General features: G+C 36.8%; 1 protein-coding gene across 1 annotated transcript; it reads right to left on the reverse strand.

The window, feature by feature from the left end:
- Positions 1-34,456: 34,456 nt before the first annotated feature.
- On the reverse strand, positions 34,457-39,086 carry LOC137409991 (uncharacterized). Its single transcript, XM_068095619.1, has 6 exons — positions 38,993-39,086; positions 37,804-37,950; positions 36,934-37,098; positions 36,034-36,093; positions 35,589-35,752; positions 34,457-34,774 (listed from the first exon to the last, which is right to left on the reverse strand). Exons 2-5 carry the CDS (start codon positions 37,879-37,881, stop codon positions 35,687-35,689), a joined length of 369 nt encoding a protein of 122 aa, XP_067951720.1. The 5' UTR covers positions 37,882-37,950; positions 38,993-39,086; the 3' UTR covers positions 34,457-34,774; positions 35,589-35,686.
- Positions 39,087-72,089: the final 33,003 nt, after the last annotated feature.

The raw sequence follows: 72,089 nt of genomic DNA on the forward strand, positions 1-72,089 counted from the left end.
TTGGAAATTTACATTTTTCACTTTTGTCAGACAATTGCAATATTCTCACAATAAGCTAATTAGCTCAATTGGAGCATTTCTAGCATGTTTGGTTGAAATTGGAAATTTACATTTTTCAGCTTTGTCAGACGTTTGTAATATTCTCACAATAAGCTAATTAGCTCAATTGGAGCATTTCTAGCATGTTTGGTTGAAATTGGAAATTTACATTTTTCACTTTTGTCAGACAATTGCAATATTCTCACAATAAGCTAATTAGCTCAATTGGAGCATTTCTAGCATGTTTGGTTGAAATTGGAAATTTACATTTTTCACTTTTGTCAGACAATTGCAATATTCTCACAATAAGCTAATTAGCTCAATTGGAGCATTTCTAGCATGTTTAGTTGAAATTGGAAATTTACATTTTTCAGTTTTGTCATACGTTTGTAATATTCTCACAATAAGCTAATTAGCTCATCTGGAGCATTTCTAGCATGTTTGGTTGAAATTGGAAATTTACATTTTTCAGTTTTGTCATACGTTTGTAATATTCTCACAATAAGCTAATTAGCACAATTGGAGCATTTCTAGCATGTTTGGTTGAAATTGGAAATTTACATTTTTCAGTTTTGTCAGACGTTTGTAATATTCTCACAATAAGCTAATTAGCTCAATTGGAGCATTTCTAGCATGTTTGATTGAATTTGGAATTATAAATTTTTCACTTTTGTCAGACGTTTGTAATATTCTCACAATAAGCTAATTAGCTCAATTGGAGCATTTCTAGCATGTTTGATTGAAATTGGAATTATAAATTTTTCACTTTTGTCAGACGTTTGTAATATTCTCACAATAAGCTAATTAGCTCAATTTGAGCATTTCTAGCATGTTTGGTTGAAATTGGAAATTTACATTTTTCAGTTTTGTCAGACGTTTGTAATATTCTCACAATAAGCTAATTAGCTCAATTGGAGCATTTCTAGCATGTTTGGTTGAAATTGGAAATTTACATTTTTCACTTTTGTCAGACAATTGCAATATTCTCACAATAAGCTAATTAGCTCAATTGGAACATTTCTAGCATGTTTGGTTGAAATTGGAGATTTACATTTTTCACTTTTGTCAGACGTTTGTAATATTCTCACAATAAGCTAATTAGCTCAATTGGAGCATTTCTAGCATGTTTGGTTGAAATTGGAAATTTACATTTTTCACTTTTGTCAGACAATTGCAATATTCTCACAATAAGCTAATTAGCTCAATTGGAGCATTTCTAGCATGTTTGGTTGAAATTGGAAATTTACATTTTTCAGCTTTGTCAGACGTTTGTAATATTCTCACAATAAGCTAATTAGCTCAATTGGAGCATTTCTAGCATGTTTGGTTGAAATTGGAAATTTACATTTTTCACTTTTGTCAGACAATTGCAATATTCTCACAATAAGCTAATTAGCTCAATTGGAGCATTTCTAGCATGTTTGGTTGAAATTGGAAATTTACATTTTTCACTTTTGTCAGACAATTGCAATATTCTCACAATAAGCTAATTAGCTCAATTGGAGCATTTCTAGCATGTTTAGTTGAAATTGGAAATTTACATTTTTCAGTTTTGTCATATGTTTGTAATATTCTCACAATAAGCTAATTAGCTCAATTGGAGCATTTCTAGCATGTTTGGTTGAAATTGGAAATTTACATTTTTCAGTTTTGTCAGACGTTTGTAATATTCTCACAATAAGCTAATTAGCTCAATTGGAGCATTTCTAGCATGTTTGATTGAAATTGGAATTATAAATTTTTCCCTTTTGTCAGACGTTTGTAATATTCTCACAATAAGCTAATTAGCTCAATTGGAGCATTTCTAGCATGTTTGGTTGAAATTGGAAATTTACATTTTTCAGTTTTGTCAGACGTTTGTAATATTCTCACAATAAGCTAATTAGCTCAATTGGAGCATTTCTAGCATGTTTGGTTGAAATTGGAAATTTACATTTTTCACTTTTGTCAGACAATTGCAATATTCTCACAATAAGCTAATTAGCTCAATTGGAACATTTCTAGCATGTTTGGTTGAAATTGGAAATTTACATTTTTCACTTTTGTCAGACGTTTGTAATATTCTCACAATAAGCTAATTAGCTCAATTGGAGCATTTCTAGCATGTTTGGTTGAAATTGGAAATTTACATTTTTTACTTTTGTCAGACGTTTGTAATATTCTCACAATAAGCTAATTAGCTCAATTGGAGCATTTCTAGCATGTTTGGTTGAAATTGGAAATTTACATTTTTCAGTTTTGTCAGACGTTTGTAATATTCTCACAATAAGCTAATTAGCTCAATTGGAGCATTTCTAGCATGTTTGGTTGAAATTGGAAATTTACATTTTTCACTTTTGTCAGACGTTTGTAATATTCTAACAATAAGCTAATTAGCTCAATTGGAGCATTTCTAGCATGTTTGGTTGAAATTGGAAATTTACATTTTTCACTTCAGTCAGACAATTGCAATATTCTATCAATAAGCTAATTAGCTCAATTGGAGCATTTCTAGCATGTTTGGTTGAAATTGGAAATTTCTATTTTTCAGTTTTGTCAGACGTTTGTAATATTCTCCCAATAAGCTAATTAGCTCAATTGGAGCATTTCTAGCTTGTTTGGTTGAAATTGGAAATTTACATTTTTCAGTTTGGTCAGACGTTTGTAATATTCTCACAATAAGCTAATTAGCTCAATTGGAGCATTTCTAGCATGTTTGGTTGAAATTGGAAATTTACATTTTTCAGTTTTGTCATACGTTTGTAATATTCTCACAATAAGCTAATTAGCTCAATTGGAGCATTTCTAGCATGTTTGGTTGAAATTGGAAATTTACATTTTTCAGTTTTGTCATACGTTTGTAATATTCTCACAATAAGCTAATTAGCTCAATTGGAGCATTTCTAGCATGTTTGGTTGAAATTGGAAATTTACATTTTTCAGTTTTGTCGGACGTTTGTAATATTCTCACAATAAGCTAATTAGCTCAATTGGAGCATTTCTAGCATGTTTGGTTGAAGTTGAAAATTTACATTTTTCAGTTTTGTCAGAGGTTTGTAATATTCTCACAATAAGCTAACTAGCTCAATTGGAGCATTTCTAGCATGTTTGGTTGAAATTGAAAATTTACATTTTTCAGTTTTGTCAGACGTTTGTAATATTCTCACAATAAGCTAATTAGCTCAATTGGAGCATTTCTAGCATGTTTAGTTGAAATTGGAAATTTGCATTTTTCAGTTTTGTCGGACGTTTGTAATATTCTAACAATAAGCTAATTAGCTCAATTGGAGCATTTCTAGCATGTTTGGTTGAAATTGGAAATTTACATTTTTCAGTTTTTTCAGACAATTGCAATATTTTATCAATAAGCTAATTAGCTCAATTGGAGCTTTTCTAGCATGTTTGGTTGAAATTGGAAATTTACATTTTTCAGTTTTGTCAGACGTTTGTAATATTCTCACAATAAGCTAATTAGCTCAATTGGAGCATTTCTAGCATGTTTAGTTGAAATTGGAAATTTACATTTTTCAGTTTTGTCAGAGGTTTGTAATATTCTCACAATAAGCTAATTAGCTCAATTGGAGCATTTCTAGCATGTTTGGTTGAAATTGGAAATTTGCATTTTTCACTTTTGTCAGACAATTGCAATATTCTCTCAATAAGCTAATTAGCTCAATTGGAGCATTTCTAGCATGTTTGGTTGAAATTGGAAATTTACAATTTTCAGTTTTGTCAGACGTTTGTACACTTCTTACAGTAAGCTTATTTCCGCATTTGGAGCATTTCTAGCATGTTTGGTTGAAATTGGAAATTTACATTTTTCAGTTTTGTCAGACGTTGGTAATATTCTCAAAATAAGCTAATTAGCTCAATTTGAGCATTTCTAGCATGTTTAGTTGAAATTGGAATATTGCATTTTTCACTTTTGTCAGACAATTGCAATATTCTTTCAATAAGCTAATTAGCTCAATTGGAGCATTTCTAGCATGTTTGGTTGAAATTGGAAATTTACATTTTTCAGCTTTGTCAGACGTTTGTAAAATTCTTACAGTAGGCTTATTTGCGCAATTTGAGCATTTCTAGCATGTTTGGTTGAAATTGGAAATTTACATTTTTCAGTTTTGTCAGACATTTGTAATATTCTCACAATAAGCTAATTAGCTCAATGGGAGCATTTCTAGCATGTTTGGTTGAAATTGGAAATTTGCATTTTTCACTTTTGTCAGACAATTGCAATATTCTCTCAATAAGCTAATTAGCTCAATTGGAGCATTTCTAGCATGTTTGGTTGAAATTGGAAATTTACAATTTTCAGTTTTGTCAGACGTTTGTACACTTCTTACAGTAAGCTTATTTCCGCATTTGGAGCATTTCTAGCATGTTTGGTTGAAATTGGAAATTTACATTTTTCAGTTTTGTCAGACGTTGGTAATATTCTCAAAATAAGCTAATTAGCTCAATTTGAGCATTTCTAGCATGTTTAGTTGAAATTGGAATATTGCATTTTTCACTTTTGTCAGACAATTGCAATATTCTTTCAATAAGCTAATTAGCTCAATTGGAGCATTTCTAGCATGTTTGGTTGAAATTGGAAATTTACATTTTTCAGCTTTGTCAGACGTTTGTAAAATTCTTACAGTAGGCTTATTTGCGCAATTTGAGCATTTCTAGCATGTTTGGTTGAAATTGGAAATTTACATTTTTCAGTTTTGTCAGACGTTTGTAATATTCTCACAATAAGCTAATTAGCTCAATTGGAGCATTTCTAGCATGTTTGGTTGAAATTGGAAATTTACATTTTTCACTTTTGTCAGACAATTGCAATATTCTCACAATAAGCTAATTAGCTCAATTGGAGCATTTCTAGCATGTTTGGTTGAAATTGGAAATTTACATTTTTCAGCTTTGTCAGACGTTTGTAATATTCTCACAATAAGCTAATTAGCTCAATTGGAGCATTTCTAGCATGTTTGGTTGAAATTGGAAATTTACATTTTTCAGTTTTGTCAGACGTTTGTAATATTCTCACAATAAGCTAATTAGCTCAATTGGAGCATTTCTAGCATGTTTGGTTGAAATTGAAACTTTACATTTTTCACTTTTGTCAGACAATTGCAATATTCTCACAATAAGCTAATTAGCTCAATTGGAGCATTTCTAGCATGTTTAATTAAAATTGGAAATTTACATTTTTCAGTTTTGTCATACGTTTGTAATATTCTCACAATAAGCTAATTAGCTCAATTGGAGCATTTCTAGCATGTTTGGTTGAAATTGGAAATTTACATTTTTCAGTTTTGTCAGACGTTTGTAATATTCTCACAATAAGCTAATTAGCTCAATTGGAGCATTTCTAGCATGTTTGGTTAAAATTAGAAACTTACCTTTTTCAGTTTTGTCAGACGTTTGTAATATTCTCACAATAAGCTAATTAGCTCAATTGGAGCATTTCTAGCATGTTTGGTTGAAATTGGAAATTTACATTTATCAGTTTTGTCAGACGTTTGTAATATTTTCACAAAAAGCTAATTAGCTCAAATGGAGCATTTCTAGCATGTTTGGTTGAATTTGGAAATTTACATTTTTCAGTTTTGTCAGACGTTTGTAATATTCTCACAATAAGCTAATTAGCTCAATTGGAGCATTTCTAGCATGTTTGGTTGAAATTGGAAATTTACATTTTTCACTTTTGTCAGACAATTGCAATATTCTCACAATAAGCTAATTAGCTCAATTGGAGCATTTCTAGCATGTTTGGTTGAAATTGGAAATTTACATTTTTCAGTTTTGTTAGACGTTTGTAATATTCTCACAATAAGCTAATTAGCTCAATTGGAGCATTTCTAGCATGTTTGGTTGAAGTTGAAAATTTACATTTTTCAGTTTTGTCAGAGGTTTGTAATATTCTCACAATAAGCTAACTAGCTCAATTGGAGCATTTCTAGCATGTTTGGTTGAAATTGAAAATTTACATTTTTCAGTTTTGTCAGACGTTTGTAATATTCTCACAATAAGCTAATTAGCTCAATTGGACCATTTCTAGCATGTTTAGTTGAAATTGGAAATTTGCATTTTTCACTTTTGTCAGACAATTGCAATATTCTCTCAATAAGCTAATTAGCTCAATTGGAGCATTTCTACCATGTTTGGTTGAAATTGGAAATTTACATTTTTCAGTTTTGTCAGACGTTTGTACACTTCTTACAGTAAGCTTATTTCCGCATTTGGAGCATTTCTAGCATGTTTGGTTGAAATTGGAAATTTACATTTTTCAGTTTTGTCAGACGTTTGTAATATTCTCAAAATAAGCTAATTAGCTCAATTGGAGCATTTCTATCATGTTTAGTTGAAATTGGAAATTTACATTTTTCACTTCTGTCAGACAATTGCAATATTCTCTCAATAAGCTAATTAGCTCAATTGGAGCATTTCTAGCATGTTTGGTTGAAATTGGAAATTTACATTTTTCAGCTTTGTCAGACGTTTGTAAAATTCTTACAGTAGGCTTATTTGCGCAATTTGAGCATTTCTAGCATGTTTGGTTGAAATTGGAAATTTACATTTTTCAGTTTTGTCAGACGTTTGTAATATTCTCACAATAAGCTAATTAGCTCAATTGGAGCATTTCTAGCATGTTTGGTTGAAATTGGAAATTTACATTTTTCACTTTTGTCAGACAATTGCAATATTCTCACAATAAGCTAATTAGCTCAATTGGAGCATTTCTAGCATGTTTGGTTGAAATTGGAAATTTACATTTTTCAGCTTTGTCAGACGTTTGTAATATTCTCACAATAAGCTAATTAGCTCAATTGGAGCATTTCTAGCATGTTTGGTTGAAATTGGAAATTTACATTTTTCACTTTTGTCAGACAATTGCAATATTCTCACAATAAGCTAATTAGCTCAATTGGAGCATTTCTAGCATGTTTGGTTGAAATTGGAAATTTACATTTTTCACTTTTGTCAGACAATTGCAATATTCTCACAATAAGCTAATTAGCTCAATTGGAGCATTTCTAGCATGTTTAGTTGAAATTGGAAATTTACATTTTTCAGTTTTGTCATACGTTTGTAATATTCTCACAATAAGCTAATTAGCTCATCTGGAGCATTTCTAGCATGTTTGGTTGAAATTGGAAATTTACATTTTTCAGTTTTGTCATACGTTTGTAATATTCTCACAATAAGCTAATTAGCTCAATTGGAGCATTTCTAGCATGTTTGGTTGAAATTGGAAATTTACATTTTTCAGTTTTGTCAGACGTTTGTAATATTCTCACAATAAGCTAATTAGCTCAATTGGAGCATTTCTAGCATGTTTGATTGAAATTGGAATTATAAATTTTTCACTTTTGTCAGACGTTTGTAATATTCTCACAATAAGCTAATTAGCTCAATTGGAGCATTTCTAGCATGTTTGATTGAAATTGGAATTATAAATTTTTCACTTTTGTCAGACGTTTGTAATATTCTCACAATAAGCTAATTAGCTCAATTTGAGCATTTCTAGCATGTTTGGTTGAAATTGGAAATTTACATTTTTCAGTTTTGTCAGACGTTTGTAATATTCTCACAATAAGCTAATTAGCTCAATTGGAGCATTTCTAGCATGTTTGGTTGAAATTGGAAATTTACATTTTTCACTTTTGTCAGACAATTGCAATATTCTCACAATAAGCTAATTAGCTCAATTGGAACATTTCTAGCATGTTTGGTTGAAATTGGAGATTTACATTTTTCACTTTTGTCAGACGTTTGTAATATTCTCACAATAAGCTAATTAGCTCAATTGGAGCATTTCTAGCATGTTTGGTTGAAATTGGAAATTTACATTTTTCACTTTTGTCAGACAATTGCAATATTCTCACAATAAGCTAATTAGCTCAATTGGAGCATTTCTAGCATGTTTGGTTGAAATTGGAAATTTACATTTTTCAGCTTTGTCAGACGTTTGTAATATTCTCACAATAAGCTAATTAGCTCAATTGGAGCATTTCTAGCATGTTTGGTTGAAATTGGAAATTTACATTTTTCACTTTTGTCAGACAATTGCAATATTCTCACAATAAGCTAATTAGCTCAATTGGAGCATTTCTAGCATGTTTGGTTGAAATTGGAAATTTACATTTTTCACTTTTGTCAGACAATTGCAATATTCTCACAATAAGCTAATTAGCTCAATTGGAGCATTTCTAGCATGTTTAGTTGAAATTGGAAATTTACATTTTTCAGTTTTGTCATACGTTTGTAATATTCTCACAATAAGCTAATTAGCTCAATTGGAGCATTTCTAGCATGTTTGGTTGAAATTGGAAATTTACATTTTTCAGTTTTGTCAGACGTTTGTAATATTCTCACAATAAGCTAATTAGCTCAATTGGAGCATTTCTAGCATGTTTGATTGAAATTGGAATTATAAATTTTTCCCTTTTGTCAGACGTTTGTAATATTCTCACAATAAGCTAATTAGCTCAATTGGAGCATTTCTAGCATGTTTGGTTGAAATTGGAAATTTACATTTTTCAGTTTTGTCAGACGTTTGTAATATTCTCACAATAAGCTAATTAGCTCAATTGGAGCATTTCTAGCATGTTTGGTTGAAATTGGAAATTTACATTTTTCACTTTTGTCAGACAATTGCAATATTCTCACAATAAGCTAATTAGCTCAATTGGAACATTTCTAGCATGTTTGGTTGAAATTGGAAATTTACATTTTTCACTTTTGTCAGACGTTTGTAATATTCTCACAATAAGCTAATTAGCTCAATTGGAGCATTTCTAGCATGTTTGGTTGAAATTGGAAATTTACATTTTTTACTTTTGTCAGACGTTTGTAATATTCTCACAATAAGCTAATTAGCTCAATTGGAGCATTTCTAGCATGTTTGGTTGAAATTGGAAATTTACATTTTTCAGTTTTGTCAGACGTTTGTAATATTCTCACAATAAGCTAATTAGCTCAATTGGAGCATTTCTAGCATGTTTGGTTGAAATTGGAAATTTACATTTTTCACTTTTGTCAGACGTTTGTAATATTCTAACAATAAGCTAATTAGCTCAATTGGAGCATTTCTAGCATGTTTGGTTGAAATTGGAAATTTACATTTTTCACTTCTGTCAGACAATTGCAATATTCTATCAATAAGCTAATTAGCTCAATTGGAGCATTTCTAGCATGTTTGGTTGAAATTGGAAATTTCTATTTTTCAGTTTTGTCAGACGTTTGTAATATTCTCCCAATAAGCTAATTAGCTCAATTGGAGCATTTCTAGCTTGTTTGGTTGAAATTGGAAATTTACATTTTTCAGTTTGGTCAGACGTTTGTAATATTCTCACAATAAGCTAATTAGCTCAATTGGAGCATTTCTAGCATGTTTGGTTGAAATTGGAAATTTACATTTTTCAGTTTTGTCATACGTTTGTAATATTCTCACAATAAGCTAATTAGCTCAATTGGAGCATTTCTAGCATGTTTGGTTGAAATTGGAAATTTACATTTTTCAGTTTTGTCGGACGTTTGTAATATTCTCACAATAAGCTAATTAGCTCAATTGGAGCATTTCTAGCATGTTTGGTTGAAGTTGAAAATTTACATTTTTCAGTTTTGTCAGAGGTTTGTAATATTCTCACAATAAGCTAACTAGCTCAATTGGAGCATTTCTAGCATGTTTGGTTGAAATTGAAAATTTACATTTTTCAGTTTTGTCAGACGTTTGTAATATTCTCACAATAAGCTAATTAGCTCAATTGGAGCATTTCTAGCATGTTTAGTTGAAATTGGAAATTTGCATTTTTCAGTTTTGTCAGACGTTTGTAATATTCTAACAATAAGCTAATTAGCTCAATTGGAGCATTTCTAGCATGTTTGGTTGAAATTGGAAATTTACATTTTTCAGTTTTTTCAGACAATTGCAATATTTTATCAATAAGCTAATTAGCTCAATTGGAGCTTTTCTAGCATGTTTGGTTGAAATTGAAATTTTACATTTTTCAGTTTTGTCAGACGTTTGTAATATTCTCACAATAAGCTAATTAGCTCAATTGGAGCATTTCTAGCATGTTTAGTTGAAATTGGAAATTTACATTTTTCAGTTTTGTCAGAGGTTTGTAATATTCTCACAATAAGCTAATTAGCTCAATTGGAGCATTTCTAGCATGTTTGGTTGAAATTGGAAATTTGCATTTTTCACTTTTGTCAGACAATTGCAATATTCTCTCAATAAGCTAATTAGCTCAATTGGAGCATTTCTAGCATGTTTGGTTGAAATTGGAAATTTACAATTTTCAGTTTTGTCAGACGTTTGTACACTTCTTACAGTAAGCTTATTTCCGCATTTGGAGCATTTCTAGCATGTTTGGTTGAAATTGGAAATTTACATTTTTCAGTTTTGTCAGACGTTGGTAATATTCTCAAAATAAGCTAATTAGCTCAATTTGAGCATTTCTAGCATGTTTAGTTGAAATTGGAATATTGCATTTTTCACTTTTGTCAGACAATTGCAATATTCTTTCAATAAGCTAATTAGCTCAATTGGAGCATTTCTAGCATGTTTGGTTGAAATTGGAAATTTACATTTTTCAGCTTTGTCAGACGTTTGTAAAATTCTTACAGTAGGCTTATTTGCGCAATTTGAGCATTTCTAGCATGTTTGGTTGAAATTGGAAATTTACTTTTTTCAGTTTTGTCAGACATTTGTAATATTCTCACAATAAGCTAATTAGCTCAATGGGAGCATTTCTAGCATGTTTGGTTGAAATTGGAAATTTGCATTTTTCACTTTTGTCAGACAATTGCAATATTCTCTCAATAAGCTAATTAGCTCAATTGGAGCATTTCTAGCATGTTTGGTTGAAATTGGAAATTTACAATTTTCAGTTTTGTCAGACGTTTGTACACTTCTTACAGTAAGCTTATTTCCGCATTTGGAGCATTTCTAGCATGTTTGGTTGAAATTGGAAATTTACATTTTTCAGTTTTGTCAGACGTTGGTAATATTCTCAAAATAAGCTAATTAGCTCAATTTGAGCATTTCTAGCATGTTTAGTTGAAATTGGAATATTGCATTTTTCACTTTTGTCAGACAATTGCAATATTCTTTCAATAAGCTAATTAGCTCAATTGGAGCATTTCTAGCATGTTTGGTTGAAATTGGAAATTTACATTTTTCAGCTTTGTCAGACGTTTGTAAAATTCTTACAGTAGGCTTATTTGCGCAATTTGAGCATTTCTAGCATGTTTGGTTGAAATTGGAAATTTACATTTTTCAGTTTTGTCAGACGTTTGTAATATTCTCACAATAAGCTAATTAGCTCAATTGGAGCATTTCTAGCATGTTTGGTTGAAATTGGAAATTTACATTTTTCACTTTTGTCAGACAATTGCAATATTCTCACAATAAGCTAATTAGCTCAATTGGAGCATTTCTAGCATGTTTGGTTGAAATTGGAAATTTACATTTTTCAGCTTTGTCAGACGTTTGTAATATTCTCACAATAAGCTAATTAGCTCAATTGGAGCATTTCTAGCATGTTTGGTTGAAATTGGAAATTTACATTTTTCAGTTTTGTCAGACGTTTGTAATATTCTCACAATAAGCTAATTAGCTCAATTGGAGCATTTCTAGCATGTTTGGTTGAAATTGAAACTTTACATTTTTCACTTTTGTCAGACAATTGCAATATTCTCACAATAAGCTAATTAGCTCAATTGGAGCATTTCTAGCATGTTTAATTAAAATTGGAAATTTACATTTTTCAGTTTTGTCATACGTTTGTAATATTCTCACAATAAGCTAATTAGCTCAATTGGAGCATTTCTAGCATGTTTGGTTGAAATTGGAAATTTACATTTTTCAGTTTTGTCAGACGTTTGTAATATTCTCACAATAAGCTAATTAGCTCAATTGGAGCATTTCTAGCATGTTTGGTTAAAATTAGAAACTTACCTTTTTCAGTTTTGTCAGACGTTTGTAATATTCTCACAATAAGCTAATTAGCTCAATTGGAGCATTTCTAGCATGTTTGGTTGAAATTGGAAATTTACATTTATCAGTTTTGTCAGACGTTTGTAATATTTTCACAAAAAGCTAATTAGCTCAAATGGAGCATTTCTAGCATGTTTGGTTGAATTTGGAAATTTACATTTTTCAGTTTTGTCAGACGTTTGTAATATTCTCACAATAAGCTAATTAGCTCAATTGGAGCATTTCTAGCATGTTTGGTTGAAATTGGAAATTTACATTTTTCACTTTTGTCAGACAATTGCAATATTCTCACAATAAGCTAATTAGCTCAATTGGAGCATTTCTAGCATGTTTGGTTGAAATTGGAAATTTACATTTTTCAGTTTTGTTAGACGTTTGTAATATTCTCACAATAAGCTAATTAGCTCAATTGGAGCATTTCTAGCATGTTTGGTTGAAATTGGAAATTTACATTTTTCACTTTTGTCAGACAATTGCAATATTCTCACAATAAGCTAATTAGCTCAATTGGAGCATTTCTAGCATGTTTGGTTGAAATTGGAATATTACATTTTTCACTTTTGTCAGACGTTTGTAATATTCTCACAATAAGCTAATTAGCTCAATTGGAACATTTCTAGCATGTTTGGTTGAAATATTACAAACGTCTGACAAAAGTGAAAAATGTCAATTTCCAATTTCAACCAAACATGCTAAAAATGCTCCAATTGAGCTAATTAGCTTATTGTGAGAATATTACAAACGTCTGACAAAAGTGAAAAATGTAAATTTCCAATTTCAACCAAACATGCTAGAAATGCTCCAATTGAGCTAATTAGCTTATTGTGAGAATATTGCAAATGTCTGACAAAAGTGAAAAATGTAAATTTCCAATTTCAACCAAACATGCTAGAAATGCTCCAATTGAGCTAATTAGCTTATTGTGAGAATATTACAAACGTCTGACAAAACTAAAAAATGTAAATTTCCAATTTCAACCAAACATGCTAGAAATGCCCAATTTGCGCAAATAAGCCTATTGTAAGAATTTTACAAACGTCTGACAAAACTGAAAAATGTAAATTTCCAATTTCAACCAAACATGCTAGAAATGCTCCAATTGAGCTAATTAGCTTATTGAGAGAATATTGCAATTGTCTGACAAAAGTGAAAAATGTAATTTTCCAATTTCAACCAAACACGCTAGAAATGCTCCAATTGAGCTAATTAGCTTATTGTGAGAATATTACAAACGTCTGACAAAAGTGAAAAATGTAAATTTCCAATTTCAACCAAACATGCTAGAAATGCTCAAATTGCGCAAATAAGCCTATTTTAAGAATTTTACAAACGTCTGACAAAACTGAAAAATGTAAATTTCCAATTTCAACCAAACATGCTAGAAATGCTCCAATTGCGGAAATAAGCTTACTGTAAGAATTTTACAAACGTCTGACAAAAGTGAAAAATGTAAATTTCCATTTTCAACCAAACATGCTAGAAATGCTCCAATTGAGCTAATTAGCTTATTGAGAGAATATTGCAATTGTCTGACAAAAGTGAAAAATGTAAATTTCCAATTTCAACTAAACATGCTAGAAATGCTCCAACTGAGCTAATTAGTTTATTGTGAGAATATTACAAACGTCTGACAAAACTGAAAAATGTAAATTTCCAATTTCAACCAAACATGCTAGAAATGCTCAAATTGCGCAAATAAGCATATTGTAAGAATTTTACAAACGTCTGACAAAACTGAAAAATGTAAATTTCCAATTTCAACCAAACATGCTAGAAATGCTCCAATTGAGCTAATTAGCTTATTGAGAGAATATTGCAATTGTCTGACAAAAGTGAAAAATGTAAATTTCCAATTTCAATCAAACATGCTAGAAATGCTCCAATTGAGCTAATTAGCTAATTGTGAGAATATTGCAATTGTCTGACAAAAGTGAAAAATGTAAATTTCCAATTTCAACCAAACATGCTAGAAATGCTCCAATTGAGCTAATTAGCTTATTGTGAGAATATTACAAACGTCTGACAAAACTGAAAAATGTAAATTTCTGATTTCAACCAAACATGCTAGAAATGCTCCAATTGAGCTAATTAGCTTATTGTGAGAATATTGCAATTGTCTGACAAAAGTGAAAAATGTAAATTTCCAATTTCAACCAAACATGCTAGAAATGCTCAAATTCGCAAATAAGCCTACTGTAAGAATTTTACAAACGTCTGACAAAACTGAGAAATGTAAATTTCCAATTTCAACCAAATATGCTAGAAATGCTCCAATTGAGCTAATTAGCTTATTGTGATAATATTGCAATTGTCTGACAAAAGTGAAAAATGTAAATTTCCAATTTCAACCAAACATGCTAGAAATGCTCAAATTCGCAAATAAGCCTACTGTAAGAATTTTACAAACGTCTGACAAAACTGAAAAATGTAAATTTCCAATTTCAACCAAACATGCTAGAAATGCTCCAATTGAGCTAATTAGCTTATTGAGAGAATATTGCAAGTTTCTGACAAAAGTGAAAAATTTAAATTTCCAATTTCAACCAAACATGCTAGAAATGCTCCAATTGAGCTAATTAGCTTATTGTGAGAATATTACAAACGTCTGCCAAAAGTGAAAAATGTAAATTTCCAATTTCAACCAAACATGCTAGAAATGCTCAAATTCGCAAATAAGCCTACTGTAAGAATTTTACAAACGTCTGACAAAACTGAAAAATGTAAATTTCCAATTTCAACCAAACATGCTAGAAATGCTCCAATTGCGAAAATAAGCTTACTGTAAGAATTTTACAAACGTCTGACAAAACTGAAAAATGTAAATTTCCAATTTCAACCAAACATGCTAGAAATGTTCCAATTGAGCTAATTAGCTTATTGAGAGAATATTGCAATTGTCTGACAAAAGTGAAAAATGTAAATTTCCAATTTCAACTAAACATGCTAGAAATGCTCCAATTGAGCTAATTAGTTTATTGTGAGAATATTACAAACGTCTGACAAAACTGAAAAATGTAAATTTTCAATTTCAACCAAACATGCTAGAAATGCTCCAATTGAGCTAGTTCGCTTATTGTGAGAATATTACAAACGTCTGACAACACTGAAAAATGTAAATTTTCAATTTCAACCAAACATGCTAGAAATGCTCCAATTGAGCTAATTAGCTCATTGCTAGAATATTACAAACGTCTGACAACACTGAAAAATGTAAATTTCCAATTTCAACCAAACATGCTAGAAATGCTCCAATTGAGCTAATTAGCTTATTGTGAGAATATTACAAACGTCTGACAAAACTGAAAAATGTAAATTTCCAATTTCAACCAAACATGCTAGAAATGCTCCAATTGAGCTAATTAGCTTATTGTGAGAATATTACAAACGTCTGACAAAACTGAAAAATGTAAGTTTCCAATTTCAACCAAACATGCTAGAAATGCTCCAATTGAGCTAATTAGCTTATTGTGAGAATATTGCAATTGTCTGACAAAAGTAAAAAATGTAAATTTCCAATTTCAACCAAACATGCTAGAAATGCTCCAATTGAGCTAATTAGCTTATTGTGAGAATATTACAAACGTCTTACAAAACTGAAAAATGTAATTTTCCAATTTCAACCAAACATGCTAGAAATGCTCCAATTGAGCTAATTAGCTTATTGTGGTGCATGTTGCTGGTTGGAAAGAGGTTACAGAAGCTTGAGCTTTTGCTATTATGTTTCCTGAATGCTTATCTGTAGGTCATAGTCATGTTTTCTGTAACAGGGTGTTTTAAAATGGTCTTTGTCGAGTACCTAGCAATGTATCTAAATTTAAAGGACCAAGCTATGAAGGTTATTGCAGCCTGAGTATTTAGGAATTGATGTCAGATACCTTCCACTCATGATAAAATGCATCTAACATTTATCCACAGTTAAACTGGCATATCCTCTGTTATATTTAGATCAAGCTAATCCTGGAAAATGACTTGACTACAAGAATCGTGGCGTGAGTGGCAGCAAAAAAGGAGATCTTGTCTGGCCTTTTAATAGAATAGCCTCCGTATTCACAGAACGTATGTTCATATTCAGTCCGCTTCCTACTCCTATGCTTTCTTCAAACTTTTGCACAATCTGACACAATTGTTTTAAAAATACAGATAGATCTTTAGCATAACATGAATAAAATATTTATCTTTATGTACACAAATTAATTTTTTAATATTACGTAGATTTCTTTTACATTATACCACTAGATTACATAGATACTAAGTGTTTTACTCCGTTCGTGTTATATCTTTTAGCTGAAACAAGAATATGTTTTCGGTATTACCATGGTAACACTGGAAATCTGAGAGCTGTTACAGAGCCAATTCTAGTCAGGAATTCTTTGGCCTCTTCTTCTGGTGTAAGAGATAAGTTTTCTATTTACATTAACCTATTGTTGAGATCTCACTATAGCGATAAGAGGATGTACCCAGCACCTTCAAGGTTGCTACATACAATTTTGTTGTAGAGTGGTCTATGGGGTCAGACATCCATGGACAGTGAGGCAGAAATAGTGCATCTAGCAATCGAAGGTAGGCTAACTGTTGCTAGGCTGTCTGCTTGCTTACATGTAGTGTCATAATGTTACTCACGTGTCAAGTCGTTGTGGTCACTTTCTGACTGCTGTCATTGGACTGTTTGTTTATCAGGTGTTGTTCTTCAGCATTTAAAATGTTTTCACTAACGTAGTGATAACATGTTTGAAGGCATAAAATACACCTTGTCAAGATCATGCATAATCTCTAAGATCCATTGTATGCAGACATTGAGGCTACTCATGTGAGAAAGGGCATGTTCTTCAATCCTGACCCTTATGTAAAAATACGAGTAGAGCTAGGACAGGATAGGTGTCAACCTGCTCTCTCTTACCACTACAAGGATTTTAGGACATCTGTTTGCGACAATACAACTGAGCCAAGGTGGCACAATGAGGTACATTCTTGTAGTACATGTATTTGAAATAGACTATTACTGTTAGAAATATAAATTTCTCTTCAAATTGGATTACAGTCAAATAGCATTTGAATACTGTCCAACTCCGTAGAGCATTTAAAAAAAATGATGATATTCAAATGAATATACCGTAATACCTTTATTTGAATGCTATGTCGCTCTATTTTTCAACAATTCCACTACAGTTGCATTTTATTAGAAGTGATGTTCAAATAGACGGTTACGTTGTATTTTTCAACCCTTTTATATTGGCTTCTATTAGAGGTGGCGTTTAAATCAATGTGGTGTTATAATATAGGTTTTACCATAGTTTCCTAAATGACAACTCCATCTAGCTCAATAGAGCATTTAGAAACATTAATTAACTTAAATGTAGCTTTACAGTTGACAGTCCCATGCAACATAGTAGAGGATTTCAAAACATCTCTCTAACCTGCTTCTAAAGTTGCAGTGATTTTCCGATAACTGATTCGATGATGGAGCAGGTGGGCTATCCAATGTTGGTTCAGCAAGAAATTCAAGATAATGAGTATATGCTGACTGCAGTGTCAGTTAGCATTAAGTTACTAGTTACTACTGCTAACACTTTACTTGTCTTTTTGATATTCCACTTTACTGCGCTGCCATCAGACACTCTTTTTATGAAAGTAAAGGATCGATTCACCACTGCTCTCCCCACTCTTCTCCGGTTCTTAGGTCAACTATCTCTTCCTATGAAGCAAGTTATAGAGAAGGCTAAACTCGGGTAAGATTTTTAGTCCCGTTTGTCACACTGCCCTTTGCTGTTGGTAACCTTAATAGGCACTTTGAAAGTTATTGTGGGTTGTTTCCGCTGAATATATTTTGAAATTGAGCATATATTAAATATAATGAATTCTCGTGACAGCATTTTATTATGCAAATAATTCAGTCTAAACATGTTTATACATTTTAGTTTATGGCAGTAGTAGGTTCACTAAAAATGCTTGCCAAATTGAATACAACTAGTATGTAACATGGCTGGAGTACACAATGTTTTACCAAATTATTATATTAAAACAATGCTTCTGTGAACTTGTTAAACAATTTACTGCAATTGTCCTGAGAAATCTATCGGCATCATCCATCAGTTTTGGTCAGAGAGTGTCTTGTATAATTTTTTTATAGCGTAAGGATTTAATTTTTGAAACAGAATATGCATAAAGGCTGAATATGCGTTTCTTTTCAATGTCTGTTATGCTCATCATAAAAGAGAGAACCGGAATTTTTCATTCAATATTCTTGTGTTTTCTTTTTTGCCTCCAGACTTGCAAGCCATCTGCTTTCCTAAAATGACTATCCACTAGTTTTTACTAAACTGAAAAACTCTGGTTTACACTGGTTATAATATAATGCATAGCATTATATACATGATATAGCATTATGTACATGATATAGCACGAAAGCGCACATGGTATAAATTGTCAAATGGTACAAATTCGGCTATTAATTGGAACACATGAATAGTATCTTGCTAATCTACATAAAATGTTAGTCACTATTCAAAATTACTGCCTCAAGGATCTTATCCTGATGTGTAGACCAGAGCAAGCCAGTCATCTGTATGGCTGATTTTTTTACTTACAAGAGACTTCCAGGAGATCTTTACTGATCATTGATGCAAGCATAACTAGTTTCTAGCATCGTGTGGGGTTATTACACGTTGACTTTCAAGTCTTCTCAGTCATGAAAAGAAGGAGCAACATCCAAATATGCTAGTTGTAGCGTAAAGCTAGTACAGTTCATCTCATGTCATGTTGGCGGTACAGTTGATGAGCAGTCGGACTTATAGTTTGTCCGTTCAGATAACCACAATTGTAGTAAATATTTGAATTGCATTCAGTGTATGAATTCCATTCACCAGGCAACTAGAGAATCCCTTTTGATTCCTTAGCAAACAGACAAAGGTTAGTAAAGGTTTACGAGAGCAACCTTTCCTAGGCCATCTTTTTACCATCTGTAGTACATTGAGTCTTCAGGTGATATCGTGGTAAGTCATTTGATGAACTGCTTTCCTGTTTGTTCCAGGCTGACTGTTAGCTGTCAATTAATTGGTCGAACGCCACATGACCACATCTGTGGTACATTGATGTTTAAACCGACAATCATTCCTTATGATGGTAAGCAACGTAATCTGGCAGGTTTTTGTCTACTTGAAAGGTGTGTTAATTATTATCTGGTAGAGTTTGGTGTTTACTTGAATGTTATGTTAATTGTTATCTGGTAGTGTGGTGTTTACTTGAATGTTATGTTAATGATTATCTGGTAGATTTTGGTGTTTACTTGAGTGTTATGTTAATTATTATGTGGTAGTTTGGTGCTTACTTGAGTTTTAAGTTACTTATTATCGGGTAAAGTTAGGTGTTTATTTGAATTCTGTGTTAATAATAAATTATAATGAAATAAGAAGTGGAAGCTAATAAGTTACTTCATTTTGTCCGTAGATATTACAGCACAGAATACATATTCATTTATTGTCAATGTAATAACAGCATGGAGAGGAAACATCATATTGGGGCAGTAGAATATTTTAAAGTAGAGTTTCTTTTGCGTTCTTTCTGGGTTTCAATGCCTTGGAAACTTCAATAATATACTCTACAGTATAATTGGACTTTAAAGTTTATAGAACGGCTTAATTCTGCAGATACTGATAACTATTTATATGCACTGTAGCGAGCAGGCATTCAATGGATAGGAACCATCTTGGAGAAACACGCGTAGGCTGCTGCGCCATCACAGACAGTGCAGTAGAGAACGCTGTAGATAGATCTTCTGCCGATATTCTCTCCGATTCCTCTGGGAACAGTGATGTTGAACTTACTGACACGGCTGAAACTCCAGCAATGCGGTGAGCATGAGCAACTTTGTCAGCCTGACCTCCTTATCTACTTGGAATGTTTAAGATCATCGTAATTCAGCAAAAAGAATGAAGTAGCTTGGCGATGTAATTACAGTTGCAAATAGTTAATGTGATTGTTTCTATTTGCATCAGTTTACTGGACATTTAATCTTTTTCGAAATTTTTTTAAAGCACTAGTGCAAGAAAATGACTATTAAAATACATGACTACGGACATTGCATTAAATCATGTTTGTGAATGCAAGTAAAATTTTATAGGGTGAGCTCCAGCAAATCTATCTATGACAGCTACAAGTTCACACACACAGTAAATAGTATTTATAGTAAATAGCTACTATCAGTTTTAGTAGCTTTTAGCTCTCTGTATGACAGGCCTTAACTTACTCTGTATGACAGGCTTTAACTTACTCTGTATGACAGGCTTTAACTCACTTTGTATGACCGGCCTTAACTTACTCTGTATGACAGGCTTTAACTTACTCTGTATGACAGGCTTTAACTTACTCTGTATGACAGCCCTTAACTTGCTCCGTATGACAGGCCTTAACTTACTCCGTATGACAGGCTTTAACTTACTCTGTATGACAGGCCTTAACTTACTCTGTATGACAGGCCTTAACTTACTCTGTACGACAGCCCTTAACTTGCTCCGTATGACAGGCCTTAACTTACTCCGTATGACAGGCTTTAACTTACTCTGTATGACAGGCTTTAACTTACTCTGTATGACAGGCTTTAACTTACTCTGTATGACAGGCTTTAACTTACTCTGTATGACAGGCTTTAACTCACTCTGTATGACCGGCCTTAACTTACTCTGTATGACAGGCTTTAACTTACTCTGTATGACAGGCTTTAACTTACTCTGTATGACAGGCTTTACCTCACTCTGTATGACCGGCCTTAACTTACTCTGTATGACAGGCTTTAACTTACTTTGTATGACAGGCTTTAACTTACTCTGTATGACAGCCCTTAACTTGCTCCGTATGACAGGCCTTAACTTACACCGTATGACAGGCTTTAACTCACTCTGTATGACCGGCCTTAACTTACTCTCTATGACAGGCTTTAACTTACTCTGTATGACAGGCTTTAACTTACTCTGTATGACAGCCCTTAACTTGCTCCGTATGACAGGCCTTAACTTACTCCGTATGACAGGCTTTATCTTACTCTGTATGACAGGCCTTAACTTGCTCCGTATGACCGGCCTTAATCTACTTTTTCTGCCTGCGGAGATCTAGAACGGTATAGCAGTGGCACTAGTGGTGATAGTTCTGTGCAAACACTTCCTACTGAAATGGATAACAATTCCGTTTCTTCAATACCTCAGGTAATACTGACCTTTATTGATTTATTGAACAGGCATTTATTATTAATTTCAATAACTCTGCACGCATTGTTCAGTCATTGTTAAGTGTCAGTAAGATGCGAATGGATATTTGAATAAATTACAAAGACAATTTGAATCAATGTCGTTGTTTATTTGGCAAAACACAGTTTTGTTAACCTAATAATTATATTACATGTTTAATATAGTATGCTTTTAAGTTGTTGTTGTTAAGGCAGAAAAAAACTAGCTGGATTCTGTAAAGTCTGACCTTTTTTAACCAATCAATTTATTCTCTTTCCAAACCAACAGTAAATCTTACACAACAAAATTTCCTTAAAAACGCTAATAATAACAACTAATGATAATAAAAAATCTAACAAGAATGTCATGGCCTTCGCCTGGTAAAGGCTAATTCGCACTCGTCCATTTATTTGTCAATGTGACGCGTTATTTCGTGTGTCTAGCCACAACAGCCTCAACTCTTACACATTTTGACACATTTTTTAAATGTAAGTCAGTGGCTGTCATTTGTTGCTTTTCTTCTTAACGCCACAAAAAACGTAGCGTTCATGTATCTTTTGTAATTAACTTGAAACTTTCAGAGCTACAAACTATTTGATACATTTTACATGATTAACTTATGTTTTAGCTCTGTCACAACTGCTAGTTACATTTTTCTTAGTCAAATAGTATTTGAACATTGTGCTTTACCAACTTATGTAAACTTTGTTGAACGCAAATAATATTGAAAGTTAGCCTATCTATAAATTATTTATCTGTAATTTTTAAAAAAGAATTGAATTCTATGTTAGAGTATTAAATGAGGTGTCTCTAGACTATTGTTCACTTGGGGGCAAAATTTGAGTTTTTCAGAAGTATTAAAGACCACCAACTAAGGTGAAATCTACAGTTTGTTAACAGTAATGGTTTACAACTTGTTAAGTAAGTTATTGCCATAATAAGTCTATGCCATAATAAGCTAAGGCGGGTAAGGTATATCATGTAACAATTAATTCGATAATGTTTTGCTAGACTAACACAAGGAAGAGCAGCTCGCTAGAAGCAGTAAGCGTAGTGTGCAAGTCTAGATTACTTTCATTGATTGCTTACTAGCATCATATTTCAAAATATTTTATTAGAAAGTCTAGATATCTTTTATCATTTGAGATTCTCTGTACCGTTTTAGGTGATCTGACTGCCAGGATGTTTCAAGATTAAAATTAACATAACTTGATAAATTTGATCGCATTTAAAATGCTCAGAAGAAAATCACTTTTTCAAAAATGACGTCAATAGTCGCACTTCATGTTTGTCCCTCTCGTTGTGACATTGGCTGTTCATTCAATCTGCAGTGTTACACATCTCTATATATAGTGACATATGTTTTATTTTGTATTTGCTCAGGATTGTTTAAATAAAACTTCAAGTATAGTCCCAGATACGTACACTGCTATAGATATTTCAAATGATTTAAAGATATTTTGGTTAGAATTTGTCCCATTGTTTTCCTCTAAATGCTGTGTAAACATATGAGTACCCAATGCTGGTGTGAACGTATGATTACCCAATGCTGGTGTGAACGTATACATATCACATATAAAAAATATGCACGACTATTAATGCCATTTTGAGGAAATCTGGGTGCGTTTTTTCTTTCTGAGCATTTGAACTGCGATCAAGTTTTTTCGCCTTTAAATATCTTTAAACATCCTGAAAGTCAGATCACTTGAGACAGTAAATGAAATCTCAAGATAGAACAGTATCCTCACATTGTAATAAAATCTTTAAAAACTTGACATGAACCTTTAATGTGAAGCCTCCATTGAGTCTAACAAATGCTACATATCATAGTTGTGAGAGCTTTTTGTTTCACAGCTAACAAAAATTCATCTAAATCGAACTAAATGCAGCACAAAATAGAATGTTCAAACTACTGAAATTTACCTATTAAGATGCTTGATGTGGAGGCTTTGTTTGAAAAGAAAGTCCTGGCTTGCCCTGATGTTACACCAGAGCAGTTAGCATAGCCTATAAACATTAAACTATTGATGAATATCTTGAGCTATATTTTTCAATAATTGGCCGTAGAGATAAATGCATTCCACATGCTGATGAGGCTACGCAACTTGGTTGTAACGTAACATTTTGTACCTTAATCAAGTGAAAAAACTACCATATTTTTTCTGCAGTCGTAAGGAGTATTCAATTGGAATAAAATGCCACCCATGTGCCATATACATGTACACATACCCACAACGTGTAGGGAATCTGAAAGCGCCCTAGAAGTGATAGCAGTTTGTTTTTTTTCCTAAAAAGTCGGAAGTTATGAACCTGACACTCATTGACCAGTACTCTCTTCAGTGCTCACTGTGTGTAGTCATAGCAAGAGGAATAAGATCGCCAAGAAATATCTCAAACATGAAATTTGACTGTTGCTGACAGTGTGTATTGCCAATTCGTTTCAGGTGGCGGTTAATCTCAGTGAATCACCTCCTCACACTGTTGAAAATCGAGGAAAAATACAGATTGAAGCAGTCGAGTCTACACCACATGCGCTGTCATCTGTTGATTCTGATGAGTTAGACATTACTCGGTCTTTCTCAGATCCGTTTGCTATTTACCAGTTAGAGGAGGGGGATGTTGACATCCAAACAGCCAGGAGTGTCCAAGGATGTCATGATCAGGATGATATAAATGGAGGGGTTACTCTAGACAATTCTGATACTATAGCCTCTGAAGATTTTTCTAGCCTAGCTAGGGATGTAGCTATTCCTCAGTTAACCTCATCAAATTATGCAGAGGGGAGCTCACCATCAAACGTTCTCACTTCTAGGGATAATACTGACTCTGTTGTGAAAGCTAGCGACACTAATCAGGCAGAGTCTAACAGCTCATGCACAGCAAGTGCCGATGCTTATGCAATGAGGGACAAAGCACGTAATACCCAGAAAGTTTCTGAATCTGAAACCACGCAGGCTCAAGTAAAAAGCTGTGATGACCTTGCAATAGATATGCAATATGCTGAGAATACACATGGTAGTGAGGAGATGAAAGGCCGAGGTGTGTATGGAAAAGATGGAAATGATGTAACCATCAGCAAAAAAAATAATCTGAAGTTTTGCATGTTTATTAGTTTTTACTTTTATGAACACTTTCATTATTTACCTCCAGACTTTCCTCTGCTTTCACTTTCACCAGAAAACATAAGTAATGTAGCTTGAAAGCACAAATAAATCCAATCATTTTTTTTAGAAAAAGTGAAAGATGAATCATTGGTGTCATCAAACAGCACTGATGGCACTCTCATTACTAGTTCATTGGAGAATCCTCCCGTTCCAAGGCACTCCATACTGAGAGCGTGTGGTGATATTAAAAATGGTAAATAGTAAATATGGAAATATTCTTTGTGAAATATTCAATGTTAACGACTCCAACATCCAAAATATATTATAAAAATACATTTATACCCATGATACACACATCTTTAACGATCATATATCATTGTACATGATCTGCACATCTGCAACAATTATGTAATAACATATTATTGCCAATACCGGAAACTGTCTTAAAACAATATATTGTTTTTGTATTATACACATAAACAAGTAGTATTAATTTTAGTGTTTCTATAGATTATCTTGGTATGTATCTTGGTATGTAAATATAGGATTTAAACGCACTGTAAATATTCATGGCGTGGTTTCACAATTCAACTGTAGTATAAAAGAGCCAACAGAGTTATATAATGATAATATTTATTGATCACATGACTTTCCTTCTGGAATGTTCCTTATTTAACAGAACTACTGTATATAAAGGATTGTAGAACATAATAAAAGTGAACTCTATGCATGTAAGAAAAGTGACTAATATTATTACTAGCTCAGTTTTTTTCATATATTCCTATGAATAAAGAGTAAGTAATATATTATTTACCTCAACTATAAGTCTACCATTAAACTGTGTTGTTGAAGTTCTTACTACATCTCTCACTCTCTTGTCTATATGTTGCAGTATAACTTTGACATGGTACTTGCTTGTTCAAATGTTAGCCAAGATTTGCTCTATACATCATCAGCACCTGACTACTAGATATTTAGACCCTCAATAGCTCGGGTAAAGAAAACAGGCTATCAATAGCTGAACAGGCTGAACAATTTTGCTATTCAAACATACGAATGGGTTGCTAATCAACTAAAAAAGAGTCACTGGGTCAGCATAAGTTATTAACAATGACTCAGGTTAGAGCTGAACTGCTGCCGACATCACACAGCTGACCAGGATCTTTGCATGCTGACTGCTGTAAAGAATTTTGAATTACATAAAAAAATATTATGTTTAATCTTTGACCTTGACATCAGACTAGGTGTAGCAGCTGATAGGGTAACTGTCAGCGGCTTTATAAAGGAAGGCAAGTATTTAAACCTGTGAGCAGCTTGCATGGCCCTACACTTAGACTGAGTTTTTCCATACCATGTGAGAGTAATGCATGAGGAGTATTCCCACTGCCCCTCTTTGCTCTGGCGTCAGAAATTCAGCATATTTATAGATTACCATGTAACTACAATTTATCAGGATTTAACTATTCAACATACTCTGAGCTGAGACTTTAATATAAATAAAATGAATGAAATAAATAAGTAAAATGACTTACATTAATATTCAAGAATATGGTGAAAACTTTATACATAATTTATCTGATAAAACAATAATACAGCATGCACAAGAAATATAACAAAATAAAATATACCATAAGACGGTATAGTATTTAGCTATTAGCTAAAACCTCTGGCTCCAGAGAGTACCAGAATTAGTGAATGGACACAAACGGTAACAGTTACTGGAGATGATATAAATATTATAACTAAAAATAAAATGGTAACTAGGTGCACTTTATGATTTCATACACTCACCTTGAAATTTCTTTATAAAAGGAGTAGATGACTCCATCAGGATGCTGTATCGTTATAAAAACAAAAACGTTACTTATTTAGTTATTAATGTTTTGCTAGCCTCAAAAAGGGCACGGCTAGAGCCTGTTGCAATGAGTCAGTGCTTGAATACTATTAATTGATAGGAAAACCCAAAGTGACATAAAATTATTTCTACTGTTTTAGTTACTAACAGCTGGTTTTCATTCACTGCTACAAGAAAAATGTGGTGACCCAACTATTCTCCTACTGTGTCTGGCATGTGTTCATACAGTCGACCTTGTCATGTTCAGCTGCGGTTCACATGCAGAAATTCATAAACTGCCATATGTTCCTTTAAATATTAGATGTTTACCAAAATGATTGAATTTCAATATCAATTTGAATAGCTACCAATTTCAATGTATTGAATAATTCTGGAAACCTAGTCAACAGATCTTACCAATGAGCTCCAGAGTTAGTCACTTGGATTCAGGAGGAGATCACACCGACTAACTTGTTACCTTATTAATAACTAGGGCTCTGGCAGTCTAGTAAGCTATGAGAGATCATCATGTGTGCCAATAAAATACAAACAATTACTCTACCATCTATACTCAATAATTCTAAACTACTGGAAGGTGAACAAGAAGCACACATGGTATTGATGCAGAACGCTGCGAGTTCATATCCTGCGTGATATAATCTTTTTTCAAATGTAACCCTGCGCTTTTATACAGACAGACATGGTTCTTATTATAGTAAATATTACAAGTAATACCCATCAGTCACATTGTTGTTGATAAATTTGATGATGCTTCATGTATATAGAAACCCTTGTTGAGTAGCAAGAACAGCCCGTATTGTAAGCACTCACCTCTATTATATGCTCTGGTTAATAAGTATTTGCTTTGCTATTGTTACCTGCTTATCTTTGCCAAAACTTAGAAAATCAACTAGCTTTAAAATAATGTTTACATTACGAGCCTGCAAAAAGCATGTGCTCCTAAAGCCTGCTTCCCATATCGGCTGCGAGACTCCGGCGGTAATAATGTGCAGCAAATCCTTTGCGACGCTAGGCTCCGGTGGCTTCTGTTCACATAAAGCTGCATCGCTAATAACCGAATAAAGAATGTTCGCTCGCTATGCTGTTTCGATAATGCTGACCTTTACCTGTACAGTGCACTTTGAGAAGGTTTTGCCTGCGGCTCTCGCAAAATTTGAATAGCTCTAAACTCTTGCGTTGACTGCCGGCAACTACCGGCGGTACCCGGCGTGTAGGTTCACAATTCATCTCTGATAGCCTGCAGTGCTGTTGCCGGTGCTGTTGCCGGTGCTTTGCGGCATATATTGGAACCGGGCTTAATAGATATTGATATCCCACCAAATGTTGGGGTCAACATATTTATATTGGTTATAAGACCTATAAAAAATAATGCAGCATAAATGATTTGAACTCGTGATTGTCAGCCCGCAAGACCAACCCACCAATTACTGCGTAACCCAATTGCCTTCCATGTGTTAGAACTATTGTGCATGTGCTTATTATCTGCCCTTTTATTTGACACTCCTGTCATGCTCTCAAACCAAACTAGACTGCCGAGGTACCACTAGCTTTTGTTATAATGAAAGTGTGTATGTCCATCTATCTGAAGTCACAGTTAGAAGTTGGGATAAAATATTGCTTCATACTGGATTCACACTTGTGACACTCAGTTTAGTAGTCAAACACTCTAACACCTGCACTAATCAAACAACCTGAGTACCTCATCACTCATCATCAACATCATCGCACACTCCAATGGAGACATCTACAAGATCAACAGGTCCACCGACTCTTTATTTTGACAGTCAAGGCTCCTAGCTGTATGAAGTGCAGGCCACAGGGCTGAGAAAAACATAAACTGAACATAATTGAAGCTAAAATAAACTGGCAGATTCAACAGTGATGTATGATTGGGTGCAAAATAATTTTGCATCACGTTGTTCTTCTAAAAGCACACGTAAAAGTATAGAGGCAATTTTATGGCAGGTCTAAACCTCATGGGCTTACATAGAGCAAAACCATTCATCCTGTCTACTGGTGTCAATACTGTTGTAAACGTAAAAATAAAGCGAGATATTCTAAAGAACAAACTCTATGAAAGGAGTGGTGGCCATGAAAAAGACCGTGGAGGAATAACTCCGAAGAGTTGTCTTATTTGGATGCTATCGGTCCCATGGACGTCAGGCTCATCAAGGCGCCCTGGACACCCGGCGCAGAAAAACATGGTGAACTGATCAAAGGGAAAAGGTGACGTAGCCAATATATATATATATAGAGAAGAGACTTCTGGGATAGTGGTTGACCTAGAAAAGATAACAGACGCCATTTATTAAGGCTTTTACGCAGTGAACAATCTTCTATAATTTATTTCTTACCGTTCACTCATTGGAAGACATTTTTTATGTTCATGGTTACATGTCAAAATATTCTAAGTTTCTGTTATAATTAATTGTTAGTGGTTTAAGATTACTTAAACAATATTGTTTCCGTTTTTGTTCTACGTTTTCTCGAGATAAGATTTTGTAATTAGCCCTTTTCGTTATCGAAATATGTCTTAATGTTTTTTTACACTTACTGTTCGCTACCCAGTATATGTAGAATTTCCTGGGCTTTTTGTTAGTGTTTTTATTGTTATGCTATAATGGCTCATTGTCTAGGGATAATTTTTTATTGTTCTGTATGTGAAAATTCTTAGAAACTCGGCAGTCAGCAAGACGATATGATTGGTCGGTTTGAACGATAACCGTCAATCTCTAGGCCAATCGCTTATGTAATATAAATACTGCCACTAATTTTTAGGCAGTTCAGCTTGGGTGTGACTCTTGAATTGGATGCATGATTAGTATTACTATAATAAAGTCGTTATTGTTGGAGAAATATCGTTTATAATCGGCACTAACAGCAAGCTCACACAAAATGACTACAAATAAATAGGTAAATTAAATAATTATCCTTACAAGAGTTGTGTTCTCTCCTGTTGGTTTCAACAGGTTACGGCGTTGGTTTCAGCGCACTCTGTTGGTTTCAGCAGAACGGAAGCGAGTTGGGTTCAGCTCCCTCCTGTTGGTTTCAGCAGGTTGTACAGTCAGCAGCGTTGGGTTCAGCGCACTCTGTTGGGTTCAGCAGAGCATAAATGAGTTGGTTTCAGCTCCCTCCTGTTGGATTCAGCAGGTTGTAGCGTTGGTTAAAGCGCAGAGATCTAGAGCTAGGGGTTGTCCCCACCCTACTCTTGCGAGTTTTCTTCACTGGTGGCAGCGATGGGATAATAGTGAAGCAATTCTCTCAAACCCTTTTAAATTCAAACATGGTGCGCAAGAGTAGAAGTAAGGACGGCCCATATGATTTATGCACTAATATGATGGAAAGAGGGCACATACCTGCAAAAGTAGCCATGCTGCCTATTCCTGCTCCTTCATTTGATGGCACAAGTGATGTGGAAGAGTTTTTGCATTGTTTTGAAGCAGTGGCAAAACATAATCAGTGGAGTGAAGAAGAATGTAGGCTACGGTTAACATTGGCATTGAAAGGCCCAGCTACCAGAGGTGTTGGTGGCAATACCTATGAAGAAGTTTGCCATAAACTTAAGGCACAATATGGGTTCAGGACAGACACAGCTAGCGCCATATTAAAATCTATGAAATTAAAGCCAAAGGACAACATATATCATTATGCTGAAAAGGTACAGAAGTTAGTTCAAAAGGCTTTCCTCGAGCTAGATAGCTATCAGCATGACCAGCAAGCCAAGCGTGAGTTGATTGCAGCAATTCGGCCTAATTCACAGCTAGCCTGGACACTACGCTTATCTCCTCCCAGCACCATGACTGATGCTGTAGAAACTAATCAGAAGTATCAGGATATGGTAGAATATGATACAAATGTCCACCGAGTAGAGCTAGAAGATGTCCAACAATTAAAATAAGAACTGACAGAGCAAATGCAAATGAGTCAAACAGCTTTGCTCAAACATTTTGCAGAAATGCAGAGTAAGTTTATGCAGCAGATGTTGGACACGCAAAAGCAAATGGCGGCATCACAGCAAGCAATGATGACACAGCTAACATCGACGACAATGAGAAGCCAACAGCCTCAGAGAGAAGTTCGATGCTACAACTGCAATGGCAGAGGCCACGTTGCTCGTTACTGTGATAAGCCAAAGCCATCGGGAAACGACCAAGTTCAGGCAAACTAATGCTCGTACTGCCTGAACTTTGTGATGTGGGCAAACTTAGGATACAGGCATGTTGGCTCACCAGTGCATACTACATTCCTGTACGGATTCACCAACAAAGATTTGTCATGTTACTTGACAGTGGTTGTACAAAGTCCGTACTTCCGAAGAAATTGCTGGAGACATTGCTTAGCTCATGTTACTCGAAGTTGTTACCTGTGCGAGGTAGCGGGATATTGGCAAATGGGCAGCAGATTTTGCTTGAAGGCATGACGAATTTAAAATTTCGACTGGGACCGATACAACTGCAACATCAGTTTGTAGTATCTGATGTGGACAATCACATTCTGCTAGGGTTAGACTTCTTGGAGGATCAAGAATGTCAGATGGATTTCCGTCATTCGCAGCTACGTTGTAAGGGCACTGAAGTTGCCTGCTGCGCCGAGGACGGAGAACCCCTTTCGGTGAATGTGCAGGTCAAAAGGAACATAGTTGTTTCGCCAAATACTGAATGCTTATTGTTGGCGAGGCTTAGTCGAAAGTGGACGCCAGGGCCAGCTTGCATTAAAACTTTACACAAGGTTTTGGGCTTGAAGGTTGTCACATCGCTGTGTGAACCTACAGAGCAAGAGGTCAATATTCGTGTGATGAACACAAGCAATAAACTTATTCATCTACCTTCTGGAAGAAAGGTAGCCGTCTGTATGCCTGTGGAAAGACAAGAACAGTTTCAGAAGGACTGCAATAGAACTAAATGCCCCAAACACTTCAATGAACATTTACCCAGTTGGACGCAATCTCTGCCAGAAATGGAACCAAAGCAAGTCAACACACCGCTGATAAAGCATCAGAAAATGTTCAGCTCCAGCAAAGGTGATGTTGGTGGCCACCAAGTAGTAAAACATTAAGTCTCGGTTATGAAAGATAGACCGCTTATTAATCAGCTAGCATATCGGCTGGGGCCGATACAGAAAGCTGAGGTTGAAAAACCAGTAGAGGAGTTAAAGCCGCACAATTTGTATAAAGGAGGTACAAGGCTCTATCTACAAAAGTGGAGAATCCAAGATGATATGAAAGATGAACCCACCACCTTTTCTGTCGGAACCAAAGCTTCATTGAAATCATTCTTCACGGAGAAAGGATGCAGTACTAAACTTAAACCAAGAGATGCTAATCTCTGCACCATCAGCAAGTATCTGACAAACCAGAAATTTAAAATGGAGTGCAAAGGGGGAAACCCTATTCAATATGAAAGTGATATTAGACTAAGCACCACCAGAATATGCAGAAAAAAACTGCCTAAGCCAACGGATCGCCCTCCTGATTCAGAGGTGATGGAGCAACCCGTCCCTCTGCTCCAGGATCACACAGAGATATCCAAGCTGGGGGATCACACTATTCCGCCAACCCAGCCTACTAATTTATGTCAGCACCTACCGGACTACCGCTTAGATGTCTGCCATAGAAGTAATGCCATTCTGGGACAGAATGAAGTTTTAGGGGAGGATAGTGTTGTAAACGTAAAAATAAAGCGAGATATTCTAAAGAACAAACTCTATGAAAGGAGTGGTGGCCATGAAAAAGACCGTGGAGGAATAACTCCGAAGAGTTGTCTTATTTGGATGCTATCGGTCCCATGGACGTCAGGCTCATCAAGGCGCTCTGGACACCCGGCGCAGAAAAACATGGTGAACTGATCAAAGGGAAAAGGTGACGTAGCCAATATATATATAGAGAAGAGACTTCTGGGATAGTGAATGACCTAGAAAAGATAACAGACGCCATTTATTAAGGCTTTTACGCAGTGAACAATCTTCTATAATTTATTTCTTACCGTTCACTCATTGGAAGACATTTTTTATGTTCATGGTTACATGTCAAAATATTCTAAGTTTCTGTTATAATTAATTGTTAGTGGTTTAAGATTACTTAAACAATATTGTTTCCGTTTTTGTTCTACGTTTTCTCGAGATAAGATTTTGTAATTAGCCCTTTTCGTTATCGAAATATGTCTTAATGTTTTTTTACACTTACTGTTCGCTACCCAGTATATGTAGAATTTCCTGGGCTTTTTGTTAGTGTTTAGATTGTTATGCTATAATGGCTCATTGTCTAGGGATAATTTTTTATTGTTCTGTATGTGAAAATTCTTAGAAACTCGGCAGTCAGCAAGACGATATGATTGGTCGGTTTGAACGATAACCGTCAATCTCTAGGCCAATCGCTTATGTAATATAAATACTGCCACTAATTTTTAGGCAGTTCAGCTTGGGTGTGACTCTTGAATTGGATGCATGATTAGTATTACTATAATAAAGTCGTTATTGTTGGAGAAATATCGTTTATAATCGGCACTAACAGCAAGCTCACAAAAAATGACTACAAATAAATAGGATAATTAAATAATTATCCTTACAAGAGTTGTGTTCTCTCCTGTTGGTTTCAACAGGTTACGGCGTTGGTTTCAGCGCACTCTGTTGGTTTCAGCAGAACGGAAGCGAGTTGGGTTCAGCTCCCTCCTGTTGGTTTCAGCAGGTTGTACAGTCAGCAGCGTTAGGTTCAGCGCACTCTGTTGGGTTCAGCAGAGCATAAATGAGTTGGTTTCAGCTCCCTCCTGTTGGATTCAGCAGGTTGTAGCGTTGGTTAAAGCGCAGAGATCTAGAGCTAGGGGTTGTCCCCACCCTACTCTTGCGAGTTTTTTTCAATACGCGACTGTTGGCATGTAATGCTTATCAATCAACATCTGCTGTTAGCCCTGTCACTATCTCGGTCTATGCATTTATCATGCCTTCCAATGGTCAAGTATAATTGCAGTGGCTCAAAACCTGGTCAGTTTCTGGGTCGTTTTGTAGAGGTGGAGCTTAATCCGGAAATGCAAATGTTTTGTCGGCACTAAGCGACGAGGTTTTAAGCAAGTGCCAATGTTTAGTCGGTTAGAAATTGAGTCTGTAATCTTATTATTTTTTTGTAACAAAATAAAGCATAAACATCGTTTTAGACAAATCTTTAATTAAAAATATGAGATCTTTCATCAAACTAGCATAACGTATTCACATAGTTGTTTATCGTAGTTTTGTCGTGTTAAGACGAAATAGTAACATGCTCACGAAACGGAAAAAAATCTTCTCAAAAATACATCATTAATTATTCTGTATTCGTTTATACAGTGTGTATGAAAAATGTCTTACATACGTTGTAATATGATTGCACTTACATGTATGTAACGTGGTATTATATAAGTTATTGAATATTTGTGATTATGTTCTAACCAAATAAAATGCACATTGAAACAATTGTCTACTTTGCTACCATTCTGAGAGCTAAAGAAGATTCTATTTCATTTTAGTGTAACTATTTATGTTAGCGTATCGTAAGACAAAGATTGTGAAAAGGCAACAGAAGACATTAGTCTATCTTATCTTTACTACAAACACCGACTTCTCCAACAACTAACTTTGTTTAGATTTTGAACATGACCGCACTCTGTAGGTATTCATTTGTCAATTTGCTTATATATTTATTATTTATGTACAGCATTGTGTGACCAAAAAAATTTTCTTGATTTGTTGAGCAAAAAATATTTTCTTTTTGTTGGCATGATGATGTATTTTCTTGCTCCAATATAAATAATGCATGTGGCAATTGTTGTGCATCATTGTTAGCAGCTTTCCCGTTACCTCCACAAGCACAATGTAGCCAATTCTGGAAAATCAGAGGGCAGCACACACAAAACCTTCAGCATGATGTATGTCTATTGGCATTGCTGATGTTGTACAACATACATTGTTTGAAAAGTCGATGCGCAATGACAAAATGTCTGGTGATGGACCACTGGAACAATGATGGGAAGTAGGTTGTTTTAGTTATCGGACGAATCTATCATGATAAATCGTAAAGTTTAATAATTTTACTTTATTTGATATAAAAAGAAAATGTTGCACATAACTTAATTACTACCACATCAGCACCAAAGCCATAAAAGGCCTTTAACAAGCACAAATGAGAACAGAATAACAGAGTAGAAAAGGGCTACATATACTACATGTAGATATGTGAAAATAAGTGAATATAAGTATGGTTTATGTAAAAAAAAATCAGTGTTGAAAATCCTGAATGTTTAATGTATGTAGGTATGTTTTAATTTGATCAATATATTCACTCAAAATTGAGCACAGTACAAGCTGAAACAGTTCGAGATTTTGCATATAAAAGTATTCCTATCTAGAACAAGTTTGTTCTCTATAGCTGCAGATGAATTGGCAATGAGGTAGAGGGCACGCCAGATGCCATCTGGCGTGACTTCCCTTCATTGCCAGTTCACCCACAGCTATGGGGAACAACCTTGCTCTATGCCTATCTAGATATTGCTTGTATTAGAAAGCCTCAGGAAGCATTTTTGCTCTGCCATTTCTTACTCCCTGCAAACTCCTCTTGGAGATCCTTGATCTAAAATAAAAACAATCATAGCATGTGTATTTACATCTCCTTGAACTTGTAAAGTACTGTGAATGCAGTATTCAAGTGGCATTATTTGCGACAATTTTTGACTTTGACAAGAATACTATTTGTTAATTTAATGAAGTAGATTGGAAAGTTACATTGGACATTGTGATTAGCTGGAAGGTAATTTGGCGATCTCAAAGAACCGGACAAATCTGCTTTTGCTAGTTCCTGACTTTATTACTGTTTTTACAGTAGTTTTATTTCACAATTATTTCCTGACTTCATATATCTTCTCCAATCCTACATTGCTCAACTGACTTAGCCCATAGAGTTGACTTGTACAAGACAACAGCGAAATTAGTCCAAGTACTCAGTCTATGAATCGGATGGTGTTGTGGCACCTTGTTATCAATCTCTCAAAGAGTTGATAACAACTCCAGAGATGCTCCCAAATCCTGATTAGAGATTTGCACATTACATCAAATCACCAATCATGAGATTGGCATTAAAGCACCATAAAAATGGATTACCCAGTTTGTAAATTAAATCAAATTAAAACCATCAATTACATAGTGGATGATGGTTTTAATTTCATTTTATTTGAAAGCTGAGCAGTCACCCTTCTAAGTGATTTGATTTGGAGCAAAACGCATGCCAGCGATTTGATATGCTTTACAAATCTGGAATCAAAGACTTGGGAGCATCGCTGCACAACTTTCTCCAATTCAGACACTGAGCACTTACACTAAAGTGACACAAAAGCATCATGCAACAGGGTTCTAATTTTAAAACTGAGTTACTGAATATTACCACTCACCGGACTGTTAGGTATGAAAGTAACATCAGGTGTCTGAGTTACATCTATAATGCTGTCGTTTGTGGCGTTTCGTAGATGCTCCCCACATCTATGGAAGCTCACATAGCCTCTGCTCTTACTCCTACCCATCCTGAGCAAGCACTACGTTTCCTCCTTATCTTGAGCTATAAATCAGAATGCTCGAGGCATTGAACGTTTGGCTGGGTGTGAACAGGCAACTTAACAAATATCGCAGTTGGCAGCAAATAATTTGTTTCTGAAACCTAATCCTGCCTACACAAGGGGTTCTTCTGCATTATCCTACTATAACTTCACGTTTTTCTAGCTACTAATCTAGGGCTATAAATGGCTTGAAGATTCGCCTACCAATGAAATTCCACATTTAACCATAATTAATATTGCACGATTTGCCTAAAATTTTATTGCTGGTTATGTGAGTGAGTACCTCCGTGTTACTATCAGATGTATTGTCTTGAGGATGCGGTCTCTTTGTTGGATTCTGTGACTAAAAATATAAACAATACGTAAATTATGTATATCGACACCATGTGACAACATATATGAATTTATGCACATGTATAGCATATTTATATTTGTGGGCACAATCTAACTAAATTTAAATTGGCAAAAGAGTCCAAACAAAGGCCTTGTTGCCAGAGCTCCAAAATAAGCTTTCATTCTATCTTGCTTTTAATGATTGTTTTTGCAAATTTTAGGTGTGAAATATTCAATGTAAAATAAAATATTACGTCCAAGTTTAACCAAAGGTGTGAACTGCGATATAATACTATCTGGCGCATGTGTGAGGCCTCACGATGAGAAATTCTCAAGAAAAATGAGACAGATTGCCGTAAACTTCACTGGCTATTGGGTCAAGGATATGGTATCTGAGCATTCCAATCAAGTCTGTGTTTCTTTGCAATTCTACCAAATTTTTATGAGAGTGTAGATGAATAAAAGAAGAGAAAATGTTTTTGAACTTTGATGTACTGTGAGACCGAAAGCAAAGTATCGAATACAGCTTAGACATGTCGCAACCCTCACAGTAGTGTAGACTTAGATGTACTGCATTCTCTGATTTTGGCTTACAAGAATATAAATGTGCACGCATGCTTTTGTTACAAGATAGCTATTTCAGAAATAAAACAATTTAAAATCCATAAAAGTAATAAATATTATTCATCATCTCTATGTAAAATCCATACTATACTATCTGTGCATTTGCAAAGACATGGAAGGATAGCCCTGTCTAAATATATTGGACATACAATGACCGAGTTTTGCTGTCCAAAAATATCCCTTATAATAGGCTGAGTAAAATATTCTTGGTGTACCGGTAACTTACCCTCCGCTGTTCTTTGTACTTTTCCTTCTGGGTTTGCTGTCTTTCAGGGCCGTACATGCAGCCATACTCTTTTTCTTCGCCATACTCTTTTTCTTCGCCATACATACATAAATAGCTTTGACTGTCATGGATGACGTTCTTACCTCTCCAAATATTTTCACCTTGCTAAATTAGAGCAGATAAAATTTTAAAATTAAGAAACATGGTACAGATTTTTTAGATTCATTAGCTGAAGACGTTGTAGGTTTTTAGCCTTACTTGATTGCTAACACTCAATTGGGAACTAACTGCTGCATGTATATGATGCTTGATACATTTATTGCTTGCTTGATTGTAGTTATTAATATATACAATGATTTTTAATGTCATCTCAATTGCATGCCAATGCTTGTACACTGAAGTCCATGTATATCTTCAAATCAAGGCTGCACTATAAGCTTGATCGTAATCCACTGCATGTCTGTATATACCCGAATATCCACTTCGTCAAATTAAGCTTAAAAGTTGAGTGTCTATAGAGAGTAATCCTTTATTGCTGAGACTTAGATGGTGTGTATCCAGTGTGAGTTGCTAGTGAACTGATGAAAATTGTGTCAATTCTGCTTCAAGTAGGGCCTGTGACGTCATAGATCACATGGTACAAAAATAAACCAAAAAGGGCTCCATCAAACTGCAGCATAAAAACATATAAGCTACTATTGACATGTACTTCTATTGCACAACAACCAAGCATAGGCCTACATTTTACAATCAAGGTTACACTTCAACATCAATATTACACTAAAATATCCGAGGTATAAAATGTTCATTTTTAACGCAAGATCACAAATTAGGCAGTGAAGAAAAAGTGCTTTAAGGATATGAGATTACCTTCAAAAAGTCTTTCATGCTTGTTGAATATGCCGTCCTCATGGTTTGTGTAAAACTTGTTGCCATATTCGATTTCATGGGCTTTGATAGCTTGCTCAGACTCGTCTAACAATGAGGCAAGAAGGAGCGGCATAATGCTTAAATGCACTGCAATTAAAAATATATATTTGGTAGGCCCTCAGGCTCCTCGTAGAAGTTGACTGTCGTCAGCGATCATGTCATTCAGCTATCGAGGCTTCGATAACCTACCGACATGATTGCCGACTACAGGCACGGGAGGCCTGTAGGTAGGTCTATATAGAAGATGAAATGATGAATACAAAAAGTCAGTTATGAATACATGATGACCCACTGAGGTCTTGAAGCAATATGAATATGCAGTGCATTTCAATTAATTTTTTAAGACAAATTGCAAGCAGTAAGCGACTCTGACTACTGAGGACTACTGATCACAGGCAGGCTGTCTAGTCCAAAAATATAACTGCCCTGCATTGCAGAAGACTACAAAAACTTGCTTTACCTTGCCTCCTCTCCTACACTTTTTGTGAACCAAACAGATGAGATACAGCCTAGGCCTGGCGGTGCTACTGACAGCGCACCATTGTAGTAACAAGTTCAAATAAAATTTGAGATACACAATTAAATGGTTGTTCCTTAGGTAGCTACATACTGTCGTTGCTTCAAAATGTCCTACAGTTGAGACTTGGTAGTAATATAAAGTTAGTTGTTAAAAAAGTGTGTGCTTGCAGCAAATACAGTAAAGATAAAAAACTGATGTCTTCTGTTGCCTTCATTTTTACAATCAATGCCTAACGAGATGCTAATACTAATATTTACAGTGAATTAAAATAGAATCATTTTAGGCTCTCAGAATGGTAACAAAGTGGACAACCGTTTTAATATGCATTTTCTTTGTTCAGAACATAATCGTAACTTTTCAATATTTTATGTAATACCGCTTTACAAAAGTGTATTCATATTAAAAAAATATATAACTATTTTTCAAATATAAACGAATACAGAATAACTAATGGTGTATTTTTGAGAAGATTTTTTCCGTTTTGTGAGCGTGTTACCATTTATTCTTAACAAGAAAAAACTACGATAAACAGCTATGTAAATACTCTATGTTATTTTGCTAAAAGAACTCATATTTGTAATTAAAAATTTGCTTGGAAAAGATGCTTACGTGATATTTTGTTAAACAAATAGATAACTACTCGATTTATCAACAACTAAACGTTTGCAGTGGTTCGACTAACTTTAAAGCTTTTGTATTTCCGGATTAAGCTCCACCCCTACAAAACGACCCAGAAACTGACCAGGTTTTGAGCCACTGCAATTATACCTGACCCCTTCCAATAAATAATTGTTTTGATAGACTTTAACGCATAGCGTAATATCCTTACACTCATGCAAACAATCGTCCATACATGTAGTTATTTTCACCGTAAACATAAGTAATCGTGGCAGCTTATAGGCTATTAGCCAATAACGTACGAATATCAATGATATATCGATATACGCACCGGCACCTTACGCCTAGAATAGCTTAATGCTAGGGTCATGACCAATGGATTGGTCGCTGAAGCGCGCATTTCGTTTGCAATTGTTGTTTACAACCGAAAAGTACCACCATAGTACAGGAAAAAGCAGGTAATATGCGACTATGTATTTATTTCCATCACATTGACTGTAGAGTAACCTTGTTTCTACAAAGCTCAAATAAAAAACACTTAGCCTACATAACTGATTTATGCAACTCTTGCTTAAAAACCCATGGGTGGATATGGAGAATTTACGTTATGTATAACTAAAAACTAACACAAATCCACACACGACATCAGTGTTGAATGTGCTTTGTCATTTTAATCTATTTTGACTATATTATTCAGTTTACACACTTTTGCTTAGCTTGTGGGAACTGAATTGATCATTACTGGTTCAAGTACTAGAGAAGGTTGTTGTATGGAAATACTGTGAAAACAAGATACCGATAGGGAATGTAGCCAGACCACAGGATAAGCATATAATACGTACAAGCAGCAAGACGCCAAAGGACATTAAAAGATTCGATAATTAGAAAATGTCAATTGAAAATTATGAACTTCAGAATTGGAAGAAATCAATCATAGAAATTGCGTCAACACCAGATGGAGAACATGCCAAAGAGAGTCTTTTTTTGACAGTTAATGCTCCTAGCTGTAAGAGACTGAAGTACAGGGCAGAAAAACATATAAACTTAATATAATTGAAGCTAAAATAAATTGACAGATGTTATTTGTTGCTGATCTGGTGTATGCTGACTGCTACAATGTTTCAACAGTCCTAATTCTGGCTGCCTCCTGTTATATTGTTGATATCCCTCTCCTTGTGCTTGACACTCTGTAGAGTTGCTGACTTCGTTGAATACCTGTTAGTATTTGTTGTAGCCAGTTACTCTCTTTTATATTAAGTGGTGTTGATAAATAATATCCATTATTTAGTTGTAATTTTATGTTTTCATTCCTAAGCTCTTCATTACAATGGCCAGAGAATTCCCAATTCAATTGATGTCTCATACATTCACATCGCATCAGCTGTGATGGTTGGACAAATCCCATACTTGATATTTCCGGCAGCATAGCAATTGCTCTAGGTTTTCATATTTGCTGATTGGTCATATATCGTTTTAAACCCTGACACATATTAGCCGTCAGGTGAAGCCAGACCCTAGCTTAAAAATTCATGCCGAATCCGTCCTAATAATCTGCCATTTATTGGTTGCTTTGTGCGTAGCCCTCGGTCTTTATCAGTTTTTCCCAGCAGTGATCCTCATCTCAGTTCAATAACATTGGTTACACGCCTCTGTGTCATGTTTTTGGTTTTTCCACTGAGTACATTTTGTGTGGCGGTCTCTTAATGCAGTGTCTCGTCGCGGCTAGTTAGTAGCTAGTCTTATTGTGCGACAGTTATTGGATGGCTTTCCATCGTTTGGCAAATTTGTCCCAGTTTGAGGAATGTCAATTATCCCTCGATCAGTTGTGATCTAGTCACCCCGGGGTTCATAATCGTATTCTCGTAGGTTTCTATAGTTATATACTCGTGCAATGGTCACCATGGTGCTGGAGTTGAATCATTTCATCTTAACAGTATTTAGCTGGATTGCATACTGGCTTGTTTGTCCTTTCATGTAAGTTGCCTATAATCATTCGGAATCCGTATATTCATAGTCACTTTTAAATATCTAGCCTTGTATATGCCATAGCATCAAGCTGTAAAGTACATGTATATATGTATATGTAAAGTTATTAGAAGGTCATTCGGGAAATATATTGTTGTTGCTGTATCATTGCGATAGTCAACTGTATTGAATATAATTATATATATATATATATTTGCTTATTAATTCATGTAAGTTGCTTATAATTATTCGGAATCCGTATATTCATAGTCGTTTATCTAGCTGTATATATGCCATAAGATCAAGCTGTAAAGTACATGTATATATGTATATGTAAATTTACATAATTTACATTAAGTTAGTAGAAGGTCATTCAGGAAATATATTGTAGTTGCTGTATCATTGCGATAGTCAACTGTATTGAGTATAATTATTTATATATTTGCTTATTATTTCATGTAAGTTGCTTATAATTATTAAGGATCCAAACATTCTTTTTGTAGGTTTTATGTTATCAAGTTTTTTGATTGTTTTATGTTTTGATATATATATTCATGTTAAGCTGGGCGCTGTAAGCTATTTTTATTCGTACTCTCTCTCATCATCATAAATATAATTTGTCATCCGCTTTTGTTGTACGATCTCGTAGCTCATATCTTCTATTCACTCTATATAGTGGTCATTCTCTCACTTTCCAGAATCAGTGTTTTTCTCTATATCTGGTATCTCCTTTGCGTTAGTTCTGTACGATGTACGAGGGTGAAACATTTTCATGTACAAGTTTTAATCGCTTTACTGAAACTCAGCTTGGTTTTGCAAAGGGCTTGATACACGGTACTATGTTTGCTGTGACATCTGTTTGATACAAAGTATGAAACAGGCTCAGGTACTGACTTGAAAGGGCTCGGCTACAATTTTTGCCAATCTCAAGTCTGAATAGGTAGCATCTACCTCCTATTTTGAAAGATATGTCTGTTGCTTGTTGATTGTAATAGTCTACATGTTTTAGTTTGAGAAATTCTTATATTTCTTGCATTCAACAGCCATATAAAAAATATACGCACAAACCACGTGTAAGTTGGTGAAGTCAAGCTACTAGCAGTTTTACACAGAGTATGAATGACAGCCAAAGACACTGAAATATTTAAAAACATTTTTTCCTAGGTGTTATTGACCTCTGACAATCTTTCTTCAGTGTTTCTACCTTGACTTTCTAAGGTCTGAGTGTCTTCTCACTAAATTATTACACAGACTGTTACTTCTATCTCTACAGGATGGTGCTGCCTCGATGTAGAAACAGCGCTAATTTTTTAATTTTCCGATTCGTGAGAGTTTAATCTTCCCTCATCACGACACTCTCTCATACGGTTGAGCTCGGCGACAAGGAAATCATCAAGATAATAGAGGAGTACCTAGCAAATAAACAGGTTGATATTGCCCTCATATGTTTGGAGAGAGAGAGTCGGGAATCATTAATGGTATGTCCTGAATATGGTTCTGGTTGAAAGGGATACCTCGTTGTCATAAACCATGTCTAAAACCATTCATAGGCTTGTCTCTCCGTCAGACCTTCCACCAACAAGTTTGCTGAAAACTAAGTTAAAATTCAAGTAATAGTATTATTTTCTGACCTTCGCGCTATTACAGTGTGGTAATTATATAATAATTGTATGATAATTACATAGTATTATATAATAATTGTATGATAATGACATAATATTATATAATAATTGTATGATAATCGCATAGTATTATATAATAATTATACGATAATTACATAATATTATATTATAATTGTACGATAATTACATTATTTTATAATAGTCGTATGATAATTGAGTAATATTATGTAATAATTGTATAATAATGTAACTATTATATAATAATTGTATGATAATTGAATAATATTATATAATAGTTGTATGATAATTACATAATATTATATAATATATAAATAATATTGTACAATAATTGTATGATAATTACACAATATTATATAATACTTGTATGATAATTACATAATATTGTATAATAATTGTATGCCGTATAATCTTAATGCGGTATGATCAAAGCCTTGTCTGGCTGTCTGAAGAGACAGGTAGATTATGAAAAAAGGATTTCACCAGATGGGATTTGAACTCACCACATTTAGCTCAGTAGACAGACACTCCAACATCTACACCATTTGACCGTTTTGGCTTATTACACAATAACTAGTACAGTTTTTGGTCTTGTGCACCGTGAGATAACGTAATCACTCATCACTATCGTTTTGTAGGGGAAGACGGGGCACAGTAAGCCAATTTTGGTTTGTTTCTCAAATAAAATATAAGTGACCGCTTGAATTGAGCTTAAACTTGGTCTATAAAAATTTAACATGTTGTTATTATTGTATTTGAATTGTAATGATTCACTTTGGATCAATCGCGAGATTTTATTGTTTTTGCAACATTTTACACCTGGCTCACTTTGCTCCACTACCGAGGCAAGGTGAGCCACCCAATGGGGCAAAGTGAGCCATAGCAATAAATATGTGATTTGATTGCACATAATATATATTTGATATCTTTTAACTGTTTTAAAACATTGAGTGTGACAATTGGCTAACTAAATTTGACTAATGACTAAGACAGAACATGGTGAACTAATTATACATAGTTTATAACATAAAATGTGGGAGCAAGTCGTATGAGCATTATCGTGAAATAATGTAGTAAAAAGTGTGTCGCCTACAGTCTCTATCAGCAGTGTTATTGAGAATAGTTTATCTTACAGTGTAAGCAGATAAATCTACTCTGAATGTAGTTCGATTTCTAACCCTCAGAGTCCCACCAGTGTTTACTGGCTGCCCAAAAAATATAACTATAGATTCAAAGTCAACATCATACACGTCTTCCTCCTCTGGATAAACAAAGCAGTTTCCAGCTTTTCTTATGAAACTGATGGTAACTGAGTTTTCATTACATTTCATGACTCTTCCTGCATAATAAACATTAAAGATTGACTTGCAACAAAATTCACATTACAGTTATTTGCTATCAAAACATTCACCATGTCTTACTCTGCTGTGTTGTAGTTGCAAAATAGGTGGAAATGGATTTACAAACTCTTAAAAGCTCAAAAACGAACAGTTAATCGCGGTCATTACGAGACCGCCATAAATTAGAATCTCTTTCCAAAACGGCTCAAATGGGACGTAGTTGTACCAGATGGCTTCTGTTTACACTTTCACGCAACCTCATTCGTCGAAATATTTTCACAAATATACTTCACGCATTCAATGAAACCATGTCTATTGTCCTCACATGTCTATTTCATCGTCATTGTAATGCCGTCACTTTCAGCACTGATAACTTATAACCTACCGTGAGAATTTATTTAATTTTTTAACCTTAGCTCGAAGGAGTACATATCATTGTCTGGTAAACATGACGAGCCTGTTGGTCACCTGTGATAATCAAAATATGTTGCAAAAATTATTCACGAAGTATGGGTCACATGATCAGATTACGACTAGATGATTAGTTCAAGTCGAAACAAAACTGTAAAGTAGCGATCATCTATATTTGATACGGTCTTTTGATACCAAATAACTGTAATGTGAATTTTGTTGCAAGTCAACCTTAGCCAATTCCGTACCAAACTAAAACATGATTATTGATGTTAATATTGTCCCTAGTAGGAGGTACATCTTTACTTTCATCTTTATCTGGACTTTCTTCATCAGAACACAATAATTATTGGGCTAACTCTTCTTCCTCTGATGAAGAATCTGTTTGCTCTTTTTTCTTAGTTTTTCTTTGTCTTGTTCTTAGTCACAGTTACTTTGGATGTTTTTAGCGTAGATCTAATCCAAGTAGACACATGTTGCTACATTTTAAACACCGGCTCACCTGCTTTCTTGTTTCTTGACCAGCTTGGTGGAATACTCAAGTCATTAGCCATGCTGTATTTGTAAGCTAGTTCACATACTTTTTCAGTAGATAAATCTTAAAATCTGTTGTCTAGATTTTTTAAATGGCTAGCCAACTCTTCTTACTTCTCATGCAACACCTGAGATCCACGAGATCTCTCATTCCTGCGCGAAGAGACGGTCACTTAGACGATGTTGTACAATAATGCAGTAACTTAAACAACTTTTTAGTTAAATGTAAGATTAGCTTGGTTAGATGCCAAGCTCATAGAACATGGTCACAAATAATTTAAATTATATCTATAAATTAAACAGGGTACATAGAACACTTGGGCATCTGCTTGTCCTGTCATGTGGAAAAAATACTTTTTCTGGAATATCCTTGATGTGCACCAAGCGATTAGCTAGCCTTGGATGAGAAAAGAAAATGTGGTGCATTCTTCTCTTGAGGTTGAAAGGTAGTTTTGTCAACCCAGTTTATCGTACATTACAGTGTGAGAAGGAAATTTATCACAAACTCTCTTGTACACCAGAGTACAGGGTTACGATGCATTAGAACGGAACTGCGTCAACGAAGTGCAGTACGCAATAATTTTGCAATACATTACAACTTTCTAATTCACAGTAGACATCCACTGCTACTGTGCTCCTGTTTCACATTGCCCATTGCTATATATTGGGCATTCACTTTTATGAAGCATTACCTGACAACTACCACTTCACGCACGCATGCTCTGAATGCACATTCTTCATAACATGAAACTGCTTGTGTACTGCAACTGCTGATTAGTATGAAGTTGATACTGTGGACCAGCTGACAATCCTGACTTTCCAAGCCTCTATACTGCATTGTGTACCATTTTTCACATACTGTGTTTAGCCAGTTCATGTAGGATACTCCTACTCTCACATCCTTTCATAATAGGAAGTCAGTCTGGCATTATCACAATTCTGATCGATGCAATTGAGGTTTTTGTGTTGTATTCTCTATAACATAATATGTTAAAAACGAAATAGATTTTTGCGTTTCAACCATATAGCTAATTGTGATCAATTTGTTTGCCCGCTCGTACTCAACTTTGACAGCATTCACATCTCGCCATCGTGCTGTGGTTGTGTCAAAGTCAACTCAATATTTGATTTTGTGATGAGTTTTCACAAAAATTGTGCTTAGGATGTATGTATGGTGTACTACTAACATTCCTACTACACCTTGCACTGCGAAATACACCTTAGCAACACTCTCATAACATCTAGCACTGCACATTGTGCGGAAGGCAACCCAGCCACTGTATCAATACCACTTATCCCACGACCAACCACGAGCGAAGCGATTGTTTGAGAGCTTTATGATAAATGCGTATGTGCACACAACTCACGAAAATTATTTATGAACAGCCGTCGCAAACCTTTGTACCGAAATCTCATCAACAATTTAACCATTTTTCAATGGAGTCGATTAAGTATAATAACGATACAAAACACGTATAAACCTTTTTAAATATATTGCCAAGTCTTTGAAATTTGTAGACAATATCCTAAAACTAACCCATCTGATCGGATTATACATAAATGGACAGATTAATTTAGCCTAAAATCGTCATTAAAACTTTGACAAGCTTTTTTTCATCAAAGTTAAGACCGGACAACGAAACGCCGACAAGGCCGCGCGATAGAGAGTAGAACTATTAAGTCGTGTGCATTTTACGAGAAAAACGTGCACATTTCACCAGTCTATGGCATTGTCCAATTGCTGAAGGTTTCTATAACTAACGTAGAAGTACTGAAAAGTAATAGTTTTTTTGCCGATTTCAAAGTAACTGACATTTTGGACACTTACAATGATTACTTTGGTATTCCAACTGATGTTCGAAGCAGTGAAAGTAAAGGAAATGACAATGATATTTCTCTAACGATTCTTATAAGATTATTACAATATTTAATTATAAAAATAATTATTCGATTTTATAAGATTTAATTATAAGAATAATCATTCGAATTTACAAGATCGAAGTGTATAGTGACCGATGTTGGGCAGTATGTTACTGTTATTATTTTTTCTAAATAATTTTGTTAAATAGATATTCTAAAAATCTAGATAAATATCACAACTTCTTGATATTGGTTGCTATGACGTTTTGAAATGTAAACAAAATCGTGCATTGGTTTTCTATTATTACTGTATTACTATATTAATAATATTGGTTATTCTAATAATATCAGTGCATTTTACTTCTAATATTGCATTTCTCCTATTGCAGAGGAGAGATATATATAATATTTTCCTTTTATTGTTGTTGTCTGTTGTACATAATAATGCCCAGTACATTACAGCTACCATTGCAGTTATCCTATTGCACTGCAGTGCCATTTGATTGCCAATATTGCCTTTCTCAACCATCAGTACCCTTTCTTTTTTCCAATATCATTTTGGTCGGGGGCTGTATGACAGGGAATTTCTAATTATGAAATTCATGTTGAACTTTCATGCGCATACTAGTAGACGTACCACTAGTAAGTTGATTTGTGGGCAAGAAAAGTTGTAACAATACTTCAGTTTATTTAGTTTTCAAGAAATTATCAGAACAAGTTAACCTTTTATGTCCTATGTTTGACTATGTTAGTGTAAATCTTTCGCATAACTAAGGAGGTTGTTTTTATTGTTACTGATTTTTCATCGTCTAGGTGACCATCTCTTTGAACAGGAATGAGATGTCTCATTCACGATTCTTCTGTGTTTTCATGCTTTGAATGGGTTAGGAATTGCCCTACCATTTCATCAATTCGGAGTTGCACTATTTAGATCATTCCAAGATGAGCGATGTATTCCTCAAAATAAAACTTGTTAGAGTTTTTCTAACTTTTTTCATATCAGGGTCACTTTTCAATTCATGAGTAGCCAATCGCCAGATCAAAATAAGAAATTATTTCATCATCTTCATATGAGCAACCCATCATTCGCATGTAAATATTAATATGAAAGTAACAGGTCCAGATGAAATAGTATGGAGAAGCAGTAGAATGTTTTTGTAGCCGATACCCGCATAGCTGTGTGAAGTACGCTGAAATATTTTTTACCTCTACTGGGGAGAGCTTAGCTGAGTATTATCAAATCCGATCCATCAGCAGTCAGCATTTCTGTGATACTGAATAGTACTCCCACGGCAAATACCTTCACATAAATTTATCGAAGCGAAATGGTCTGGAATAGGTTTGGATTCGTCTGTTCTTGTGATTTGGAGTGGAAGCAACTCCAAATCTATTCAAATCATGGAAACGCTCTGATTCTCAGGTGCTTTGATTCTGCTCTCATATTAATTTGTGATATTTGTAGGTGTTTTCTCAAAAGATGGACTTTTTCTCCGGCAGCTGATTCTTGATGGTCACTGGGATGACGTGCTTGAGTTCCTTCTGCCGCTCCATGGGGTGGAGGGCTTTGACAAAAACGCTGCCTTTACCTCATTTACAAGCATAAATTCCTGGAACTCCTTTGCATAAAGTTGGATCCTGGACCGTTACAGGTAAGTTGTCCTGACAGGCCATTACATGTGATAGTATCTGACAGGTCATTACATGTGAGAGTGTCTGACAGGCCATTACATGTGAGAGTATCTGACAGGCCATTACATGTGAGTGTGTCTGACAGGCCATTAAATGTGAGTGTGTCTGACAGGCCATTACATGTGAGAGTGTCTGACAGGCCATTACATGTGAGAGTATCTGACAGGCCATTACATGTGAGAGTGTCTGACAGGCCATTACATGTGAGAGTATCTGACAGGCCATTACATGTGAGTGTGTCTGACAGGCCATTACACGTGAGTGTGTCTGACAGGCCATTACATGTGAGAGTGTCTGACAGGCCATTACATGTGAGAGTGTCTGACAGGCCATTACATGTGAGTGTGTCTGACAGGCCATTACATGTGAGAGTGTCTGACAGGCCATTACACGTGGTTGTGTCTGACAGGCCATTACATGTGAGTGTGTCTGACAGGCCATTACATGTGAGTGTATCTGACAGGCCATTACATGTGAGTGTGTCTGACAGGCCATTACATGTGAGTGTATCTGACAGGCCATTACATGTGAGTGTGTCTGACAGGCCATTACATGTGAGAGTGTCTGACAGGCCATTTCACGTGGGAGTGTCTGACAGGCCATTACACGTGAGTTTGTCTGACAGGCCATTACATGTGAGTGTGTCTGACAGGCCATTACATGTGAGGGTGTCTGACAGGCCATTACATGTGAGTGTGTCTGACAGGCCATTACATGTGAGAGTGTCTGACAGGCCATTTCACGTGGGAGTGTCTGACAGGCCATTACACGTGAGTTTGTCTGACAGGCCATTACATGTGAGTGTGTCTGACAGGCCATTACATGTGAGGGTGTCTGACAGGCCATTACATGTGGGAGTGTTTGACAGGCCAATACATGTGAGTTTGTCTGACACTCACATTACATGTGAGTGTGTCTGACAGGCCATTACATGTGGGTGTGTCTGACAGGCCATTACATGTGAGAGTGTCTGACAGGCCATTACACGTGGTTGTGTCTGACAGGCCATTACATGTGAGTGTGTCTGACAGGCCATTACATGTGAGTGTATCTGACAGGCCATTACATGTGAGTGTGTCTGACAGGCCATTACATGTGAGTGTGCCTGACAGGCCATTACATGTGAGTGTGCCTGACAGGCCATTACATGTGAGAGTATCTGACAGGCCATTACATGTGAGAGTGTCTGACAGGCCATTACATGTGAGAGTATCTGACAGGCCATTACATGTGAGAGTGTCTGACAGGCCATTACATGTGAGAGTATCTGACAGGCCATTACATGTGAGTGTGTCTGACAGGCCATTAAATGTGAGTGTGTCTGACAGGCCATTACATGTGAGAGTGTCTGACAGGCCATTACATGTGAGAGTATCTGACAGGCCATTACATGTGAGAGTGTCTGACAGGCCATTACATGTGAGAGTATCTGACAGGCCATTACATGTGAGTGTGTCTGACAGGCCATTACACGTGAGTGTGTCTGACAGGCCATTACATGTGAGAGTGTCTGACAGGCCATTACATGTGAGAGTGTCTGACAGGCCATTACATGTGAGTGTGTCTGACAGGCCATTACATGTGAGAGTGTCTGACAGGCCATTACACGTGGTTGTGTCTGACAGGCCATTACATGTGAGTGTGTCTGACAGGCCATTACATGTGAGTGTATCTGACAGGCCATTACATGTGAGTGTGTCTGACAGGCCATTACATGTGAGTGTGCCTGACAGGCCATTACATGTGAGTGTGCCTGACAGGCCATTACATGTGAGTGTATCTGACATGCCATTACATGTGAGTGTGTCTGACAGGCCATTACATGTGAGAGTGTCTGACAGGCCATTTCACGTGGGAGTGTCTGACAGGCCATTACACGTGAGTTTGTCTGACAGGCCATTACATGTGAGTGTGTCTGACAGGCCATTACATGTGAGGGTGTCTGACAGGCCTTTACATGTGGGAGTGTTTGACAGGCCAATACATGTGAGTTTGTCTGACACTCACATTACATGTGAGTGTGTTTGACAGGCCATTACATGTGAGAATACATATAATTATAGTTACAACTACACGTGCCATGAAGTTGTCACTCATTGACTCATTGTTTTCTAAAAAACACTTTTAGTTCTGATGCTACTTTTTTTGGATGTTTAGTTTCTTCAGTTTTTGTATTTTCGATTAAACACAGTCTGTTTCTGACATCTGTGATTGGCTAATGTCTTCCTTGGCTGTCATTCCATCATCATCCCTGTGGTTGGCTAGCAATCATTATTTTTTCATTTTGTTCATACAGAACCATGACTCCACATTGGACGAGGTCGTCAGCTGCCTCACTGAGTTAGAGCATCTTTGTTCTGATAGTAAGGAGTATGACAACTTGTGCTTTCTATTGACTCTTCCCTCCATTTCCTCTGATCAGGCCTACAAGAATTGGAACCCTTCCAGCGCCCGTATCAACTGCTTTAATGAGGTCGGCTCTCCATGTTGTTTTATTGCATGGGGTTACTTAGTCAGTGGGGTTATTATCTACACTCCTTGCTTTGTACAGTTACATGCTCTCCATGTTCTTATTGCATGGGGTTACTTAGTCAGTGGGGTTATCATCTACACTCCTTGCTTTGTACAGTTACATGATCTCCATGTTCTTATTGCATGGGGTTACTTAGTCAGTAGGGTTATCATCTTCACTCCTTGCTTTGTACAGTTAGATGCTTTCCATGTTCTTATTGCATGGGGTTACTTAGTCAGTGGGGTTATCATCTACACTCCTTGCTTTGTACAGTTACATGCTCTCCATGTTCTTATTGCATGGGATTACTTAGTCAGTGGGGTTATCATCTACACTCCTTGCTTTGTACAATTACATGCTCTCCATGTTCTTATTGCATGGGGTTACTTAGTCAGTGGGGTTATCATCTACACTCCTTACTTTGTACAATTACATGCTCTCCATGGTCTTATTGCATGGGGTTACTTAGTCAGTGGGGTTATCATCTACACTCCTTGCTCTGTACAGTTACATGCTCTCCATGTTCTTATTGTATGGGGTTACTTAGTCAGTGGGGTTATCATCTACACTCCTTGCTTTGTACAATTACATGCTCTCCATGTTCTTATTGCATGGGGTTACTTAGTCAGTAGGGTTATCATCTACACTCCTTGCTTTGTACAGTTACATGCTCTCCATGTTCTTATTGCATGGGGTTACTTAGTCAGTAGGGTTATCATCCACACTCCTTGCTTTGCACAATTACATGCTTTCCATGTTCTTATTGCATGGGGTTACTTAGTCAGTTGGGTTATCATTTACACTCCTTGCTTTGCACAATTACACTTCAGTACTAACATTTGTAACTATACAGTAATCCATCACTACTTCCTGGCTCACCATTCACGGATTCAGTACTTCACAGTAGAAAATTTTTGTTAAAATCGAGAGAAAATTAATTAAAAACCATTTAAAAAGTAAAATACATAAGACACATCAATCTCATGAATTATAAACATGTGACTTCCTTCTCACAACGAACCGAGTTAACACAAGTATGAATATTCAGGTCAGATGAAGTCCAAACTACGTTCATACTATGTAAGTGTATTCTGTGGTTTTAAATACTGGGACTGGGGTTGAAATATAAACTGTAGGTCAATCAATATAACTTCAAATTACTTATTATATAAGAAAGCAATACAATATGTTTAGAAAGCAGTGTAAGTGTTTTGGTGTTAAAATTTTGGCTCTTACATATACTTTAAAACATAAGCTTTTATTTAGCAAATTTTCACTTATCACTGGGACGCCGGTTCCCCTTGACAACCTTATATCAACTGTACTTGAATATTCCATGTACACAGTTAGTATAGATAGCATGAGTTCCATTAACTTTGGCTGTGCTAAATGATAGATACAACCTTAGGCCTTAGTGAAGTTTTGATCACACATAGCCTAATGATACAATTGAACAACATTTTTACCATGATGGTAAATTTATCAAAACCATTGCTTGGCGAGGAGGTTTTTAGCCCTACCAGCAATAACTACAACCTGTACAGTATATTACGAATCATGGATGTAGGGAATGTTTAAACACGATGTTTGAGAAGGTTTTATGTTCTTATTTTGCTGTCAATATTGTCTCTGTTCTTTCAGCTATACCCACTGGTCAGCAGGTTCATCGGGCTTGAAAAGGCAGCACCGAGCAATTCATCAGCTAAACACGACAGACTAGTTAACCTGCTTGCTAAAGGTTAGTTTTCAGACTAGTTAACCTGCTCGCTAAAGGTCAGTTTTTAGACTAATTAACCTGCTCACTAAAGGTCAGTTTTCAGACTAGTTAACCTGCTCGCTAAAGGTCAGTTTTTAGACTAGTTAGCCTGCTCACTAAAGGTCAGTTTTCAGACTAGTTAACCTGCTCGCTAAAGGTCAATTTTTAGACTAGTTAGCCTGCTCACTAAAGGTCAGTTTTCAGACTAGTTAACCTGCTCGCTAAAGGTCAGTTTTTAGACTAGTTAACCAGCTCACTAAAGGTCAGTTTTCGGACTAGTTAACCTGCTCATTAAAGGTCAGTTTTCAGACTAGTTAACCAGCTCACTAAAGGTCAGTTTTCGGACTAGTTAACCTGCTCACTAAAGGTCAGTTTTCAGACTAGTTAACCTGCTAGCTATAGGTCAGTTTTCAGACTAGTTAATGGTATTAGTACCTTCCATTGCAATGAATTCTCCAACTGTGGACTATGTCATACCTAATGTACTCGTTGGTTCCGTTGCAAGGAAAGTTACAACTGTGGGTCATGTCATATCTATTGTATTTGTAGCTTCCATAGCAGTGAAAGCTACAGCTGTGGGTCGTGTCATAACCATTGTACACGTAGCTTCGATTGCAATGAAAGCTACAACCGTAGATCATGTCATACCTATTTTACTTGTAGCTTCCCTTGCATTGAAAGTTACAACTGTGGGTCATGTCAAACCTATTGTACTCGTAGTTTCCATTGCAATGAAAACTACCACTGTGGATTATGTCATACCTATTCTACTTGTAGCTTCCATTGCGATGAAAGCTACAACTGTGATGTGTGTTTGAATACCTGTGTGTGTGCGTGTGTGTATGCATGTGCGTCCACGTGTGTGTGTGTGTGCGCTTGTATGTGTATGCGTTTTGTTCGTGTGTTTGAACATGTATACATGCGTCTATGCAGGTCTGCGCATCTGTCCTCGTGCTATGTGTATGTGTCTTCGCAGTTGTTAGCGTGATTTTGGATGTGTGTCTGTCCGTGTCTGCGTGACTGTCTTCGGAATTATCATCATTTTCCTTCAAACTTTGCTCCAAATATTGCAGGTTTGTCAAGGTTAATTTTGTTGAATCACAACAAGATCTTCAAAGTCTGTCAAGAAGTTACTAAAATCTTCAAGGACGGCTTTTTAACTTGAAATTTGAAGGTACAGTTGGAACTATCAAGCTGTCAATATTTGGGACCTCTCTCAAGCTGCTATTGTGAACTCTCAATAGAACATTGATTGGTAAACGAATCAAATCCGTTGCATTTACTTGTACATACATGTATCCGGTTACATAAGTGTGTTTGTATGTGCATGCATGTTGGTGGGAGTTTGGTGTGTGCAAGCGTGTTTGCGCATGACTGCTATGCGTGACCGTATGTGAGTCTGACTATGTGTGTGTGCAAGTGTGTGTTCGTTTAATCGCCCAAGTGTGTTTCTGTGTGTGTCTCTGCGTGTGAGTTTGTGTATTTCTGTGCACAGCCGTGTCTGTACATTTTTCTATGCTTGTGTATCTGAGTTTGGGTGTGTTTGCGCGCGTGTGTGTGTGTGTGTGTGTCGCTGTCCGTGTCTGGATGTATGCCTTTGCACGTTTATGTCTGTGTCTGTTCTGAGCAAGTATATGAATGTATTTGTCCGTCTCTGTGTCTGCGTGACTATTATTAGAGTTACCATCAAAGCTCTGCAAACATTTTTCCAAATGCGGCAATTTCGCGAGATTTAATGTGGGGAACTTTATTCAATCACGCCAAGCTGTTTTAATCTGTCAAGAAGTTACAGTGCACTTTAAAAACAAGTTTTATACCCGCAAGTAAAATATACATTTAACACTATTTAATGTGTGTTTGAATACCTGTGTGTGTGCGTGTGTGTATGCATGTGCGTCCACGCGTGTGTGTGTGTGTGTGCGTGCGTGCGTGCGTGCGTGCGTGTGTGTGTGTGTGTGTGTCGCTGTCTGTATGTATGTCTGTATGTATGTCTCTATGTATGTTACCGTGCACTTTAAAAACAAGTTTTATACCCGCAAGTAAAATATACATTTAACACTATTTAATGTGTGTTTGAATACCTGTGTGTGTGCGTGTGTGTATGCATGTGCGTCCACGCGTGTGTGTGTGTGTGTGTGTGTGTGTGTCGCTGTCTGTATGTATGTCTTTGCGCGTTCATGTCTGTGTCTGTTCTGAGCAAGTATATGAATGTATTTGTCCGTCTTTGTGTCTGCGTGACTATTATTAGAGTTACCATCAAAGCTCTGCAAACATTTTTCCAAATGCGGCAATTTCGCGAGATTTAATGTGGGGAACTTTATTCAATCACGCGAAGCTGTTTTAATCTGTCAAGAGGTTACCGTGCACTTTAAAAACAAGTTTTATACCCGCAAGTAAAAGATACATTTAACACTATTTAATGTGTGTTTGAATACCTGTGTGTCTGCGTGTGTGTATGCATGTGCGTCCACGCGTGTGTGTGTGTGTGTGTGTGTGTCGCTGTCTGTGTCTGTGTGTATGTCTTTGCGCGTTCATGTCTGTGTCTGTTCTGAGCAAGTATATGAATGTATTTGTCCGTCTCTGTGTCTGCGTGGCTATTATTAGAATTACCATCAATGTTCTGCAAACATCTTTTCAAATGGCGCAATATCGCGAGGTTTAATGTGGGGAACTTTATTCTATCACGCCAAGCTGTTTTAATCTGTCAAGAAGTTACAGTGCACTTTAAAAACAAGTTTTATACCCGCAAGTAAAAGATACATTTAACACTATTTAATGTGTGTTTGAATACCTGTGTGTGTGCGTGTGTGTATGCATGTGCGTCCACGTGTGTGTGTGTGTGCGCTTGTATGTGTATGCGTTTTGTTCGTGTGTTTGAACATGTATACATGCGTCTATGCAGGTCTGCGCTTCTGTCCTCGTGCTATGTGTATGTGTCTTCGCAGTTGTTAGCATGATTTTGGATGTGTGTCTGTCCGTGTCTGCGTGACTGTCTTCTGAATTATCATCATTTTCCTTCAAACTTTGCTCCAAATATTGCAGGTTTGCCAAGGTTAATTTTGTTGAATCTCAACAAGATCTTCAAAGTCTGTCAAGAGGTTACTAAAATCTTCAAGGATGGCTTTTTAACTCGAAATTTGAAGGTACAGTTGCAACTATCAAGCTGTCAATATTTGGGACCTCTCTCAAGCTGCTATTGTGAACTCTCAATAGAACATTGATTGGTAAACGAATCAAATCCGTTGCATTTACTTGTACATACATGTATCCGGTTACATAAGTGTGTTTGTATGTGCATGCATGTTGGTGGGAGTTTGGTGTGTGCAAGCGTGTTTGCGCATGACTGCTATGCGTGACCGTATGTGAGTCTGACTATGTGTGTGTGCAAGTGTGTGTTCGTTTAATCGCCCAAGTGTGTTTCTGTGTGTGTCTCTGCGTGTGAGTTTGTGTATTTCTGTGCACAGCCGTGTCTGTACATTTTTCTATGCTTGTGTATCTGAGTTTGGGTGTGTTTGCGCGTGTGTGTGTGTGTCGCTGTCCGTGTCTGTATGTATGCCTTTGCACGTTTATGTCTGTTTCTGTTCTGAGCAAGTATATGAATGTATTTGTCCGTCTCTGTGTCTGCGTGACTATTATTAAAGTTACCATCAAAGCTCTGCAAACATTTTTCGAAATGCGGCAATTTCGCGAGATTTAATGTGGGGAACTTTATTCAATCACGCGAAGCTGTTTTAATCTGTCAAGAGGTTACCGTGCACTTTAAAAACAAGTTTTATACCCGCAAGTAAAAGATACATTTAACACTATTTAATGTGTGTTTGAATACCTGTGTGTGTGCGTGTGTGTATGCATGTGCGTCCACGCGTGTGTGTGTGTGTGTCGCTGTCTGTGTCTGTGTGTATGTCTTTGCGCGTTCATGTCTGTGTCTGTTCTGAGCAAGTATATGAATGTATTTGTCCGTCTCTGTGTCTGCGTGGCTATTATTAGAATTACCATCAAGGCTCTGCAAACATTTTTCCAAATGCGGCAATATTGCGAGATTTAATGTGGGGAACTTTATTCAATCACGCGAAGCTGTTTTAATCTGTCAAGAGGTTACCGTGCACTTTAAAAACAAGTTTTATACCCGCAAGTAAAAGATACATTTAACACTATTTAATGTGTGTTTGAATACCTGTGTGTGTGCGTGTGTGTATGCATGTGCGTCCACGTGTGTGTGTGTGTGTGTGTGTGTGTGTGTGTGTGTGTGTGTGTGTGTCGCTGTCTGTGTCTGTGTGTATGTCTTTGCGCGTTCATGTCTGTGTCTGTTCTGAGCAAGTATATGAATGTATTTGTCCGTCTCTGTGTCTGCGTGGCTATTATTAGAATTACCATCAATGTTCTGCAAACATCTTTTCAAATGGCGCAATATCGCGAGGTTTAATGTGGGGAACTTTATTCTATCACACCAAGCTGTTTTAATCTGTCAAGAAGTTACAGTGCACTTTAAAAACAAGTTTTATACCCGCAAGTAAAAGATACATTTAACACTATTTAATGTGTGTTTGAATACCTGTGTGTGTGCGTGTGTGTATGCATGTGCGTCCACGTGTGTGTGTGTGTGCGCTTGTATGTGTATGCGTTTTGTTCGTGTGTTTGAACATGTATACATGCGTCTATGCAGGTCTGCGCATCTGTCCTCGTGCTATGTGTATGTGTCTTCGCAGTTGTTAGCATGATTTTGGATGTGTGTCTGTCCGTGTCTGCGTGACTGTCTTCTGAATTATCATCATTTTCCTTCAAACTTTGCTCCAAATATTGCAGGTTTGCCAAGGTTAATTTTGTTGAATCTCAACAAGATCTTCAAAGTCTGTCAAGAGGTTACTAAAATCTTCAAGGATGGCTTTTTAACTCGAAATTTGAAGGTACAGTTGCAACTATCAAGCTGTCAATATTTGGGACCTCTCTCAAGCTGCTATTGTGAACTCTCAATAGAACATTGATTGGTAAACGAATCAAATCCGTTGCATTTACTTGTACATACATGTATCCGGTTACATAAGTGTGTTTGTATGTGCATGCATGTTGGTGGGAGTTTGGTGTGTGCAAGCGTGTTTGCGCATGACTGCTATGCGTGACCGTATGTGAGTCTGACTATGTGTGTGTGCAAGTGTGTGTTCGTTTAATCGCCCAAGTGTGTTTCTGTGTGTGTCTCTGCGTGTGAGTTTGTGTATTTCTGTGCACAGCCGTGTCTGTACATTTTTCTATGCTTGTGTATCTGAGTTTGGGTGTGTTTGCGCGTGTGTGTGTGTGTGTGTCGCTGTCCGTGTCTGTATGTATGCCTTTGCACGTTTATGTCTGTGTCTGTTCTGAGCAAGTATATGAATGTATTTGTCCGTCTCTGTGTCTGCGTGACTATTATTAGAGTTACCATCAAAGCTCTGCAAACAGTTTTCGAAATGCGGCAATTTCGCGAGATTTAATGTGGGGAACTTTATTCAATCACGCGAAGCTGTTTTAATCTGTCAAGAGGTTACCGTGCACTTTAAAAACAAGTTTTATACCCGCAAGTAAAAGATACATTTAACACTATTTAATGTGTGTTTGAATACCTGTGTGTGTGCGTGTGTGTATGCATGTGCGTCCACGTGTGTGTGTGTGTGTGTGTGTGTGTGTGTGTGTGTGTGTCGCTGTCTGTGTCTGTGTGTATGTCTTTGCGCGTTCATGTCTGTGTCTGTTCTGAGCAAGTATATGAATGTATTTGTCCGTCTCTGTGTCTGCGTGGCTATTATTAGAATTACCATCAAAGCTCTGCAAACATTTTTCCAAATGCGGCAATATTGCGAGATTTAATGTGGGGAACTTTATTCAATCACGCGAAGCTGTTTTAATCTGTCAAGAGGTTACCGTGCACTTTAAAAACAAGTTTTATACCCGCAAGTAAAAGATACAATTAACACTATTTAATGTGTGTTTGAATACCTGTGTGTGTGCGTGTGTGTATGCATGTGCGTCCACGCGTGTGTGTGTGTGTGTGTGTGTGTGTGTCGCTGTCTGTGTCTGTGTGTATGTCTTTGCGCGTTCATGTCTGTGTCTGTTCTGAGCAAGTATATGAATGTATTTGTCCGTCTCTGTGTCTGCGTGGCTATTATTAGAATTACCATCAATGTTCTGCAAACATCTTTTCAAATGGCGCAATATCGCGAGGTTTAATGTGGGGAACTTTATTCTATCACGCCAAGCTGTTTTAATCTGTCAAGAAGTTACAGTGCACTTTAAAAACAAGTTTTATACCCGCAAGTAAAAGATACATTTAACACTATTTAATGTGTGTTTGAATACCTGTGTGTCTGCGTGTGTGTATGCATGTGCGTCCACGCGTGTGTGTGTGTGTGTGTGTGTCGCTGTCTGTGTCTGTGTGTATGTCTTTGCGCGTTCATGTCTGTGTCTGTTCTGAGCAAGTATATGAATGTATTTGTCCGTCTCTGTGTCTGCGTGGCTATTATTAGAATTACCATCAATGTTCTGCAAACATCTTTTCAAATGGCGCAATATCGCGAGGTTTAATGTGGGGAACTTTATTCTATCACGCCAAGCTGTTTTAATCTGTCAAGAAGTTACAGTGCACTTTAAAAACAAGTTTTATACCCGCAAGTAAAAGATACATTTAACACTATTTAATGTGTGTTTGAATACCTGTGTGTGTGCGTGTGTGTATGCATGTGCGTCCACGTGTGTGTGTGTGTGTGTGCGCTTGTATGTGTATGCGTTTTGTTCGTGTGTTTGAACATGTATACATGCGTCTATGCAGGTCTGCGCTTCTGTCCTTGTGCTATGTGTATGTGTCTTCGCAGTTGTTAGCATGATTTTGGATGTGTGTCTGTCCGTGTCTGCGTGACTGTCTTCTGAATTATCATCATTTTCCTTCAAACTTTGCTCCAAATATTGCAGGTTTGCCAAGGTTAATTTTGTTGAATCTCAACAAGATCTTCAAAGTCTGTCAAGAAGTTACTAAAATCTTCAAGGACGGCTTTTTAACTTGAAATTTGAAGGTACAGTTGGAACTATCAAGCTGTCAATATTTGGGACCTCTCTCAAGCTGCTATTGTGAACTCTCAATAGAACATTGATTGGTAAACGAATCAAATCCGTTGCATTTACTTGTACATACATGTATCCGGTTACATAAGTGTGTTTGTATGTGCATGCATGTTGGTGGGAGTTTGGTGTGTGCAAGCGTGTTTGCGCATGACTGCTATGCGTGACCGTATGTGAGTCTGACTATGTGTGTGTGCAAGTGTGTGTTCGTTTAATCGCCCAAGTGTGTTTCTGTGTGTGTCTCTGCGTGTGAGTTTGTGTATTTCTGTGCACAGCCGTGTCTGTACATTTTTCTATGCTTGTGTATCTGAGTTTGGGTGTGTTTGCGCGCGTGTGTGTGTGTGTGTGTGTCGCTGTCCGTGTCTGGATGTATGCCTTTGCACGTTTATGTCTGTGTCTGTTCTGAGCAAGTATATGAATGTATTTGTCCGTCTCTGTGTCTGCGTGACTATTATTAGAGTTACCATCAAAGCTCTGCAAACATTTTTCCAAATGCGGCAATTTCGCGAGATTTAATGTGGGGAACTTTATTCAATCACGCGAAGCTGTTTTAATCTGTCAAGAGGTTACCGTGCACTTTAAAAACAAGTTTTATACCCGCAAGTAAAATATACATTTAACACTATTTAATGTGTGTTTGAATACCTGTGTGTGTGCGTGTGTGTATGCATGTGCGTCCACGCGTGTGTGTGTGTGTGCGTGCGTGCGTGCGTGCGTGTGTGTGTGTGTGTGTGTCGCTGTCTGTATGTATGTCTGTATGTATGTCTCTATGTATGTTACCGTGCACTTTAAAAACAAGTTTTATACCCGCAAGTAAAATATACATTTAACACTATTTAATGTGTGTTTGAATACCTGTGTGTGTGCGTGTGTGTATGCATGTGCGTCCACGCGTGTGTGTGTGTGTGTGTGTGTGTGTGTGTGTGTGTGTGTGTGTGTCGCTGTCTGTATGTATGTCTTTGCGCGTTCATGTCTGTGTCTGTTCTGAGCAAGTATATGAATGTATTTGTCCGTCTTTGTGTCTGCGTGACTATTATTAGAGTTACCATCAAAGCTCTGCAAACATTTTTCCAAATGCGGCAATTTCGCGAGATTTAATGTGGGGAACTTTATTCAATCACGCGAAGCTGTTTTAATCTGTCAAGAGGTTACCGTGCACTTTAAAAACAAGTTTTATACCTGCAAGTAAAAGATACATTTAACACTATTTAATGTGTGTTTGAATACCTGTGTGTGTGCGTGTGTGTATGCATGTGCGTCCACGCGTGTGTGTGTGTGTGTGTGTGTGTCGCTGTCTGTGTCTGTGTGTATGTCTTTGCGCGTTCATGTCTGTGTCTGTTCTGAGCAAGTATATGAATGTATTTGTCCGTCTCTGTGTCTGCGTGGCTATTATTAGAATTACCATCAATGTTCTGCAAACATCTTTTCAAATGGCGCAATATCGCGAGGTTTAATGTGGGGAACTTTATTCTATCACGCCAAGCTGTTTTAATCTGTCAAGAAGTTACAGTGCACTTTAAAAACAAGTTTTATACCCGCAAGTAAAAGATACATTTAACACTATTTAATGTGTGTTTGAATACCTGTGTGTGTGCGTGTGTGTATGCATGTGCGTCCACGTGTGTGTGTGTGTGCGCTTGTATGTGTATGCGTTTTGTTCGTGTGTTTGAACATGTATACATGCGTCTATGCAGGTCTGCGCTTCTGTCCTTGTGCTATGTGTATGTGTCTTCGCAGTTGTTAGCATGATTTTGGATGTGTGTCTGTCCGTGTCTGCGTGACTGTCTTCTGAATTATCATCATTTTCCTTCAAACTTTGCTCCAAATATTGCAGGTTTGCCAAGGTTAATTTTGTTGAATCTCAACAAGATCTTCAAAGTCTGTCAAGAGGTTACTAAAATCTTCAAGGATGGCTTTTTAACTCGAAATTTGAAGGTACAGTTGCAACTATCAAGCTGTCAATATTTGGGACCTCTCTCAAGCTGCTATTGTGAACTCTCAATAGAACATTGATTGGTAAACGAATCAAATCCGTTGCATTTACTTGTACATACATGTATCCGGTTACATAAGTGTGTTTGTATGTGCATGCATGTTGGTGGGAGTTTGGTGTGTGCAAGCGTGTTTGCGCATGACTGCTATGCGTGACCGTATGTGAGTCTGACTATGTGTGTGTGCAAGTGTGTGTTCGTTTAATCGCCCAAGTGTGTTTCTGTGTGTGTCTCTGCGTGTGAGTTTGTGTATTTCTGTGCACAGCCGTGTCTGTACATTTTTCTATGCTTGTGTATCTGAGTTTGGGTGTGTTTGCGCGTGTGTGTGTGTGTCGCTGTCCGTGTCTGTATGTATGCCTTTGCACGTTTATGTCTGTTTCTGTTCTGAGCAAGTATATGAATGTATTTGTCCGTCTCTGTGTCTGCGTGACTATTATTAAAGTTACCATCAAAGCTCTGCAAACATTTTTCGAAATGCGGCAATTTCGCGAGATTTAATGTGGGGAACTTTATTCAATCACGCGAAGCTGTTTTAATCTGTCAAGAGGTTACCGTGCACTTTAAAAACAAGTTTTATACCCGCAAGTAAAAGATACATTTAACACTATTTAATGTGTGTTTGAATACCTGTGTGTGTGCGTGTGTGTATGCATGTGCGTCCACGCGTGTGTGTGTGTGTGTCGCTGTCTGTGTCTGTGTGTATGTCTTTGCGCGTTCATGTCTGTGTCTGTTCTGAGCAAGTATATGAATGTATTTGTCCGTCTCTGTGTCTGCGTGGCTATTATTAGAATTACCATCAAGGCTCTGCAAACATTTTTCCAAATGCGGCAATATTGCGAGATTTAATGTGGGGAACTTTATTCAATCACGCGAAGCTGTTTTAATCTGTCAAGAGGTTACCGTGCACTTTAAAAACAAGTTTTATACCCGCAAGTAAAAGATACATTTAACACTATTTAATGTGTGTTTGAATACCTGTGTGTGTGCGTGTGTGTATGCATGTGCGTCCACGTGTGTGTGTGTGTGTGTGTGTGTGTGTGTGTGTGTGTGTGTGTGTGTGTGTGTCGCTGTCTGTGTCTGTGTGTATGTCTTTGCGCGTTCATGTCTGTGTCTGTTCTGAGCAAGTATATGAATGTATTTGTCCGTCTCTGTGTCTGCGTGGCTATTATTAGAATTACCATCAATGTTCTGCAAACATCTTTTCAAATGGCGCAATATCGCGAGGTTTAATGTGGGGAACTTTATTCTATCACACCAAGCTGTTTTAATCTGTCAAGAAGTTACAGTGCACTTTAAAAACAAGTTTTATACCCGCAAGTAAAAGATACATTTAACACTATTTAATGTGTGTTTGAATACCTGTGTGTGTGCGTGTGTGTATGCATGTGCGTCCACGTGTGTGTGTGTGTGCGCTTGTATGTGTATGCGTTTTGTTCGTGTGTTTGAACATGTATACATGCGTCTATGCAGGTCTGCGCATCTGTCCTCGTGCTATGTGTATGTGTCTTCGCAGTTGTTAGCATGATTTTGGATGTGTGTCTGTCCGTGTCTGCGTGACTGTCTTCTGAATTATCATCATTTTCCTTCAAACTTTGCTCCAAATATTGCAGGTTTGCCAAGGTTAATTTTGTTGAATCTCAACAAGATCTTCAAAGTCTGTCAAGAGGTTACTAAAATCTTCAAGGATGGCTTTTTAACTCGAAATTTGAAGGTACAGTTGCAACTATCAAGCTGTCAATATTTGGGACCTCTCTCAAGCTGCTATTGTGAACTCTCAATAGAACATTGATTGGTAAACGAATCAAATCCGTTGCATTTACTTGTACATACATGTATCCGGTTACATAAGTGTGTTTGTATGTGCATGCATGTTGGTGGGAGTTTGGTGTGTGCAAGCGTGTTTGCGCATGACTGCTATGCGTGACCGTATGTGAGTCTGACTATGTGTGTGTGCAAGTGTGTGTTCGTTTAATCGCCCAAGTGTGTTTCTGTGTGTGTCTCTGCGTGTGAGTTTGTGTATTTCTGTGCACAGCCGTGTCTGTACATTTTTCTATGCTTGTGTATCTGAGTTTGGGTGTGTTTGCGCGTGTGTGTGTGTGTGTGTGTCGCTGTCCGTGTCTGTATGTATGCCTTTGCACGTTTATGTCTGTGTCTGTTCTGAGCAAGTATATGAATGTATTTGTCCGTCTCTGTGTCTGCGTGACTATTATTAGAGTTACCATCAAAGCTCTGCAAACAGTTTTCGAAATGCGGCAATTTCGCGAGATTTAATGTGGGGAACTTTATTCAATCACGCGAAGCTGTTTTAATCTGTCAAGAGGTTACCGTGCACTTTAAAAACAAGTTTTATACCCGCAAGTAAAAGATACATTTAACACTATTTAATGTGTGTTTGAATACCTGTGTGTGTGCGTGTGTGTATGCATGTGCGTCCACGTGTGTGTGTGTGTGTGTGTGTGTGTGTGTGTGTGTCGCTGTCTGTGTCTGTGTGTATGTCTTTGCGCGTTCATGTCTGTGTCTGTTCTGAGCAAGTATATGAATGTATTTGTCCGTCTCTGTGTCTGCGTGGCTATTATTAGAATTACCATCAAAGCTCTGCAAACATTTTTCCAAATGCGGCAATATTGCGAGATTTAATGTGGGGAACTTTATTCAATCACGCGAAGCTGTTTTAATCTGTCAAGAGGTTACCGTGCACTTTAAAAACAAGTTTTATACCCGCAAGTAAAAGATACAATTAACACTATTTAATGTGTGTTTGAATACCTGTGTGTGTGCGTGTGTGTATGCATGTGCGTCCACGCGTGTGTGTGTGTGTGTGTGTGTGTCGCTGTCTGTGTCTGTGTGTATGTCTTTGCGCGTTCATGTCTGTGTCTGTTCTGAGCAAGTATATGAATGTATTTGTCCGTCTCTGTGTCTGCGTGGCTATTATTAGAATTACCATCAATGTTCTGCAAACATCTTTTCAAATGGCGCAATATCGCGAGGTTTAATGTGGGGAACTTTATTCTATCACGCCAAGCTGTTTTAATCTGTCAAGAAGTTACAGTGCACTTTAAAAACAAGTTTTATACCCGCAAGTAAAAGATACATTTAACACTATTTAATGTGTGTTTGAATACCTGTGTGTCTGCGTGTGTGTATGCATGTGCGTCCACGCGTGTGTGTGTGTGTGTGTGTGTCGCTGTCTGTGTCTGTGTGTATGTCTTTGCGCGTTCATGTCTGTGTCTGTTCTGAGCAAGTATATGAATGTATTTGTCCGTCTCTGTGTCTGCGTGGCTATTATTAGAATTACCATCAATGTTCTGCAAACATCTTTTCAAATGGCGCAATATCGCGAGGTTTAATGTGGGGAACTTTATTCTATCACGCCAAGCTGTTTTAATCTGTCAAGAAGTTACAGTGCACTTTAAAAACAAGTTTTATACCCGCAAGTAAAAGATACATTTAACACTATTTAATGTGTGTTTGAATACCTGTGTGTGTGCGTGTGTGTATGCATGTGCGTCCACGTGTGTGTGTGTGTGTGTGCGCTTGTATGTGTATGCGTTTTGTTCGTGTGTTTGAACATGTATACATGCGTCTATGCAGGTCTGCGCTTCTGTCCTTGTGCTATGTGTATGTGTCTTCGCAGTTGTTAGCATGATTTTGGATGTGTGTCTGTCCGTGTCTGCGTGACTGTCTTCTGAATTATCATCATTTTCCTTCAAACTTTGCTCCAAATATTGCAGGTTTGCCAAGGTTAATTTTGTTGAATCTCAACAAGATCTTCAAAGTCTGTCAAGAGGTTACTAAAATCTTCAAGGATGGCTTTTTAACTCGAAATTTGAAGGTACAGTTGCAACTATCAAGCTGTCAATATTTGGGACCTCTCTCAAGCTGCTATTGTGAACTCTCAATAGAACATTGATTGGTAAACGAATCAAATCCGTTGCATTTACTTGTACATACATGTATCCGGTTACATAAGTGTGTTTGTATGTGCATGCATGTTGGTGGGAGTTTGGTGTGTGCAAGCGTGTTTGCGCATGACTGCTATGCGTGACCGTATGTGAGTCTGACTATGTGTGTGTGCAAGTGTGTGTTCGTTTAATCGCCCAAGTGTGTTTCTGTGTGTGTCTCTGCGTGTGAGTTTGTGTATTTCTGTGCACAGCCGTGTCTGTACATTTTTCTATGCTTGTGTATCTGAGTTTGGGTGTGTTTGCGCGTGTGTGTGTGTGTCGCTGTCCGTGTCTGTATGTATGCCTTTGCACGTTTATGTCTGTTTCTGTTCTGAGCAAGTATATGAATGTATTTGTCCGTCTCTGTGTCTGCGTGACTATTATTAAAGTTACCATCAAAGCTCTGCAAACATTTTTCGAAATGCGGCAATTTCGCGAGATTTAATGTGGGGAACTTTATTCAATCACGCGAAGCTGTTTTAATCTGTCAAGAGGTTACCGTGCACTTTAAAAACAAGTTTTATACCCGCAAGTAAAAGATACATTTAACACTATTTAATGTGTGTTTGAATACCTGTGTGTGTGCGTGTGTGTATGCATGTGCGTCCACGCGTGTGTGTGTGTGTGTCGCTGTCTGTGTCTGTGTGTATGTCTTTGCGCGTTCATGTCTGTGTCTGTTCTGAGCAAGTATATGAATGTATTTGTCCGTCTCTGTGTCTGCGTGGCTATTATTAGAATTACCATCAAGGCTCTGCAAACATTTTTCCAAATGCGGCAATATTGCGAGATTTAATGTGGGGAACTTTATTCAATCACGCGAAGCTGTTTTAATCTGTCAAGAGGTTACCGTGCACTTTAAAAACAAGTTTTATACCCGCAAGTAAAAGATACATTTAACACTATTTAATGTGTGTTTGAATACCTGTGTGTGTGCGTGTGTGTATGCATGTGCGTCCACGCGTGTGTGTGTGTGTGTGTGTGTGTGTGTGTGTGTGTGTGTGTGTGTGTGTGTGTGTGTGTGTGTCGCTGTCTGTGTCTGTGTGTATGTCTTTGCGCGTTCATGTCTGTGTCTGTTCTGAGCAAGTATATGAATGTATTTGTCCGTCTCTGTGTCTGCGTGGCTATTATTAGAATTACCATCAATGTTCTGCAAACATCTTTTCAAATGGCGCAATATCGCGAGGTTTAATGTGGGGAACTTTATTCTATCACACCAAGCTGTTTTAATCTGTCAAGAAGTTACAGTGCACTTTAAAAACAAGTTTTATACCCGCAAGTAAAAGATACATTTAACACTATTTAATGTGTGTTTGAATACCTGTGTGTGTGCGTGTGTGTATGCATGTGCGTCCACGTGTGTGTGTGTGTGCGCTTGTATGTGTATGCGTTTTGTTCGTGTGTTTGAACATGTATACATGCGTCTATGCAGGTCTGCGCATCTGTCCTCGTGCTATGTGTATGTGTCTTCGCAGTTGTTAGCATGATTTTGGATGTGTGTCTGTCCGTGTCTGCGTGACTGTCTTCTGAATTATCATCATTTTCCTTCAAACTTTGCTCCAAATATTGCAGGTTTGCCAAGGTTAATTTTGTTGAATCTCAACAAGATCTTCAAAGTCTGTCAAGAGGTTACTAAAATCTTCAAGGATGGCTTTTTAACTCGAAATTTGAAGGTACAGTTGCAACTATCAAGCTGTCAATATTTGGGACCTCTCTCAAGCTGCTATTGTGAACTCTCAATAGAACATTGATTGGTAAACGAATCAAATCCGTTGCATTTACTTGTACATACATGTATCCGGTTACATAAGTGTGTTTGTATGTGCATGCATGTTGGTGGGAGTTTGGTGTGTGCAAGCGTGTTTGCGCATGACTGCTATGCGTGACCGTATGTGAGTCTGACTATGTGTGTGTGCAAGTGTGTGTTCGTTTAATCGCCCAAGTGTGTTTCTGTGTGTGTCTCTGCGTGTGAGTTTGTGTATTTCTGTGCACAGCCGTGTCTGTACATTTTTCTATGCTTGTGTATCTGAGTTTGGGTGTGTTTGCGCGTGTGTGTGTGTGTGTGTCGCTGTCCGTGTCTGTATGTATGCCTTTGCACGTTTATGTCTGTGTCTGTTCTGAGCAAGTATATGAATGTATTTGTCCGTCTCTGTGTCTGCGTGACTATTATTAGAGTTACCATCAAAGCTCTGCAAACAGTTTTCGAAATGCGGCAATTTCGCGAGATTTAATGTGGGGAACTTTATTCAATCACGCGAAGCTGTTTTAATCTGTCAAGAGGTTACCGTGCACTTTAAAAACAAGTTTTATACCCGCAAGTAAAAGATACATTTAACACTATTTAATGTGTTTGAATACCTGTGTGTGTGCGTGTGTGTATGCATGTGCGTCCACGTGTGTGTGTGTGTGTGTGTGTGTGTCGCTGTCTGTGTCTGTGTGTATGTCTTTGCGCGTTCATGTCTGTGTCTGTTCTGAGCAAGTATATGAATGTATTTGTCCGTCTCTGTGTCTGCGTGGCTATTATTAGAATTACCATCAAAGCTCTGCAAACATTTTTCCAAATGCGGCAATATTGCGAGATTTAATGTGGGGAACTTTATTCAATCACGCGAAGCTGTTTTAATCTGTCAAGAGGTTACCGTGCACTTTAAAAACAAGTTTTATACCCGCAAGTAAAAGATACAATTAACACTATTTAATGTGTGTTTGAATACCTGTGTGTGTGCGTGTGTGTATGCATGTGCGTCCACGCGTGTGCGTGTGTGTGTGTGTGTGTGTGTGTGTCGCTGTCTGTGTCTGTGTGTATGTCTTTGCGCGTTCATGTCTGTGTCTGTTCTGAGCAAGTATATGAATGTATTTGTCCGTCTCTGTGTCTGCGTGGCTATTATTAGAATTACCATCAATGTTCTGCAAACATCTTTTCAAATGGCGCAATATCGCGAGGTTTAATGTGGGGAACTTTATTCTATCACGCCAAGCTGTTTTAATCTGTCAAGAAGTTACAGTGCACTTTAAAAACAAGTTTTATACCCGCAAGTAAAAGATACATTTAACACTATTTAATGTGTGTTTGAATACCTGTGTGTGTGCGTGTGTGTATGCGTGTGCGTCCACGTGTGTGTGTGTGCGCTTGTATGTGTATGCGTTTTGTTCGTGTGTTTGAACATGTATACATGCGTCTATGCAGGTCTGCGCATCTGTCCTCGTGCTATGTGTATGTGTCTTCGCAGTTGTTAGCATGATTTTGGATGTGTGTCTGTCCGGGTCTGCGTGACTGTCTTCGGAATTATCATCATTTTTCTTCAAACTTTGCTCCAAATATTGCAGGTTTGCCAAGGTTAATTTTGTTGAATCACAACAAGATCTTCAAAGTCTGTCAAGAGGTTACTAAAATCTTCAAGGACGGCTTTTTAACTCGAAATTTGAAGGTACAGTTGGAACTATCAAGCTGTCAATATTTGGGACCTCTCTCAAGCTGCTATCGTGAACTCTCAATAGAACATTGATTAGTAAACGAATCAAATCCGTTGCATTTACTTGTACATACATGTATCCGGTTACATAAGTGTGTTTGTATGTGCATGCATGTTGGTGGGAGTTTGGTGTGTGCAAGCGTGTTTGCGCATGACTGCTATGCGTGACCGTATGTGAGTCTGACTATGTGTGTGTGTGCAAGTGTGTGTTCGTTTAATCGCCCAAGTGTGTTTCTGTGTGTGTCTCTGCGTGTGAGTTTGTGTATTTCTGTACACAGCCGTGTCTGTACATTTTTCTATGCTTGTGTATCTGAGTTTGGGTGTGTTTGCGCGCGTGTGTGTGTCGCTGTCCGTGTCTGTGTGTATGCCTTTGCACGTTTATGGCAGGTGTCTGTTCTGAGCAAGTATATGAATGTATTTGTCCGTCTCTGTGTCTGCGTGGCTATTATTAGAATTACCATCAATGTTCTGCAAACATCTTTTCAAATGGCACAATATCACGAGGTTTAATGTGGGGAACTTTATTCAATCACGCGAAGCTGTTTTAATCTGTCAAGAGGTTACCGTGCATTTTAAAAACAAGTTTTATACCCGCAAGTAAAAGATACATTTAACACTATTTAATGTGTGTTTGAATACCTGTGTGTGTGCGTGTGTGTATGCATGTGCGTCCACGTGTGTGTGTGTGTGTGTGTGTGTGTGTGTGTGTGTGTGTGTGTGTGTGTGTGTGTGTGTGTCGCTGTCTGTGTCTGTGTGTATGTCTTTGCGCGTTCATGTCTGTGTCTGTTCTGAGCAAGTATATGAATGTATTTGTCCGTCTCTGTGTCTGCGTGGCTATTATTAGAATTACCATCAATGTTCTGCAAACATCTTTTCAAATGGCGCAATATCGCGAGGTTTAATGTGGGGAACTTTATTCTATCACGCCAAGCTGTTTTAATCTGTCAAGAAGTTACAGTGCACTTTAAAAACAAGTTTTATACCCGCAAGTAAAAGATACATTTAACATTATTTAATGTGTGTTTGAATACCTGTGTGTGTGCGTGTGTGTATGCGTGTGCGTCCACGTGTGTGTGTGTGTGCGCTTGTATGTGTATGCGTTTTGTTCGTGTGTTTGAACATGTATACATGCGTCTATGCAGGTCTGCGCATCTGTCCTCGTGCTATGTGTATGTGTCTTCGCAGTTGTTAGCATGATTTTGGATGTGTGTCTGTCCGGGTCTGCGTGACTGTCTTCGGAATTATCATCATTTTTCTTCAAACTTTGCTCCAAATATTGCAGGTTTGCCAAGGTTAATTTTGTTGAATCACAACAAGATCTTCAAAGTCTGTCAAGAGGTTACTAAAATCTTCAAGGACGGCTTTTTAACTCGAAATTTGAAGGTACAGTTGGAACTATCAAGCTGTCAATATTTGGGACCTCTCTCAAGCTGCTATCGTGAACTCTCAATAGAACATTGATTAGTAAACGAATCAAATCCGATGCATTTACTTGTTCATACATGTATCCGGTTACATAAGTGTGTTTGTATGTGCATGCATGTTGGTGGGAGTTTGGTGTGTGCAAGCGTGTTTGCGCATGACTGCTATGCGTGACCGTATGTGAGTCTGACTATGTGTGTGTGTGCAAGTGTGTGTTCGTTTAATCGCCCAAGTGTGTTTCTGTGTGTGTCTCTGCGTGTGAGTTTGTGTATTTCTGTACACAGCCGTGTCTGTACATTTTTCTATGCTTGTGTATCTGAGTTTGGGTGTGTTTGCGCGCGTGTGTGTGTGTGTGTCGCTGTCCGTGTCTGTGTGTATGCCTTTGCACGTTTATGGCAGGTGTCTGTTCTGAGCAAGTATATGAATGTATTTGTCCGTCCCTGTGTCTGCGTGGCTATTATTAGAATTACCATCAATGTTCTGCAAACATCTTTTTAAATGGCGCAATATCGCGAGGTTTAATGTGGGGAACTTTATTCTATCACGCCAAGCTGTTTTAATCTGTCAAGAAGTTACAGTGCACTTTAAAAACAAGTTTTATACCTGAAAGTAAAACATACATTTAAAACCATTTAATGTGTGTTTACATACACGTATGTGTGCGTGTGTGTGTGCATGTGTGTATACATGTGTGTATCCATGTGTTTCTATGCGTGTGTGTGTGCGCCTGGATGTGTATGCGTTTTGTTTGTATGTGTGAACATGTATGTGTGTGTCTATGCAAGTCTGCGCACGTGTCCTCGTGCTATGTGTATGTGTCTTCGCAGTTGTTAGCAGGTTTTTGAATGTGTGTCTGTCTGTGTCTGGGTGACTGTCATCGGAATTATCATTATTTTTTTTCAAAGTTTGCTCCAAATGTTGCAGGTACGCCAAGGTGAATTTTGTTCAATAACAACAAGATTTTCAAGTTTGTCAAGATGTTACCATAATCTTCAAGGACGGCCTTTCAACTCGAAGGTTGAAGGTACAGTTGGAACTATCAAACTGTCACTATTTGGGACCGTTATCAAGCTGCTACGGTGAACTATCAATAGAACATTTGGCGATTGATAAACGAATCAAATCCGATGCATTTAGTGGTACATACATGTATCCTGTTACACAAGTGTGTTTGTTTGTGCATGCATGTTGGTGGGAGTTTGGTGTGTGCAAGCGTGTTTGCGCATGACTGTGTGTGCGTGACCGTATGTGAGTCTGACTATGTGTGTGTGTGCAAGTGTGTGTTCGTTTAATCGCCCAAGTGTGTTTCTGTGTGTGTCTCTGCGTGTGAGCTCAGGTATTTCTGTGCACAGCTGTGTCTGTACATCTTTGTATGTTTGTGTATCTGAGTTTGGGTGTGCACGCATGTGTGTGTGTGTGTGTGTGTCGCTGTCCGTGTCTGTATGTATGCCTTTGCACGTTTATGTCTGTGTCTGTTCTG

Source organism: Watersipora subatra, unplaced genomic scaffold, assembly GCF_963576615.1.
Source record: "Watersipora subatra unplaced genomic scaffold, tzWatSuba1.1 SCAFFOLD_45, whole genome shotgun sequence".
NCBI lineage: Eukaryota > Metazoa > Bryozoa > Gymnolaemata > Cheilostomatida > Watersiporidae > Watersipora > Watersipora subatra.

Bases quoted from the DNA above. Each gene is read 5' to 3' on its own strand.
- LOC137409991 (XM_068095619.1), bottom strand. From the start codon at position 37,881: ATGAAATCGAATATGGCAACAAGTTTTACACAAACCATGAGGACGGCA. The intron at 36,094-36,933 runs GTAAGTTACCGG...TTATATTTTTAG, and splicing joins AGTACAAAGAACAGCGGAGG to TCACAGAATCCAACAAAGAG. The intron at 35,753-36,033 runs GTACTCACTCAC...TCTGATTTATAG, and splicing joins CATCTGATAGTAACACGGAG to CTCAAGATAAGGAGGAAACG.